A 71,651-nucleotide genomic window follows, 5' to 3' on the forward strand; every position below is an offset into this window, starting at 1 on the left:
AAACGTTCCCGTTAGAGTCTCATTAGGACATTATCAAACTTTTTTCATATGCAACGTTTCAGTGATGTGCAAATACCGTTTTCCAAGAGATCATTCTCTCAATGCCAAACAAAACGTCCCCCAGAAAGTGGTTACCGTGTTCTCAGACTATTAAATAAGAATGTTCTGGACACGTTTCATTGGAACGTTGTGAGAACATTCACGTGCCATGTTCTCCGAATATGTCCATTCTAAACATGCAGGACCAATCTGATAAGAACTACTATAATCCACACTCAACCAAGTCTCGCCAACATTTACTCTCTGATTATAACCTCATTGATGCCTGGCGAGCACATCATTCTGAAGCGGAAGAGTACACGTTCTACACAAAACATGCATAAATCATTCTCACAAATCGATTTCATACTATTATCTACATCTCTATTTTATTTAATTAAGAAAATAGAAATGTAACATATGAGCTTGTCTGACCACCACGCTTACTACTGCCAACTTCAAAATGTTTTGAATCTCCTAAAAGAAGAGCCATAAAAAGAAGCTTTAATGTTTAATGTTTTTGGAAAAATACTTCTTTCTGTGAACAACTTGAAACTGAATTGTTTGAATTTATAATTATTAACAAGAACTCAGTCCATATGATCCTTGGATTTTATGGGGATGCAATTAAAGGGATAAAAAAAAAAAAAATGTTTCTCAACTTCATGTTCATCATCTCCAGCACCAGTATATATGGAAAGGATGAATATGAAGTAGAACATTTTTTTTGAAATGTCCCTTTAAAGGATTTATTCAAAACGATTACAAATGCATTTGCATCTGGACTGAATAAATCACAGTTAAATAAGATATCAGAAATTGAGAAAAGGTTTTATACCATGTTAGAGCATTCTGAATGAACACTTTTTTACAGACCAGGTAGCGACTACTCTCTTCAAAGTCAAGACAGAACTAAATTTATTGATGAGACAGAGAGCAGTATTTGTTTTTTGCCATCCAACATGTGAGACTCAACCATTACATCTATGGTAATCAACCCAGTTGTGGTGGAAATGTCTCAACTGTATCGAATGCGCGCTTCCGAGTCAGTTCCAGAACGCGGGTATAAATGGTTGGAGCGCGTCCCCGCTACGTCTTTGTCAGTCAGTGTTGTATATTTAGCGAGTTCAGACCCCTCCAGCGACTTTTGTTGGTAAAAGAGGTTAGCAGCTACTGTTCAGGTTGCCATTGGGGAGTTTTGCCAACGGTTTGAGAGTTTCTATGGTTTTGATAGCATTTAGAGAGTTTTCCCACAGAAAATTCTGGAGAAGCTGTCTGTGCAACGGAAGTTACCGCAACAGCGCACAGGCAGAAAAGCACAAGGGGAGGGGACGGAAAACGCTCCGTCGGGGACTGCAGCGGTGCCACAGCAAGGCAGGTTGGTGCTGTGACGTCGTCGCGTCAACTGAAAAACGTAAAAACACCGCTGTCTGTCACGCGCTCCGGTAGACGGAGAGAGAGGGCTTGAACAGGGGGACCATGATGGTGATACCGTGGCTGCTTCTCCTTGAGATGGGCTTATACGCCAGTTCTTTCGTGTGTGGGATAGTCACGGCATCTTCTCTCACTATCGTACAGGTAAGAATATAACTTTGACTTCTTAAGTTAACTTTGCTGACAGTTTGTAATGTTGACCGATGTTTTGACTCGCAGTCTACTTTGGACAAAGTTTATGTCGCAGTTGCACAGTTTTGGCTTTGATTGACTTTCTAAGTCGACATTTCTTTATTGGAATCACCTGATGGGCTAAATCATTTCACTGGGGAGAATGTTAGGCCTAACTCTGGTATGTCTTATGAAGCGTCTGTACACCGTAGCTAACTTTTTTATTATCGCAGCAGAAAATACCTGTGGTAGAATATGGAGGTTTTCCTTAACTTCCTATAAGTCTTAACCAAATAGTAAGTTTGACAAGTGGCGGCCAAAAAGCACGCTACTTCGATACAGCTACGACCGGAAGTGACTTTTCGTTGAAGGTTAGGAGAGCGTTTTCCATGATGCTTTTCCTAACCATAATCGAATTATTTTAACCTGCTGCCTTAATTCTCCTAACCTGCTGCGAAAACGTTACTGCCAGTCGTAGCTTTATCGAAGTGCCGTGTTTTTAGGGTTAATCATTGGGTTAAATCACACTTCCCTACGAAAACAAAGTGAAAGTACAGTTTGTTCTCTACAATGGCAGGTTGAGAGAGTGAGAAATGAAATGGAAACTGTCCAGACATGCCTAATGACTGATCAATGCTTTACCCCAAAAATAGTGACACTCAAAGTTCAGGAAAACACTTGTGACTCAGTTCTTTCGACCAAACAAGACCATTATGGGGATTTATTATTAGTTCAAATTAAACCGGCAAGTTAACAAAGTTTACCCGACCAATACAGCTGCCGTCTCTCTCTCTCAAACTAGGCTACTTTCATAGTTTTACCCATTCATAACCTAGGCCTACTGTAACAGACCAGGAAGTGTAGCTAAAGATTGTGACTGGGTCGTCACAAGCCTCTATACCCACAAAATCACAAAACACATCCATTGCTAAAAAATTTATTTGCTTTGTCCTTTTTTGGGGGTGGGGTTACAGGTACAGGTACAATATTCATGTCAATTTACACTCAGTTTATACCACATGTACCCACCAACGACAAAAAAAGGAGAGAGAAATCATCATATTGATCACAGGATTTTGTATGTAAAGAAAAGAAGAACAAACAAGAGGTACGAATTGCACTTCTTAAAATGAGATTTAAACCTTAAAGTGAAACTACATCGCTAGCCTCTATCTGGGGTGTTTTTCCCAGCCTCCCTACATAATTATGGGTAATGAGCGGGTGTATAAAATAGTTTTAGTCACATACAACAGGTATTCGGACCTTGACAGTGAAATACTTCCTTACCAGCCCCTAATCAACAATGCAGTATTAAAAAAAAAAAATGAATAAGAGAGAAAAGTAACAAGGAATTAAAGAGCAGCACTAAATAACAATAGCGAGACTATACAGGGGGGTACCGGTACAGAGTTAATGTGGAGGCTATATACAGGGGGTACCAGTACAGAGTCAATGTGGAGGCTATATACAGGGGGTACAGAGTCAATGTGGAGGCTATATACAGGGGGTACAGAGTCAATGTGGAGGCTATATACAGAGGGTACCGATACAGAGTCAATGTGGAGGCTATATACAGGGGGTACCGATACAAAGTCAATGTGGAGGCTATATACAGGAGGGTACCGGTACAGAGTCAATGTGGAGGCTATATACAGGGGGTACCGATACAGAGTCAATGTGGAGGCTATATACAGGGGGTACCGGTACAGAGTCAAGGTGGAGGCTATATACAGGGGGTACCGATACAGAGTCAATGTGGAGGCTATATACAGGGGGTACCGGTACAGAGTCAATGTGGAGGCTATATACAGCGTGTACCGGTACAGAGTCAATGTGGAGGCTATATACAGGGGGTACCGGTACAGAGTCAATGTGGAGGCTATATACAGGGGGTACCGGTACAGAGTCAATGTGGAGGCTATATACAGGAGGGTACCGGTACAGAGTCAATGTGGAGGCTATATACAGGGTGTACCGGTACAGAGTTAATGTGTGAAGGCACCGGTTAGTTGAGGTAATATGTACATGTAGGTAGAGTCATTAAAGTGACTATGCATAGATGACAACAGAGAGTAGCAGCAGCGTGGAAGGGAGGGGGGGGCGGCAATGTGAAGAGTCTGGGTAGCCATTTGATTAGATGTTCAGGAGTCTTATGGCTTGGGGCTAGAAGCTGTTTTAGAAGCCTCTTGGACCTCTAGACTTGGAGCTCCGGTACCGCTTGTCATGCGGTAGCAGAGAGAACAGTCAATGACTAGGGTGGCTGGAGTCTACCCTCTGTAGTGTCTTGCGGTCGGAGGCCGAGCAGTTGCCATACCAAGCAGTGATGCAACCGATGGTGCAGCTGTAGAGCCTTTTTAGGATCTGAGGGCCCATGCCAAATATTTAAAGTCTCCTGCGGAGGAATAGGTTTTGTCGTACCCTCTTCACGACTGTCTTGGTGTGTTTGGACCATGTTAGTTTGTTGGTGATGTGGACACCAAGGAACTTGAAGCTCTCAACCTGCTCCACTACAGCCCCGTCGACGAGAATGGGGGCCTGCTCCACTACAGCCCCGTCGATGAGAATGGGGGCCTGCGCCACTACAGCCCCGTCGATGAGAATGGGGGCCTGCTCCACTACAGCCCCGTCGATGAGAATGGGGGCGTGCTCGGTCCTTTTTTTCCTGTAGTCCACAATCATCTCCTTTGTCTTGATCACGTGGAGGGAGAGGTTGTTGTCCTTGCACCACACTGTCAGGTCTCTGATTTCCTCCCTATAGGCTGTCTTGTCATTGTCGGTGATCAGGCCTACCACTGTTGTGTCATCTGCAAACTTTATGAGGGTGTTGGAGTCGTGCCTGGCCATGCAATCATGAGTGAACAGAGAGTACAGGAGGGGACTGAGCACGCACCCCTGAGGGGCCCCCGTGTTGAGGATCAGTGTGGCGGATGTGTTGTTACCTATCCTTACCACCTGGGAGCGGCCCATCAGGAAGTCCAGGATCTAGTTGCAGAGGGAGGTGTTTAGTCACAGGGTCCTTAATTTATTGATGAGCTTTGAGGGCACTATGGTGTTGGAATGCTGAGCTGTAGTGAATGAATAGCATTCTCTCATAGGTGTTCCTTTTGTCCAAGTGGGAAAGGGCAGTGTGGAGTGCAATAGAGATGGCATCTGTGGATCTGTTGGGGCGGTATGCAAATTGGAGTGGGTCTAGGGTTCCTGGGATAATGGTGTTGTGAGCCATGACCAGCCTTTGAAAGCACTTCATGGCTACAGATGTGAGTGCTACAGGTCGGTAGTCATTTAGACAGGTTACCTTCGTGTTCTTGGGCACAGGGACTATGGTGGTCTGCTTGAAACATGTTGGTATTACAGACTCAGACAGTGAAGAGGTTGAAAATGTCAGTGAAGACACTTGCCAATTGGTCAGCGCATGCTTGCAGTACACATCCTGGTAATCCGTCTGGCCCTGCTGCCTTGTGAATGTTGACCTGTTTAAAGGTCTTATTCTAATCAGCTGTGGCAAGCGTGATTAGTCTTCCAAAACAGCTGGTGCTCTCATGCATGTTTCAGTGTTATTTGCATCAAAGCGAGCGTAGAAGTAGTTTAGCTCATCTGGTAGGCTCGTGTCACTGGGCAGCTCTCGGCTGTGCTTCCCTTTGTAGTCTGTAATGGTTTGCCAAGCCCTGCCACATCCAACAAGCGTCTGAGCCGGTGTTGTACGATTCGATCTCAGTCCTGTATTGATACTATGCCTGTTTGATGGTTCGTCGGAGGGCATAGCGGGATTTCTTATAAGCTTCCGGATGAGTTCTGTTCCTTGAAAGCGGCAGCTCTACCCTTTAGCTCAGTGAGGATGCTGCCTGTAATCCATGCATTCTGGTTGGGGTATGTACGTACGATCACTGTGGGGACGACATCATTGATGAGCGTATTGATGAAGCTAGTGACTGATATGGTGTACTCCTCAATGCCATCGGAGGAATCCCGGAACATGTTCCAGTCTGTGATAGCAAAACAGTCCTTAAACTTTACACCTGCTTCATCTGACCACTTTTTTTATAGACCGAGTCACTGCTGCTTCCTGCTTTAATTTTTGCTTGTAAGCAGGAATCAGGAGGATAGAATTATGGTCAGATTTGTCAGAGGGAGAGCTTTGTATGTGTATCTGTGTGAAGTATATGTGGTCCAGAGTAAAAAATAATAATAATAATGTTTTCCTCTGGTTGCACATTTCAACATGCTGATAGAAATTTGAGAAAACAGATTTAAGTTTCCCTGCATTAAAGTCCCCGGCGACTAGGAGTGCCGCCTCTGGGTGAGCGGTTTCTTGTTTGCTTATGGCGGAATACAGCTCATTCAATGCTGTCTTAGGGCCATCCTCTGACTGTGGTGGTAGGTAAACGGCTACAAAGAATATAGATAAACTCTCTCGGGAGGTAATGTGGTCTACAGCTTATCATGAAACTCTACCTCAGGCAAGCAATAGCTCGAGACTTCCTTAGATATCGTGCACCAGCTGTTTTTTTACAAAAATACATAGTCCCCCGCCCCTTGTCTTACCAGGCGCCGCTGTTCTATCCTGCTGATACATCGTATAACCAGATTGATATTGTCGTCGTTCAGCCACGACTCAGTGAAGAATAATATGTTTTTAATGTCCCGTTGGGAGTTTAATCTTCCACGTAACTTGTCGATTTTATTCTCCAAGGATTGCACGTTTGCTAGCAGAATGGAGGGAAGTGGGGTTTTCACGGGGATCGGCGCCTGTTCCTGAGGAAGCAGTATATCCTTCGCATCGGGCTTGTCATATTCATCGGGCTTCATCGGGCTTGTGATATTCTTTTTACATACAGCCCTATTAATTTGAGCCGGAATACACTGAAGAGGAGTTCAGAAGTAGAAAACAAGAATTGTGAGACCAGCGAGCAGCGATGAGGAAGCCGCGATCAGACTCCGACTGGAGTGGCCTATGCAGGTGTTGTCCCGACTGGTGTGGCCCATGCAGGTGTTGTCCCGACTGGTGTGGCCCGTGCAGGTGTTGTCCCGACTGGTGTGGCCCGTGCAGGTGTTGTCCCGACTGGTGTGGCCCGTGCAGGTGTTGTCCCGACTGGTGTGGCCCATGCAGGTGTTGTCCCGACTGGTGTGGCCTATGCAGGTGTTGTCCCGACTGGTGTGGCCTATGCAGGTGTTGTCCCGCCTGGTGTGGCCTATGCAGGTGTTGTCCCGCCTGGTGTGGCCTATGCAGGTGTTGTCCCGCCTGGTGTGGCCTATGCAGGTGTTGTCCCGCCTGGTGTGGCCTATGCAGGTGTTGTCCCGCCTGGTGTGGCCTATGCAGGTGTTGTCCCGCCTGGTGTGGCCTATGCAGGTGTTGTCCCGCCTGGTGTGGCCTATGCAGGTGTTGTCCCGACTGGTGTGGCCCGTGCAGGTGTTGTCCAGCCATGACGAAAAGAAGAGGGATGTCTGTGCTGCTACGAATTCGATGGAATAGTTGTTACTGGAGAGGGTCACGGCACACACCATTTATCGTGTGACAGACCACCGTTTTAGTTTTTTTTTTAAATAGAGGTGTGCTGGAGACGTTCTTCAGAACCCACAAGATGGCGTCGACCAGCTCGACTGGGAGGGCAAATGGCAAACGAGTAAGTTATTTTTTTTTGCCGTCGGTAGCAAGCTAGCAAAATAAGCTCTGTTTTCACACACGGCTGTATTGTTCCTGATCAATTCGGCAGTAACGGGTCTTTCTTGTGCCACTACAAGCCAAGCTAACTAAGTTGAGCTAGCTAGCTTTGTTTTCCACCTGGGAGTGGGCCGGGCTCCCCAATCAGAATTAGTTTTTTCCCCACGAAAGGGGTTTATTACAGACAGAAATACTCTTCACTTTCATTAGCTGTCTGGGTGGAAGCGGCTTATGGTAGATAAATTAACATTAAAGTCTCTGGCAACAGCTCTGGTGAACATTCCTGCAGTCAGCATGCCAATTGCACACTCCCTCAAAACTTGAGACATCAGTGGCGTTGTGTGTGCACATTTTAGTGGTCTTTTATTGTCCCCCAGCACAAGGTGCACCTGTGTAATGATCATGCAGTTTTATCAGCTTCTTGATATGCCTCACCTGTCAGGTGGATGGATTAGCGCAGGGAACATTTATGCAGTCTTTTATTTCCGTACATGAAACATGGGACCATCACTTTACCTGTTGTGTTTTTGTTCAGTGTATGTCATACAATACCACCACTGTTCCTGCATACTGCTGTGTAAACTCACCTCGGTTGTCCAGCGCAAATAAACATTTGTCATGAATACAAGTCATGTCTACTTATTTGCTATATATTGACAGACTAATCTCCTGTTTTATTGAAACACGTTTTAATTTTTCAACAAATGTAAAGTTTATATGATACAGTAGCTAGCTACTAAAGACATTTCATGATTATCTGAAATGAACGGATCAATAAGTTGAAGTCAACATTTCATTGGTTTCTGATGCAGCTGGAAACATTTAGTCACGTGTCAGTACATTTGTAAAAAATGATATAAAACATTTGATCAAACACGGTTATATACATATGTACAACAGCTAGCAATATCTAGACATTGTTGCAGTTGTGAGCATACTAGGCATTCTATATTATACTACTACAACAGTCTAACTGAATATGAATGTATTGTTGGTTCCAGAATGTTCCAGGCAGGTTCTAGAATGTTCTTTTAGCTGGTGAACCTCATCTTGTTGGCCAATGGCTGCTGGCTAATGGCTGCTGGTCTGGCAGAACTTTTTTTATTTTGCTCCTTTGCACACCAGTATCTCTACTTGCACATTCATCTTCTGCACATCTATCACTCCAGTGTTTATTTGTTAAATTGTAATTATTTCGCCACTACGGCCTATTTTATTTCCTTACCTCCCTAATCTTAATTCATTTGAACACACTGTATATAGACTTTTTCTATTGTGTTATTGACTGTATGTTTGTTTTATTCCATGTGTAACTCTGTGTTGTTTGTGTCGCACTGCTTTGCTTTATCTTGGCCACGTCACCTTTGTAAACGAGAACGTGTTCTCAACTGGCCTACCTGGTGAAAAAAAAAAAAAAATTGACTTCATGATCTTGGTTCCAGAATGTTCTTCAGCTGGTGAACCTCATCTTGTTGGCCAATGGCAGTTGGTCTGGCAGAACTTCATGAGCTCCATGACATTGGACTCTTAGACTAGACACTTTGGCTCTTGCCAGCCCCAGTCTTTTCCTCTTCAGAGTCAGATGGTGAGCTTGAGTTCCCAGCAGAAAGCTTTCATCCAATAAGGTCTACAGCATCTCTACTACATAAAGCTGGTGTCAAGGTCAGCAGCAGGGTAAATCTGTAGGACAAACACCAGTCAGTGGTTAACCAGCATTTTACTACTTTGTCCCCATCAATACACACTTAGTTTAGTAGGATGGAGGCTCCTATAGCTGTATGGATCTATAACTGCTACAGTGTAGTTTAGTAGGATGGAGGATCTATAGCTGTATGGATCTGTAACTGCTACAGTGTAGTTTAGTAGGATGGAGGCTCTATAGCTGTATGGATCTGTAACTGCTACAGTGTAGTTTAGTAGGATGGAGGCTCTATAGCTGTATGGATCTGTAACTGCTACAGTGTAGTTTAGTAGGATGGAGGCTCTATAGCTGTATGGATCTGTAACTGCTACAGTTTAGTAGGATGGAGGATCCTATAGCTGTACGGATCTGTAACTGCTACAGTGTAGTTTAGTAGGATGGAAGATCTATAGCTGTATGGATCTGTAACTGCTACAGTGTAGTTTAGTAGGATGGAGGCTCTATAGTTGTATGGATCTGTAACAGTAAGTGTTTTAAATATTTTTAAAAAAATTATTTCGCGCTGATTATTGACGTTACTAAACATTTTAAAACACAGCTTTGGGATTGCAGTTCAGATGAGCCAGTTGTGGGCGAAGTGAATGGCTGAACTTTAAGGGAGAATGCTGCCAACCGTTTCAAAGCTAATTTAGGCCTAGCTCCAGTATATTTATTTACTCAACGTGGAGTCATGGAAATATTTAGCAAAGGTGACTTACACTAGTTCCTAGTGCTGAGCTTGATGTTGATGTCGCTGCAGATGTTGATGGGATTAGAACACAGGCCAGTCACATTAGCCTCTGCGGTAGTTAGCTAGGTCGCTAAGTTAGCTACGTCCGTACCTCTGCTCAACTTCTTGATAAGGTAATTTATGACATGACTGTACTTGCTTGTAGTTTGTACAGCTAGGTACTGAGCACCACACCGGGACTAAAACGTACGTTGTTGTCTACACAAAAATAAACGGTTATTCACAAGCTGCTGATCTATGAACGAGTGGCTGGTCCAGTGATTAACGTTAGCTACCTGTTGACACCCAGGATCCACCTCGACAGGGGGCGGTACTACATCCTGAAGTCGCTATGAATTCTGGATATTGTGGTTTGCTTACAACCAGGAAATGTAAATGGCCTGTTTCTAAAGTGGAGATTCAAAAGCTGAGTGTAGTCAGGAAATTCATTAAAAAAACGTTTACACATGTTAATATATATATATATATATATATATATATATATATATATATATATATATATATATATATATATATATATATATATATATATATATATATATATATATATATATATATATATATATATATATATATATATATTAGTAAATGTCTTTACCAACATTGCTAATCGTATGCCTAAAACCAAAAAGCATTTTATTTTTGCAAATTCTGACTTTTGAATTCTGATTTCTTTGGGGGAACTCTGTTAGAATCATAAAATACACAATGTGCAATTATGAAATGTTGTTTGCATCATCAGTTTTTGTTATGTCAGTCAGAAGTTATCTGAACTCATTATCATGGTCTATTTACTGGGCGGGGAGGGTCCCATTTGTTAGTCTCACCCAAATATAAACTTTTTCACAGCTATGTAGGTAGACTACTAATGAACTCAACCAATGCGGATGCTCTCTCTTTCCAGGGTAGCTTCGGGGGGCTCTGTATGCTCTATGGAACAGTGAACCATAACTCCTCATCAGGCTCCATATTGGTCCAGACCTCCAGCTCTCCTTCTCTCTGTTACTTTGTCTCTGCTATCTCAGTGTGTGTAGCAGTGTTCTGTTTCTCTATATCACTGTACTGGATATATACATGCTGCCTGGATGGAGGGGTTAACAGGTAAGTGGGAAGGGGGGGGGGGGGTTGTGTGTGTGTGTGACGGGGTTTGTGTGTGTACATACGGTATTTTACATGACTCATTGGTGGGTGTGACACAGTCCTATGAGACTTTCTGAGTGTGTGTGTGTGTCACGCCAAGGCTGGCTTTTTCCACATTTTGTTACGTTACAGCCTTATTGTAAAATGGATTAAATGTATTTACCATCATCAATCTACACACAATACCCCATAATATCAAAGTGAAAACAGATTGTTTGAAATTTGCACAAATTTATGGCAAATAAATAAACAGACCTTATTTACATAAGTATTCAGACCCTTTGATATGAGACTTGAAATTGAGCTCAGAAGCATTCTGTTTTCATTGATCATCCTTGAGATGTTTCTACAACTTGATTGGAGTCCACCTGTGGTAAATTCAATTGATTGGACATGCTTTGGAACGACACACACCTGTCCTATATAAGGTCCCACAGTAGACAGTGCATGTCAGAGCAGAAACCAAGCCATGAGGACGAAGGAATTATCCGCAGAGCTCAGAGACAGGATTGTGTCGAGGCACAGATCTGGGGAAGGGTACACAAAAAAATGTTTGCAGCATTGAAGGTCCCCAAGAACACAGTGGCCTTCATCATTCTTAAATGGAAGAAGTTTGGAACCACCAAGAAGCTTCCTAGAACTGGCTGCCCAGCCAAACTGAGCAATCGGTAGAGAAGGGCCTTGGTCAGCGAGGTGACCAAGAACCTGATGGTCACTCTGACAGAGCTCCAGAGTTCCTCTGTGGAGATGGGAGAACCTTCCAGAAGGACAACCATCTCTGCAGCATTCCACCAAACAGGCCTTTATGGTAGAGTGGCCAGACGGAAGCCACTCCTCAGTAAAAGGCACATGACAGCCTGCTTGGAGTTTGCCAAAAGCCACCTAAAGACTCTCAAACCATGAGAATCAAGATTCTCTGGTTTGATGAAACCAAGATTGAACTATTTGGCCTGAATGCCAAGCGTCACGTCTGGAGGAAACCTGGCACCATCCCTACGGTGAAGCATGGTGGTGGCAGCATCCCTACGGTGAAGCATGGTGGTGGCAGCATCATGTCTGGAGGAAACCTGGCACCATCGCTACGGTGAAGCATGGTGGTGGCAGCATCATGCTGTGGGGATGTTTTTCACGTGTTAATTTTCTGAAAAATAGCTGTGCAGCAACGCCCCCCATCCAAACTGCCAGAGCTTGAGAGGATCTGCAGAGAAGAATGGGAGAAACTCCCCAAATACAGGTGTGCCAAGCTTGTAGTGTCATACCCAAGAAGACTCAAGGCTGTAATCGCTGCCAAAGATGCTTCAACAAAGTACTGAGTAAAGGGTCTGAATACTAATGTAGATGTAATGGTCCAGTTTATCTTTAATACATTTGCTAAAATGCCTAAACCTGTTTTTGTTTTTTTTGCTTTGTCATTATGGGGTATTGTGATGTCATTATGGGGTATTGTGATGTCATTATGGGGTATTGTGATGTCATTATGGGGTATTGTGTGCAGATTGATGATTAGGGGGGGGGGGGTCTGTAATGTAACACAAGGTGGAACAGCTCAAAGGTCTGAGTACTTCCCGAAGATGTTCACGTTTTGAAACCCAGAATTCAACAGTCCGCAATGTCTATCTAACCTTATGACCTGTGTGTGTGTTTCCAGAGAGCGTCTATGGCTCAACGTGACCCTGGTGGTGTGTGGCGTGTTTCTCTTCTTCCTCCTGGTGACGGGCTGTGTGTTGAAGGTCGGAAGAGACTCTCTGTGTGACTCTGTCCTACACGCTGTCCCCAACGTCACCAGGTACCATAACATCCTCTAGATACACAACTTCTGCAGTGACGTTTCTTCATGTTAAATCTGTGGTTACTGCTACTACCACTGCAAGTAGACGAGAAAAATAAACTAAATGTTATTGGTCATGTGACTAATAGAACAGGTGTAGACTTTACCGGGCAAATTTTACGTACAAGCTTTATCCCAACAATGCAAAATAAAAGAAGAAATAGTAACACAATAAAATAACAATAATGAGGTTATATACAAGGAGTAGCAGTACTGAGTCTATATGTAGGGGTACCAGGTGGTAATGAGGCTATATGTAGGGGTACCAGGTGGTACTGAGTCTATATATAGGGGTACCAGGTGGTGATGAGGCTATATACAAGGAGTAGCAGTACTGAGTCTATATGTAGGGGTACCAGGTGGTAATGAGGTTGTATACAAGGAGTAGCAGTACTGAGTCTATATGTAGGGGTACCAGGTGGTGATGAGGCTATATACAAGGAGTAGCAGTACTGAGTCTATATGTAGGGGTACCAGGTGGTAATGAGGTTGTATACAAGGAGTAGCAGTACTGAGTCTATATGTAGGGGTACCAGGTGGTGATGAGGTTATATACAAGGAGTAGCAGTACTGAGTCTATATGTAGGGGTACCAGGTGGTAATGAGGTTGTATACAAGGAGTAGCAGTACTGAGTCTATATGTAGGGGTACCAGGTGGTAACGAGGTTGTATACAAGGAGTAGCAGTACTGAGTCTATATGTAGGGGTACCAGGTGGTAATGAGGTTGTATACAAGGAGTAGCAGTACTGAGTCTATATGTAGGGGTACCAGGTGGTAATGAGGTTGTATACAAGGAGTAGCAGTACTGAGTCTATATGTAGGGGTACCAGGTGGTAATGAGGTTATATACAAGGAGTAGCAGTACTGAGTCTATATATAGGGGTACCAGGTGGTAATGAGGCTATATGTAGGGGTACCAGGTGGTACTGAGTCTATATATAGGGGTACCAGGTGGTAATGAGGCTATATGTAGGGGTACCAGGTGGTACTGAGTCTATATGTAGGGGTACCAGGTGGTAATGAGGCTATATGTAGGGGTACCAGGTGGTACTGAGTCTATATGTAGGGGTACCAGGTGATAATGAGGCTATATGCAGGGGTACCAGGTGGTACTGAGTCTATATGTAGGGGTACCAGGTGGTAATGAGGCTATATGTAGGGGTACCAGGTGGTACTGAGTCTATATGTAGGGGTACCAGGTGGTAATGAGGCTATATGTAGGGGTACCAGGTGGTACTGAGTCTATATGTAGGGGTACCAGGTGGTAATGAGGCTATATGTAGGGGTACCAGGTGGTACTGAGTCTATATATAGGGGTACCAGGTGGTAATGAGGCTATATGTAGGGGTACCAGGTGGTACTGAGTCTATATGTAGGGGTACCAGGTGGTAATGAGTCTATATGTAGGAGTACCAGGTGGTAATGAGGCTATATGTAGGGGTACCAGGTGGTACTGAGTCTATATATAGGGGTACCAGGTGGTAATGAGGCTATATGTAGGGGTACCAGGTGGTAATGAGGCTATATGTAGGGGTACCAGGTGGTACTGAGTCTATATGTAGGGGTACCAGGTGGTAATGAGGATATATGTAGGGGTACCAGGTGGTACTGAGTCTATATGTAGGGGTACCAGGTGGTAATGAGGCTATATGTAGGGGTACCAGGTGGTACTGAGTCTATATGTAGGGGTACCAGGTGGTAATGAGGCTATATGCAGGGGTACCAGGTGGTACTGAGTCTATATGTAGGGGTACCAGGTGGTAATGAGGCTATATGTAGGGGTACCAGGTGGTACTGAGTCTATATGTAGGGGTACCAGGTGGTAATGAGGTTGTATACAAGGAGTAGCAGTACTGAGTCTATATGTAGGGGTACCAGGTGGTAATGAGGTTATATACAAGGAGTAGCAGTACTGAGTCTATATATAGGGGTACCAGGTGGTAATGAGGCTATATGTAGGGGTACCAGGTGGTACTGAGTCTATATATAGGGGTACCAGGTGGTAATGAGGCTATATGTAGGGGTACCAGGTGGTACTGAGTCTATATGTAGGGGTACCAGGTGGTAATGAGGATATATGTAGGGGTACCAGGTGGTACTGAGTCTATATGTAGGGGTACCAGGTGGTAATGAGGCTATATGTAGGGGTACCAGGTGGTACTGAGTCTATATGTAGGGGTACCAGGTGATAATGAGGCTATATGCAGGGGTACCAGGTGGTACTGAGTCTATATGTAGGGGTACCAGGTGGTAATGAGGCTATATGTAGGGGTACCAGGTGGTACTGAGTCTATATGTAGGGGTACCAGGTGGTAATGAGGCTATATGTAGGGGTACCAGGTGGTACTGAGTCTATATGTAGGGGTACCAGGTGGTAATGAGGCTATATGTAGGGGTACCAGGTGGTACTGAGTCTATATATAGGGGTACCAGGTGGTAATGAGGCTATATGTAGGGGTACCAGGTGGTACTGAGTCTATATGTAGGGGTACCAGGTGGTAATGAGTCTATATGTAGGGGTACCAGGTGGTAATGAGGCTATATGTAGGGGTACCAGGTGGTACTGAGTCTATATATAGGGGTACCAGGTGGTAATGAGGCTATATGTAGGGGTACCAGGTGGTAATGAGGCTATATGTAGGGGTACCAGGTGGTACTGAGTCTATATGTAGGGGTACCAGGTGGTAATGAGGATATATGTAGGGGTACCAGGTGGTACTGAGTCTATATGTAGGGGTACCAGGTGGTAATGAGGCTATATGTAGGGGTACCAGGTGGTACTGAGTCTATATGTAGGGGTACCAGGTGGTAATGAGGCTATATGCAGGGGTACCAGGTGGTACTGAGTCTATATGTAGGGGTACCAGGTGGTAATGAGGCTATATGTAGGGGTACCAGGTGGTACTGAGTCTATATGTAGGGGTACCAGGTGGTAATGAGGCTATATGTAGGGGTACCAGGTGGTACTGAGTCTATATGTAGGGGTACCAGGTGGTAATGAGGCTATATGTAGGGGTACCAGGTGGTACTGAGTCTATATGTAGGGGTACCAGGTGGTAATGAGGCTATATGTAGGGGTACCAGGTGGTACTGAGTCTATATGTAGGGGTACCAGGTGGTAATGAGGCTATATGTAGGGGTACCAGGTGGTAATGAGGCTATATGTAGGGGTACCAGGTGGTAATGAGGCTATATGTAGGGGTACCAAGTGGTAATGAGGCTATATGTAGGGGTACCAGGTGGTAATGAGGCTATATGTAGGGGTACCAGGTGGTAATGAGGCTATATGTAGGGGTACCAGGTGGTAATGAGGCTATATGTAGGGGTACCAGGTGGTAATGAGGCTATATGTAGGGGTACCAGGTGGTAATGAGGCTATATGTAGGGGTACCAGGTGGTAATGAGGCTATATGTAGGGGTACCAGGTGGTAATGAGGCTACATGTAGGGGTACCAGGTGGTAATGAGTCAATATGGACTTCTCTTTTCTTCAGATGTCATGGGTTCTGAATTGTGTGGGCAGTAATAGTTTGTAAACTGTGTAAACATTCCTCTAGAAAATGTTTGAATTCTGAATTTACTCCCATCTAGATGTGAACAGGCTCAGTCTAGGACCTGGATCAGTCCTTACACGGGAACGCAGTTCTACACTGGACTGTACAACGCAGGGGTCAGTATTAACAGAGTTATACACTGTACAGGTCTGGGGTCAGCATTAACAGAGTTATACACTGGACTGTACAGGTCTGGGGTCAGCATTAACAGAGTTATACACTGGACTGTACAGGTCTGGGGTCAGTATTAACAGAGTTATACACTGGACTGTACAGGTCAGGGGTCAGTATTAACAGAGTTATACACTGTACAGGTCTGGGGTCAGCATTAACAGAGTTATACACTGGACTGTACAGGTCTGGGGTCAGTATTAACAGACAGTTCTACACTGGACTGTACAGGTCTGGGGTCAGTATTAACAGACAGTTCTACACTGGACTGTACAGGTCAGGGGTCAGTATTAACAGAGTTATACACTGGACTGTACAGGTCTGGGGTCAGTATTAACAGACAGTTCTACACTGGACTGTACAGGTCTGGGGTCAGCATTAACAGACAGTTCTACACTGGACTGTACAGGTCTGAGGTCAGTATTAACAGACAGTTCTACACTGGACTGTACAGGTCTGGGGTCAGCATTAACAGACAGTTCTACACTGGACTGTACAGGTCTGGGGTCAGTATTAACAGACAGTTCTACACTGGACTGTACAGGTCTGGGGTCAGTATTTAACAGACAGTTCTACACTGGACTGTACAGGTCTGGGGTCAGCATTAACAGACAGTTCTACACTGGACTGTACAACGCTGGGGTCAGCATTAACAGACAGTTCTACACTGGACTGTACAGGTCTGGGGTCAGTATTAACAGACAGTTCTACACTGGACTGTACAGGTCTGGGGTCAGTATTAACAGACAGTTCTACACTGGACTGTACAGGTCTGGGGTCAGTATTAACAGGAAGTTATGACATCAGATCTCATTAACAGAGACTTTTATTTGCTTCTACTCTCTCCCTCCCTTCTACTCTCTCCCTTCTACTCTCTCCCTTCTACTCTCTCCCTTCTACTCTCTCTCTCCCTTCTACTCTCTCTCTCCCTTCTACTCTCTCTCTCCCTTCTACTCTCTCCCTCCCTTCTACTCTCTCCCTCCCTTCTACTCTCTCCCTCCCTTCTACTCTCTCCCTCCCTCCCTCCCTTCTACTCTCTCCCTCCCTCCCTCCCTTCTACTCTCTCCCTCCCTCCCTCCCTTCTACTCTCTCCCTCCCTCCCTCCCTTCTACTCTCTCCCTCCCTCCCTCCCTTCTACTCCCTCCCTCCCTCCCTCCCTCTCTCCCTTCTACTCTCTCCCTCCCTCCCTCTCTCCCTTCTACTCTCTCTCTCCCTCCCTCCCTCCCTTCTACTCTCCCTCCCTCCCTCCCTCCCTTCTACTCTCTCCCTCCCTCCCTTCTACTCTCTCCCTCCCTCCCTCCCTTCTACTCTCTCCCTCCCTCCCTCCCTTCTACTCTCTCCCTCCCTCCCTCCCTTCTACTCTCTCCCTCCCTCCCTCCCTTCTACTCTCTCCCTCTCTCCCTCCCTTCTACTCTCTCCCTCCCTCTCTCCCTTCTACTCTCTCTCTCCCTCTCTCCCTTCTACTCTCCCCCTCCCTCCCTTCTACTCTCCCCCTCCCTCCCTTCTACTCTCTCCCTCCCTCCCTTCTACTCCCTCCCTCCCTCCCTTCTACTCTCTCCCTCCCTCCCTCTCTCCCTCTCTCTCTCCCTTCTACTCTCTCCCTTCTACTCTCTCCCTCCCTCTCTCTCCTTCTACTCTCTCCCTTCTACTCTCTCCCTCCCTCTCTCTCCTTCTACTCTCTCCCTTCTACTCCCTCCCTCTCTCCTTCTACTCTCTCCCTTCTACTCTCTCTCTCCCTTCTACTCTCTCCCTTCTACTCTCTCCCTTCTACTCTCTCCCTCCCTCCCTCCCTTCTACTCTCTCTCTCCCTCCCTCCCTCCCTTCTACTCTCTCCCTCCCTCCCTCCCTTCTACTCTCTCCCTCCCTCCCTCCCTTCTACTCTCTCCCTCCCTCTCTCCCTTCTACTCTCTCTCCCTCCTCCCTTCTACTCTCCCCCTCCCTCCCACTCTCCCCCTCCCTCCCTTCTACTCTCCCCCTCCCTCCCTTCTACTCTCTCCCTCTCTCCCTTCTACTCTCTCCCTCCCTCCCTCTCTCCCTCTCTCTCTCCCTTCTACTCTCTCCCTTCTACTCTCTCCCTCCCTCTCTCTCCTTCTACTCTCTCCCTTCTACTCTCTCCCTCCCTCTCTCTCCTTCTACTCTCTCCCTTCTACTCTCTCCCTCCTGCTTCTCTCCCTCTCTCCCTCCCTCTCTCCTTCTACTCTCTCCCTCCCTCTCTCCTTCTACTCTCTCCCCTCCCTCCCTCCCTTCTACTCTCTCCCTCCCTCCCTCCCTTCTACTCTCTCCCTCCCTCCCTCCCTTCTACTCTCTCCCTCCCTCCCTCCCTTCTACTCTCTCCCTCCCTCCCTCCCTTCTACTCTCTCCCTCCCTCCCTCCCTTCTACTCTCTCCCTCCCTCCCTCCCTTCTACTCTCTCCCTCCCTCCCTCCCTTCTACTCTCTCCCTCCCTCCCTCCCTTCTACTCTCTCCCTCTCTCCCTTCTACTCTCCCCCTCCCTCCCTTCTACTCTCTCCCTCTCTCCCTTCTACTCTCTCCCTCCCTCCCTCCCTTCTACTCCCTCTCTCCCTCTCTCTCTCCCTTCTACTCTCTCCCTCCCTCTCTCTCCTTCTACTCTCTCCCTTCTACTCTCTCCCTCCCTCTCTCTCCTTCTACTCTCTCCCTTCTACTCCCTCCCTCTCTCCCTTCTACTCTCTCCCTTCTACTCTCTCCCTTCTACTCTCTCCCTTCTACTCTCTCCCTTCTACTCTCTCCCTTCTACTCTCTCTCTCCCTTCTACTCTCTCCCTTCTACTCTCTCTCTCCCTTCTACTCTCTCCCTTCTACTCTCTCCCTTCTACTCTCTCTCTCCCTTCTACTCTCTCCCTTCTACTCTCTCCCTCCCTTCTACTCTCTCCCTCCCTTCTACTCTCTCCCTCCCTTCTACTCTCTCCCTCCCTCTATCCCTTCTACTCTCTCTCCCTCTCTCCCTTCTACTCTCCCCCTCCCTCCCTTCTACTCTCCCCCTCCCTCCCTTCTACTCACTCCCTCTCTCCCTTCTACTCTCTCCCTCCCTCCCTCTCTCCCTCTCTCTCTCCCTTCTACTCTCTCCCTTCTACTCTCTCCCTCCCTCTCTCTCCTTCTACTCTCTCCCTTCTACTCTCTCCCTCCCTCTCTCTCCTTCTACTCTCTCCCTTCTACTCTCTCCCTCCTGCTTCTCTCCCTCTCTCCCTCTCTCCCTCCCTCTCTCCCTCTCTCTCTCCTTCTACTCTCTCCCTCCTGCTTCTCTCCCTCTCTCCCTCCCTCCTTCCTCTCTCTCTCCCTCTCTCTCTCCTTCTACTCTCTCCCACCTTCCTCTCTCCCTCTCTCCCTCCCTCCTTCCTCTCTCCAGACAGCAGTGTGGGTGAACTTATTTTTCTGGATTCTGATTGGCATACTGGTGGTGATCCAGAGAGGTCAAGGGTCAGATTCCAGAATGATGACGCCCTCTGAGACCGAACGTCTTTTCCCAGGCCAGGCCCAGCAGCAGTGACTCATAACCGTCTCGCCGTACGACCTGTTGGCGAGGCGCTCAAACACACACACACATATCTAACACTCCTCACTGTTTGACCTGTAAGAGAATGAATGAACCGTGTGTGTGTGTGTGTGTGTGTGTGTGTGTGAGGCTGTGTAGGTCTCTCACACAGTCACTCTTCTACAGCTGTTCCTGGGCTCGGTGTGTGTGTGGACCTCTGGGTACTGCAGCCTAGTGAAGCAGAGATGGTCTACACTGGAATAAATAATATTAGATATGGTGTGACATGTAATGTCACTGTTCACCTGGTTTTGAAACAGTGTAACTGAGAACAATTCATGTACCTTTTTGTGAAGCTCTTATACATTTCTCTGTGGTCCCTCCATCCGCAGTCCTTTAGTTCTTGTATTTTGGGAGAGAGGTGTGTGTGTGTGTGAGTGAGTGAGACTGGCTTACAGGGACATCAATTGTCTCAGATAATATCTCTCCGTGTGTGTGTGTGTCCACTCAAGACCACAGACAAACCAAGTCACAGTCGGCATTGTCACACTGTCCTACGCAAACACACACTAAGATTCCTTCCTGGTTATTAAGAAGCCATTTTGTTACATCATTCTCTTTCTGCCTGCAATTATTTGTACTTTTTTTAATGAATATTGAAAAGCAAATATGTGTTTTGATTTGAGTGAGGTATTGATGTTTTTTTACAGAACTTTCTAAAACAGTTATCGACCAATAACAGTAGGTGTGAGCAGAGCATCTTGACCAATAAAGACGCATTGGTTTGTCAGATATCCTTCCCTTCTTATTGTAGTTTCCATCAGCATGTTTACATGCTCTCCCAGGCTGTTTCTTTACAACGCTAAGCTACTGTAGGCCAGCCAGATGTTTACATGCTCTCCCAGGCTGTTTCTTTACAACGCTAAGCTACTGTAGGCCAGCCAGATGTTTACATGCTCTCCCAGGCTGTTTCTTTACAACGCTAAGCTACTGTAGGCCAGCCAGATGTTTACATGCTCTCCCAGGCTGTTTCTTTACAACGCTAAGCTACTGTAGGCCAGCCAGATGTTTACATGCGCTCTCCCAGGCTGTTTCTTTACAACGCTAAGCTACTGTAGGCCAGCCAGATGTTTACATGCTCTCTCCCAGGCTGTTTCTTTACAACGCTAAGCTACTGTAGGCCAGCCAGATGTTTACATGCTCTCTCCCAGGCTGTTTCTTTACAACGCTAAGCTACTGTAGGCCAGCCAGATGTTTACATGCTCTCCCAGGCTGTTTCTTTACAACGCTAAGCTACTGTAGGCCAGCCAGATGTTTACATGCTCTCTCCCAGGCTGTTTCTTTACAACGCTAAGCTACTGTAGGCCAGCCAGATGTTTACATGCTCTCCCAGGCTGTTTCTTTACAACGCTAAGCTACTGTAGGCCAGCCAGATGTTTACATGCTCTCCCAGGCTGTTTCTTTACAACGCTAAGCTACTGTAGGCCAGCCAGATGTTTACATGCGCTCTCCCAGGCTGTTTCTTTACAACGCTAAGCTACTGTAGGCCAGCCAGATGTTTACATGCTCTCTCCCAGGCTGTTTCTTTACAACGCTAAGCTACTGTAGGCCAGCCAGATGTTTACATGCTCTCCCAGGCTGTTTCTTTACAACGCTAAGCTACTGTAGGCCAGCCAGATGTTTACATGCTCTCTCCCAGGCTGTTTCTTTACAACGCTAAGCTACTGTAGGCCAGCCAGATGTTTACATGCTCTCCCAGGCTGTTTCTTTACAACGCTAAGCTACTGTAGGCCAGCCAGATGTTTACATGCTCTCCCAGGCTGTTTCTTTACAACGCTAAGCTACTGTAGGCCAGCCAGATGTTTACATGCTCTCCCAGGCTGTTTCTTTACAACGCTAAGCTACTGTAGGCCAGCCAGATGTTTACATGCTCTCCCAGGCTGTTTCTTTACAACGCTAAGCTACTGTAGGCCAGCCAGATGTTTACATGCTCTCTCCCAGGCTGTTTCTTTACAACGCTAAGCTACTGTAGGCCAGCCAGATGTTTACATGCTCTCCCAGGCTGTTTCTTTACAACGCTAAGCTACTGTAGGCCAGCCAGATGTTTACATGCTCTCCCAGGCTGTTTCTTTACAACGCTAAGCTACTGTAGGCCAGCCAGATGTTTACATGCTCTCCCAGGCTGTTTCTTTACAACGCTAAGCTACTGTAGGCCAGCCAGATGTTTACATGCTCTCCCAGGCTGTTTCTTTACAACGCTAAGCTACTGTAGGCCAGCCAGATGTTTACATGCTCTCCCAGGCTGTTTCTTTACAACGCTAAGCTACTGTAGGCCAGCCAGATGTTTACATGCTCTCTCCCAGGCTGTTTCTTTACAACGCTAAGCTACTGTAGGCCAGCCAGATGTTTACATGCTCTCTCCCAGGCTGTTTCTTTACAACGCTAAGCTACTGTAGGCCAGCCAGATGTTTACATGCTCTCTCCCAGGGTGTTTCTTTACAACGCTAAGCTACTGTAGGCCAGCCAGATGTTTACATGCTCTCTCCCAGGGTGTTTCTTTACAACGCTAAGCTACTGTAGGCCAGCCAGATGTTTACATGCTCTCTCCCAGGGTGTTTCTTTACAACGCTAAGCTACTGTAGGCCAGCCAGATGTTTACATGCTCTCTCCCAGGGTGTTTCTTTACAACGCTAAGCTACTGTAGGCCAGCCAGATGTTTACATGCTCTCTCCCAGGCTGTTTCTTTACAACGCTAAGCTACTGTAGGTTCTGCTCCCTAAAACTAAATGAACATGACTCCAGACTGTGTAAAAGTCTGTCAAATGTGGCATTAGCCTTTTTTCTACTGTGTGAAAGGAGCACACGCACTACCGTTCAAAAGTTTGGAAATGTTCTTGTTTTTGAAAGAAAAGCCGCTCCTTTCTATTCTGGTTAGAGCCAGTTTGTGCTGTTCTGTGAAGGGAGTAGTACACAGCGTTGTACGAGATCTTCAGTTTCTTGGCAATTTCTCGCATGGAATAGCCTTAATTTCTCAAAACAAGAATAGACTGATGAGTTTCGGAAGAAAGTTAATTGTTTCTGGCCATTTTGAGCCTGTAATCGAACCCACAAATGCTGATGCTCCAGATACTCAACTAGTCTAAAGAAGGCCAGCTTTATTGCTTCTTTAATCAGGATAACAGTTATCAGCTGTGCTAACATAATTGCAAAAGGTTTTTCTAATGATCAATTAGCCTTTTTAAAATGGAAAAACTAGGATTAGCTAACACAGCGTGCCATAGGAACACAGGCGTGATGGTTGCTGATAATGGGCCTATGTAGATATTCCATTTAAAAAATGGAATATCCAGCTACAACAGCCATTTACAACATTAACAATATCTACACTGTATTTCGGATCAATTTGATGTTATTTTAATGGAGAGAATTATTTTTAAAAAACAAGGATGTTTCTCAGACTGCAAACTTTTGAATGGGTCTGTCTGTCTGTCATGAGAACTGGTCACCAAGCAACATCTATTGGTTGGGGATGATAGACATAGATATACATACGTATGTGGACACTTCTTCAAATTAGTGGATTTGGCTATTACAGCCACATCCGTGGCTGCCAGGTGTATAAAATCGAGCACACAGCCATGCAATCTCCATAGACAAACGTTGGCATTAGAATGGCCTTTAATGAAGATCTCGGTGACTTTCAACGTGGCACCGTCACAGGATGCCACCTTTCCGACAAGTCAGTTTGTCAAATTTCTGCCCTGTTATTGTGAAGTAGAAAGGCCACACAAGCTCACAGAACGGGACTGCTGAGTGCAGAGGCGCGTAAACATCGTCTGGCGGCTGCTGAAGGGAGGACGGCTCACAGTAATGGAGTCAATGGAATGGGATCAACCACGTGGAAACCACGTCTTTTGATGTGTTTGGTGCCATTCCGTTTACTCCATTCCAGACATTATTATGAGCCGTCCTCCCCTCGGCAGCTTCCACTGGTTGCAACACTCACTACACTGTTCCAAACCTCCTCTGGAAGCAATGTCAGCAGGTGAACTGATCGTTGGGGAGCTTAATGAAATGGGTTTCCGTGGCCGAGCAGCCGCACACAAGCCTAAGATCAACATGCTCAATGCCAAGCATCTGCTGGAGTGGTGTAAAGCTCGCCGCCATTGGACTCCGGAGCAGTGGAAACGCATTCTCTGGAGGGATGAATCAGGCTTCACCATCTGGCAGTCTAACCGATGAATCTGTTTTTTTGTGCGGATGCCAGGAGAACACTACATGCCCCATTGCATAGTGCCAACTGTAAAGTTTGGTGGAGGAGGAATAATGGTCTGGGGCTGTTTTTCATGGTTCAGGCCTCTTAGTTCCAGTGAAGGGAAATCTTCACGCTACAGCATACAGTGTCAGTCTAGAAAATGATGTACTTCCACATTTATGGCAACAGTTTGGGGAAGGTCCTCTCCTGTTTCCGCATGACAATTCTACGGTGCACAAAACGAGGTCCGTACAGAAATGGTTTGTCGATTGTTGTGAAAGAACTTGACTGGCCTGCACAGAGCCCTGACCTCAACCCCATCGAACACCTCTGGGATGAATTGGAACGCCGACTGCGAGCCAGGCCTAAACGCCAAACATCAGTGGAAAGGGGGGGACCAACTACATATTAATGCCCGTGATTTTGGAATCAGATGTTCGACGAGCAGGTGTCCACATACTTTTGGTCATGTAGTGTAGCCTGATGGTTAGGGATGATAAATAGGGTTAGAGAACAAGAGACAAGTGTACGTTGTTAAAATAATTATTTATTTAACTGTGAAGTCTGCCAGACTTATTTCCAAGTGTGTGTTCACCCCGGGACTCCATCGTAGCCTTGGTACCCAGCTGTTCTTCTCTTTCTCCTCCTCTTTCTCCTCTCTCACCCTCTCTCCTGGTTCCTCCCCCTTTTCCTCTCTCTCTACCTCTTTCTCGTCTCTCTCTACCTCTTTCTCCTCTCTCTCCTTCTCTCACCCTCTCTCCTGGTTCCTCCCCCTTTTCCTCTCTCTCTACCTCTTTCTCCTCTCTCTACCGTTTTCTCCTCTCTCCTTCTCTCTTTTCTCTCCCTCTCTCCTGGTTCCTCCCCCTTTTCCTCTCTCCCCTCTTCCTTCTCTTCCATTTAGAGTGTCCTGCTGAGTTTGCGGTGCATTCTATCACTGGCCTCCATCTGAGCTTTGGTATCCAGCAGTTCTTCTAGCTGCCTTCTCATCCGGGCCATATCCAGCTGGGTGGCTTGACACTGTTAAATCCAATCAATCAATCAATCAATCAATCAATCAATCATCAGTCAATCTGTCTACAATATATAAATATCTATCCATCCACAAATCAACACCTCACCTGTTCTCTCAAGCACGCCGACTCCTCCCGCAGTGCGGCGGCGGCCACAGCTAGCTGCTCACTACGCTCCCGACACTGGGACTGCATCTTCACTGCGTCCGTCAAGAGGGACTCGACGCTCACTGCTACGGAGTCACACTGGTCCTTAGACATGGTCTGAAGAGAGACGGAGAGATGTGGAGAGAGAGGAGGAGAGGCATTCAGAGACTGGTCCATTGAAATGGTCTGAAGAGAGATGGAGGGATGTGGAGAGAGAGAAGGAGGAGAGGCATTCAGAGACTGGTCCGTTGACATGGTCTGAAGAGAGACGGAGGGATGTGGAGAGAGAGAAGGAGGAGAGGCATTCAGATACTGGTACATTGAAATGGTCTGAAGAGAGATGGAGGGATGTGGAGAGAGAAGGAGGAGAGGCATTCAGAGACTGGTCCTTTGACATGGTCTGAAGAGAGACGGAGGGATGTGGAGAGAGAGAAGGAGGAAAGGCATTTAGAGACTGGTCCTTTGACATGGTCTGAAGAGAGACGGAGGGATGTGGAGAGAGAGAAGGAGGAAAGGCATTTAGAGACTGGTCCTTTGGCATGGTCTGAAGAGAGACGGAGGAATGTGGAGAGAGAGGAGGAGGAGGCATTTAGAGACTGGTCCTTAGACATGGTCTGAAGAGAGACGGAGGAATGTGGAGAGAGAGGAGGAGGCATTTAGAGACTGGTCCTTAGACATGGTCTGAAGAGAGACGGAGGGATGTGGAGAGAGAGAAGGAGGGGAGGCATTTAGAGACTGGTCCATGACTTGGTGATGGATGGTCTATACAGGTGGAGAGAGAGAAAGTCCCCAGATAGGATGAAGGTAAAGAAGAATGAAGGGAAAGTACAGCAGTGGCAGCTCAACATGTCCATCTGTGTAACTCTCCTCTCTCTAAACACGACACACACAGTGGAAACAAGATTCACAAAACACTTCTTATGCAAAAAAATTAAGAAGCTTCTTAAAATAGGAACTATGTGCAATTCCTCAACATCTTAAGATATAATTTTCTTAGAAACTCTCACATATCTTCTTAGAAACTTCTTATCTGTGTACTTAAGAATATTGCTGCTAGGCAACCGATCTAGCTAGCTATGTAAAGTGGGGCAAAAAAGTATTTAGTCAGCCACCAATTGTGCAAGTTCTCACACTTAAAAAGATGAGAGAGGCCTGTAATTTTCATCATAGGTACACTTCAACTATGACGGACAAAATGAAAAAAATCACATTGTAGGATTTTTAATGAATTTATTTGCAAATTATGGTGGAAAATAAGTATTTGGTCAATAACAAAAGTTTATCTCAATACTTTGTTATATACCCTTTGTTGGCAATGAGAGAGGTCAAACGTTTTCTGTAAGTCTTCACAAGGTTTTCACACACTGTTGCTGGTATTTTGGCCCATTCCTCCATGCAGATCTCCTCTAGAGCAGTGATGTTTTGGGGCTGTTGCTGGGCAACATGGACTTTCAACTCCCTCCAAAGATGTTCTATGGGGTTGAGATCTGGAGACTGGCTAGGCCACTCCAGGACCTTGAAATGCTTCTTACGAAGTAACTCCTTCGTTGCCCGGGCGGTGTGTTTGGGATCATTGTCATGCTGAAAGACCCAGCCACGTTTCATCTTCAATGCCCTTGCTGATGGTAGGCTTTGTTACTTTGGTCCCAGCTCTCTGCAGGTCATTCACTAGGTCCCCCCGTGTGGTTCTGGGATTTTTGCTCACCGTTCTTGTGATAATTTTGACCCCACGGGGTGAGATCTTGCGTGGAGCCCCAGATCGAGGGAGATTATCAGTGGTCTTGTATGTCTTCCATTTCCTAATAATTGCTCCCACAGTTGATTTCTTCAAACCAAGCTGCTTACCTATTGCAGATTCAGTCATCCCAGCCTGGTGCAGGTCTACAATTTTGTTTCTGGTGTCCTTTGACAACTCTTTGGTCTTGGCCATAGTGGAGTTTGGAGTGTGACTGTTTGAGGTTGTGGACAGGTGTCTTTTATACTGATAAGTTCTAACAGGTGCCATTAATACAGGTAACGAGTGGAGGACAGAGGAGCCTCTTAAAGATGAAGTTACAGGTCTGTGAGAGCCAGAAATCTTGCTTGTTTATAGGTGACCAAATACTTATTTTCCACCATAATTTGCAAATAAATTCATAAAAAATCCTACAGTGTGGTTTTTTTCATTTTGTCTGTCATAGTTGAAGTGTACCTATGATGAAAATTACAGGCCTCTCATCTTTTTAAGTGGGAGAACTTGCACAATTTGGTGGCTGACTAAATGCTTTTTTTGCCCCACTGTAGCTAGCAATGGCAATCACGTTAGCATATTTATTACCGAGATGACTGTTCTAAAACGTGATATTGGTTGTAAAAACAATCAACACTGAAACTTTCAGATTAAGTTTGTGTGAATTAAATACGTTAAATGGCTTTTATGAGCGTGTTTTCCCAACGCCCTGAGCTCAACATTAAGGCTTTAACCATCTTGGAATAAAGAACCATTTCCAAGATGAAATCAACTTTATTTTCAAGAATCACATTTCTCCTTACTTTATCATTGTTTATGTTTCTCCTTAAGCAAAAAGTTAAGAACATTTCCCAAAACTTTATGAAGGATATCAATTTAGCTTAACTTTCTTTATAGATCTATAGTTAAATTGGGGGGGGGGGGTCTATAGTTAAATTGGGGGGGGGGGGTCTATAGTTAAATTGGGGGGGGGAGGGGGTCTATAGTTAAATTGGGGGGGGGGAGGGGGTCTATAGTTAAATTGGGGGGGGGGGGGTCTATAGTTAAATTGGGGGGAGGGGTCTATAGTTAAATTGGGGGGGGGGGTCTATAGTTAAATTGGGGGGGGGGGTCTATAGTTAAATTGGGGGGGGGGGGGTCTATAGTTAAATTGGGGGGGGGGGGTCTATAGTTAAATTGGGGGGGGGGTCTATAGTTAAATTGGGGGGGGGGGGTCTATAGTTAAATTGGGGGGGGGGGTCTATAGTTAAATTGGGGGGGGGGTCTATAGTTAAATTGGGGGGGGGGTCTATAGTTAAATTGGGGGGGGGGGGTCTATAGTTAAATTGGGGGGGGGGGAGGGGGTCTATAGTTAAATTGGGGGGGGGGGAGGGGGTCTATAGTTAAATTGGGGGGGGGGGTCTATAGTTAAATTGGGGGGGGGGTCTATAGTTAAATTGGGGGGGGGGGGGGTCTATAGTTAAATTGGGGGGGGGGTCTATAGTTAAATTGGGGGGGGGGGGTCTATAGTTAAATTGGGGGGGGGGGGTCTATAGTTAAATTGGGGGGGGGGGTCTATAGTTAAATTGGGGGGGGGGGTCTATAGTTAAATTGGGGGGGGGGGTCTATAGTTAAATTGGGGGGGGGGGGGGTCTATAGTTAAATTGGGGGGGGGGGGTCTATAGTTAAATTGGGGGGGGGGTCTATAGTTAAATTGGGGGGGGGGGTCTATAGTTAAATTGGGGGGGGGGGTCTATAGTTAAATTGGGGGGGGGGTCTATAGTTAAATTGGGGGGGGGGGTCTATAGTTAAATTGGGGGGGGGGGGGGTCTATAGTTAAATTGGGGGGGGGGGGGGTCTATAGTTAAATTGGGGGGGGGGGGGTCTATAGTTAAATTGGGGGGGGGGGGGGGTCTATAGTTAAATTGGGGGGGGAATGGCAGCTAAGACATGTTGTTCTTAAGACGGTTTTGTGAATCTGGGTCCTGGACCCCATACGTCCAGAGCTTAGCCTGGAATCTAAAGCTTACAGGGGCTTGTCTCTCAACAGCAAGCTCCTGGCATTACAACTAGGTGCAGGCCTGACCGGCCCCATAGTGTGTGGGTGTGTGTCCCACATTTTAAAGAGCTTTAAACACAAACACACATGTGAGCTGAGGGATGACACCTATCTAGGGCTCACAGCATGGAATTGGCAGTGTGTGTGTGTGTGTGTGTGTGCCTGCCTGCCTGCGTGTGAGTATGGTGACGCAGACAGAGACAACCAGGTCACGCCCTATAACCTGTGTACAAACAAGATCACCGTCTGGACTAACCCCAGCAGAGTGTTTTATAGAGCTGGGACATCTTCTAGAATGTAGAATAGTGTTCCAATTCTAGATGTTCAGTCACATGACATTTATTTGTTAATAGTGGCGTTACCATGGCTGCCATAGAATGGTGTAAGGTCATGTAAATGACTCATAATGCAGAAACCTCATTGGTCCAACTCTCCGTCAGTAGCTAGGTGAACATAGATGCTGTAGTTGGGGGAGAGCATCAATCAAACACGGAATATTAAATACTTCAGATAGACCTGACTGAATGATCCATGAGGCTAGAAGTGGCCTGAAAGAGGCTTACTCCTTCCTGGCTTATCGAGCCTAACCCTTCATCCCCCTCTCTCTCTCTCTCTCTCTCTCCCTTTTTTTGTGTGGCTTTGACACATAAGTCAAATGTACAAAAACAACAAAAGACATCTAAAATAAAGGTAATTTTAAAAGTCAAGTCAATAGCAGGATTCACACTAGCTCTTTTCTATTCATTGATTAGTTCCGTTGTCATAGCAGTTAACAAGACTTGTCTGCAATATTTGACGACATTAAAGCTTACCAAAGATGACAGGTGCCTTTTCAATATGGAGGACCTTGTTCAGGTAGATCCTCAGCTCGTTTTATTCTCCTGTTTTCTGGACGTTCGACTCAACACCGTCTCGCTCGCTCTCTCTCTCTCTCTCCTTCAAAGATCTGTCTCGCTTCCTTCTCTTCCCGTCTTCCTCTCCCTTGGAACATGCCCGATACTCGACCGCACGTTAATCCCACGAGATGAGAGAGAGAGAGAGAGAGGGGGGGGAGAGAAGAGAGAGACAGAGAGAGGGGAGAGAAGAGAGAGACAGAGAGAGGGGAGAGAAAAGAGAGAGAGAGAGAGGGGGGGGAGAGAAGAGAGAGAGAGAGACAGAGGGAGAGAGAGAGAGGGGGGAGGGAAGAGAGGGAGAGAGAGGGGGGAGGGAAGAGAGAGGGGGAGGGAAGAGAGAGGGAGAGAGGGGGGAGGGAAGAGAGAGAGAGAGAGAGAGAGAGAGGGGGGAGAGAAGAGAGAGAGAGAGGGGGGAGAGAAGAGAGAGATAAGCTCCTCTACAATCCATTTAAATCTCTAGGAGACAGGATATAAGTAAACGAACAGGTCCAATCCAGGTTATTATTAGGTTTACAGCAAATCAGGCCCTCTGCTGTTGCTTCCTTTTACAGCTAGAGGGCGCCAGTCACAGCACACAAAAAATAAGTATTAAAAAGATATTTAGACGGTAGGATACTCTCGCGCTTCCTCAGTGGAAAGATGCTATCGAGGAGGCGAGGACAATCTTCTGTTCTCCTACTAGCCAATTGACACTCTCCTCAACCACTCGACGACCCATCGAAGAAGAAGTCACATTGACTGACACATTGACTTCCATAGAGATCGTGTCCAAATAGAGCACAATGGTATAGCAACATCAGAGAGCGAGAGAGAAGGGGAGAACTAGAAAAAGAGAGGGAGGGAGAGATTGTGGGATAGACAGAGAAGGGGGGGGGGGGTAGAGAGAGACACACAGAGACAGAGAAAGGACAGACTAGGGTCCCCCAGCCACATTATATTTCACACGGGGACAAATGACCTGAGGGCCCAGCAGGAAAGGGTGTCCACAGCACTCAAGGGAGTGATTTGAAAAAGCTTCTCAAATCAAATTGTTTTGGTCACATACACACGGTTAGCAGATGTTAATGGTCACATGGTTAACAGATGTTAATGGTCACATGGTTAACAGATGTTAATGGTCACATGGTTAACAGATGTTATTGGTCACATACACACGGTTAGCAGATGTTAATGGTCACATGGTTAACAGATGTTAATGGTCACATGGTTAACAGATGTTAATGGTCACATGGTTAACAGATGTTATTGGTCACATACACACGGTTAGCAGATGTTAATGGTCACATGGTTAACAGATGTTATTGGTCACATGGTTAACAGATGTTATTGGTCACATGGTTAACAGATGTTATTGGTCACATACACACGGTTAGCAGATGTTAATGGTCACATGGTTAACAGATGTTATTGGTCACATACACACGGTTAGCAGATGTTAATGGTCACATGGTTAACAGATGTTATTGGTCACATACACATGGTTAGCAGATGTTAATGCGAGTGTAGCGAAATGCTTGTGCTTCTAGTTCTGACAATGCAGTAATATCCAACGAGTAATCTAACCTCAGGACTACATGATGACTCCTTGCTGTCTCCAGTCCACCTGGCCATGCTGCTGATAGTAAAAGCTTTGTGTTCCATAATGTCTAGTGTTGTTTTTGTGTGGTTTAGGCCCCGACCGTCACAGTAGATGTGAGCAGAGCATGTTGAGCATCTGATACATACCTCGTAGGTCCCAGGATGGGGCTTGGGTAGGTGTAACAGTGGGGGTTGGGCCTGTTGCTCTGCTCACAGCCTGGGCATATGTCCTGCTTCATAGCACATAGCACACAGCACAGAGCACATAGCACATAGCACACAGCACAGAGCACATAGCACACAGCACAGAGCACACAGCACACAGCACAGAGCACAGAGCAGGAGATATGAAGTGCAGATAACAAACCCTTAAGAGACACCATGGAAAAATATTTAACAGGGATGAAAAGAAAGACGGAGATAATGAGACAAACGTAAGTCTCCCGAAAGCTAAGACAAGGAGATATGACGAAGACGAAGGGTATGTAGCGCTTGGCTTCACTGTGACTACGGTGGGAGACGAGGAGATATGACGAAGACGAAGGGTATGTATGTATGTTTACTGTGTCTAAGATGTTGGCAGCAGGACAGCATGAAGCCAAATAAATTAAGGCGTCACTTAAAGACATTACACCCCAATCACGCTGGTAAGCCGCTTGCCAACAATCGTCCCTCTTTGTGAACGCTACTTCAGTAAAGCAGCACTGTTAGCATCACATAAGGTGGCGTACCAAATTGCTCAGTGAAAACCCCCACTCCATAGCAGAGGAGCTGATACTACCTGCAGTGTTAGACCTGGTCTCTGTCATGCTGGAGGACGCAAGTGCTGCAAAAATAAAACTATCCCTCTGTCCAATGACACTGTCACCAGACGTATAAATGACATTGCTAACGATCTTAAAGAACAGCTGGTAGATAAACTCAAAGACAAACGTTTTTCCTTACAGTTCGATGAAGCAACAAAGACTGTTTGTTTATCTCTTATGCACGTTTTGACATGACAAACTCCCTGTGTGAGGATCTACTGTTTTCTGTAAACATGTCAGAGACAGAGCCACAGCTGAAGAGCTATTCAAAATGCTGGACTGCTTCCTGACTGAGAATGGGCTAAAGTGGAAGATGTTTTCAGTGATGGTGCACAGACCATGGCAGGGATGAGAAAAGGACTTCGGGCACTCATCAAGAAGGCCTCACCTAATGCTGAGTGGACACACTGTGTTATACACAGAGAAGCACTGGCATCAAGGCACCTTTCCTCTGAATTAAGTGAGGTTATGACTGACATTGTAGGTGTAGTCAATTTTATAAACACTAAAAACAGAGTCTTCTCTGCTATCTGTGAGGAGATGGGAGCTGAACATCAAGCTGTGCTGTTTCACAGTGAAGCAAGGTGGCTGTCACGAGGAAAAGTCTTGTCCCGAGCTTTTGAGCTCAGAGAGCAGATAAGAATGTTTTCGGAGCAGGAGCACAAGTATGACCTCGCAGAAACATTTAGTGATGAGAACTTCCTGGCAAAACTGGCCTAGCTGAGTGACATATTTGGAAAGCTAAATGAACTAAATCTACAGCTTCAAGGGAAAGATAAACACCTCCCTCAGGTCACAGACAAGATCAGCTCTTTCACTCGAAAGCTTGCAATGTGGGGCAGGCGACTTGATTAAGGAAATACTGATTCATTCGAGAACCTGCATGAATTTGTTGACACTACTGACTATGATGCCACCTCAGTGATTCCATATATTAAGGAGCATATTTCATCACTGATGGGATTCTTTAAAAGTACTTCCCTGAAAACAGTTCCCAAAATGTCTGGGTGAGAGATCCTTTCAATGCATCAGCTCCAACTGGTTTCAACTCTGCAGAGGAGGACCAGTTCATTGATATGACGTCTGACTCCACATTGAGACTGAGGTTCACATCACAGACACTGAGTGAATTCTGGCTGAGTGTAGAGAGGCAGTATCCACTCTTAGGGAAGAGGGCCATGGGCATTCTTCTTCCTTTTGCAACATCTTATCTTTGTGAGACTGGCTTCTCTGCTGTTGCTGCACTGAAGACCAAGTACAGGTCCCAGCTAAACATTGAGCAGGAGCTGAGAGTTGTAGTATCATGCTTCAAACCCCGCTTCGAAAAGCTGTGCTCTGCAAAACGTGCTCATTGTAGCAATTAATCCTGACTTCCTCATTTAGATTTTTTTTAAATCAGCACAAATTGTTTTATTCATTTTTGTTTTATAGGTCAAAGTGTTTCATACATTGCGCTCCTGAGTTAATGTTGCTGATCAATTTGAATGTATTATTATTTATTGATTATATTTTATTTTTCAGTATCAAATTTCAGGCAAATTGATGCACTTTAAGTCTTTTCTGTTACAGACTAAAAAACAATGTTAATAAAGTTATTCTTTGTTATAAGTTTCTTTGTTTTTTCTTTTCTTTAATGTTAATAAGGATACAATGTTATGCAGAGGTGTACTTATAACAACTTTATAGACAAATGATACTATTTACAGTCACGGCGAAGAGTTGGGGGGAGTGAAATGTTTACTTCTTCCTGGGGGGTTGTAACAGAAAATAATTGAAAAGCACTGCTCTACTTGAACAAAGCTTTGCTCAATCATGAGGCATCAAAGCCAAAGGAACTGAGTAACATTAAGAAATGCTATAGATGGAAGGAATGTCTTTCCACGGGGCCAGGGGTTGAGACAGGGATGCAGCTTAAGCCCCACCCTCTTCAACATATACAGTAGTAGTGCTGTTAATTTTGTCATTATGAGGTATTGTGATGTCATTATGCCTAGACTTTTTCCACATTGTTTTTACATTACAGCCTTATTTTAAAATGGGTTCAAATTAATATTTTTCCTCATCAATCTACACACAATAATACCCCATAATGACATCACAATACCTCATAATGACAAAGTGAAAACATGTTTTGAGAAATGTTTGAAAATGTATAAAAAAATGGAAAAATTGGATTCAGACCCTTTGGTACACCAAATTGAGAGTCTTCATGCAGAATATCCTCCATGTACAATGTAAAACACCAAATAATGCATGCAGAGCAGAATTAGGACAACACCTGCTAATTATCAAAATCCAGAAAAGAGCCGTTAAATTCTACAACAACCTAAAAGGAAGAGATTCCCAAACCATCCATAACAAAGCCATCACCTACAGAGAGATGAACCTGGAGAAGAGTCCCCTAAGCAAGCTGGTCCTGGGGCGCTGTTCACAAACACAAACACATCCCACAGTTGACTTGGCTTCATATGCTATTATTATTATTATTATAATATATAGTATTATTATTATTATTAATAATATTAATAATAATACTAATTAATAATAATACTATTAATAATAATAATAATAATATAAATTATATCCTGGCTGGTGTTCAATTCTGCTCTCCGTCAGATCCTGTATACCTTGTGAAGAATAATCTCGTTGTGGTAGCTTGTGTCAACAGAACAGCCAGCTCTGAAATTACATATCTATTTAGCAGGTAGGGAACACAATAGACCCAACTAAATCACGAGAAAACAAAAAAATAATTACTTGACACATTGGAAAGAATTATAAACAAAAAAACAGAGCAAACTAGAATGCTATTTGGCCCTAAACAGAGAGTACACAGTGGCAGAATACCTGTCCACTGTGACTGACCCAAAATTAAGGAAAGCTTTGACTATGTACAGACTCAGTGAGCATAGCCTTGCTATTGAGAAAGGCCACCGTAGGCAGACCTGGCTCTCAAGAGAAGGCAGGCTACGTGCACACTTCCCACAAGATAAGGTGGAAACTGAGCTGCACTTCCTAACCTCCTGGCCAATGTATGACCATATTAGAGACACATATTTCCCTCAGATTACACAGACCAAAACAATTCAAAAACAATTTGAAAACTCCCATACCTATTGGGTGAAATATCACAGGGTGTCATCACAGCAGCAATATTTGTGACCTGTTGCCACTAGAAAAGGTCAACCAGTGAAGAACAAACAACATTGTAAATACAAACCATATTTATGTTTATTTTCCCTTTTCTACTTTAACTATCTTCACATCATTACAACACTGTATATAGACATAATAGAGACAGACGAGACAGAGAGAGAGACAGCGAGAGAGAGACAGAGAGAGAGAGACAGACGAGAGAGAGAGAGAGAGACAGCGAGAGAGAGACAGAGAGAGAGAGACAGACAAGAGAGAGAGACAAAGAGAGAGACAGAGAGAGAGAGAGAGAGAGACAAAGAGAGAGACAGACAAGAGAGAGAGAGAGACAAAGAGAGAGACAGAGAGAGAGACAGACAAGAGAGAGAGAGAGAGAGAGAGACAAAGAGAGAGACAGACAAGCGAGAGAGAGAGACAAAGAGACAGAGAGAGAGAGACAAAGAGAGAGACAGACAAGAGAGAGAGAGAGACAAAGAGAGAGACAGAGAGACAGACAAGAAGGAGACAGAGACAGAGAGAGAAACTGTTCCCAAATGAATATAGTTTGTTCAGAGTTATTTTTGATATTTCAAACTGCATGTCCCGGATCGCATCTGGTGTGGATGAATCAACATGCGTGTAGTCAACATGTAAACCCCAACCTTAACTTCAGACATCAAAGGATCATACTTAAAATATGGATGTCATCATGTGAACAAATGTTCTATATACAGTGCATTTGGAAAGTATTCAGACCCCTTGACTTTTTCCACATTTTGTTGTGTTACAGCCTTATTCTAAAATGGATTCAATATTTTTTCCCCTCATCAATCTATACACCATACCTCAGAATGACAAAGCAAAAACAGTTTTTTTTTAACATTTTTGCTAATGTATAAAAAAAATGTATAAATAAATAAATCACATTTATGTACACAGTGGCAAGAAAAGGTATGTGAACCCTTCGGAATTACCTTTAACTTTAATTAGCTTAAACTGTAATTTTCACAGTGTAGGTTGGAAAAAGTATGTGAACCCCTAGGCTAATGACTTCTCCAAAAGCTAATTGGAGTCAGGAGTCAGCTAACCTGGAGTCCAATCAATGAGATGAGATTGGAGATGTTGGTTAGAGCTGCCTTGCCCTATAAAAAAAATCACAAAATTGCCTGATGTGAACCATGCCTCAAACAAAAAGAGGTCGCAGAAGACCTAAGATTGAGAATTGTTGACTTACATAAAGCTGGTTACAAAAGTATCTCTAAAAGCCTTGATGTTCATCAGTCCACAGTAAGACACATGGTCTATAAATGGAGAAAGTTCAGCACTAGATGGCAGCAGCGTATGTGCACAGTTTTAGACTGATCCAATGAACCATTGCATTTCTGTTCAGAATTTTGTATCAAGACTGCCCAAATGTGCCTAATTTGTTTATTAATAACTTTTCATGTTCAAAATTTGTGCACTCTCCTCAAACAAAAGCATGGTATTATTTCACTGTAATAGCTACTGTAAATTGGACAGTGCAGTTAGATTAACAAGAATTTAAGCTTTCTGCCAATATCAGATATGTCTATGTCCTGGGAAATTTTCTTGTTACTTACAACCTCATACTAATCGCATTAGCCTACGTTAGCTTAACCGTCCCGGGACACCGATCCTGAAGAAGTTTTAAATCCAAGGGTTCACATACATTTCCATACCTTTTCCACCCTGCACTGTTAATGTTTACACAGTGTGTTCAATAAAGACATGAACATGTATAATTGTTTGTGTGTTATTAGTTTAAGCAGACTGTGTTTGTCTATTGTTGTGACTAGATGACGATCAGATCAAATTTTATGACCAATTTTATGCAGAAATCCAGGTATTTCCAAAGGGTTCACATATTTTTTCTTGTCTCTGTTAGTATTCAGGCCGTTTACTCAGTACTTTGTCGAAGCACCTTTTGCAACAATTACAGACTTGAGTCTTCTTGGGTATGACGCTACAAGCTTGGCACACCTGTATTTAGGGAGTTTCTCCCATTCTTCTCTGAAGATCCTCTCAAGCTCTGTCAGGTTGGATGGGGACTGGAAAACTAGTCAGGATCGAGGGAAAGATCAACCGAGCAAAGTACAGAGATCTGTATGGAATCCTGTTTCAGAGTGCTCTTTCCCTCGATCCTGACTAGTCTCCCAGTCCCTGCCACGGAGAAACACACAGCATCCATGCTTCTCCAGACGTGACGCTTGGCATTCAGGCCATAGAGTTCAATCTTGGTTTCATCAGACCAGAGGACCTTGTTTCTCATGGTTTAATAGTCTTTAGGTGCCTTTTGTTAAACTCCAAACGGGCTGTCATGTGCCTTTTACTGAGGAGTGGCTTCCATCTGGCCATTCTACCATAAAGGCCTGATTGGTGGAATGCTGCAGAGATGGTTGTCCTTCTGGAAGGTCCTCCCATCTTCACAGAGGAACTCTGGAGCTCTGTCAGACTGACCATCAGGTCCTTGGTCACCTCCCTGACTTCTTGGTGGTTCCAAACGTCTTCCATTTAAGAATGATGAAGGCCACTGTGTTCTTGGGGAACTTCAATGCTGCAGACATTTTTTGGTACCCTTCCCCGGATCTTTGCCTCGACACAATGTCTCGGAGCTCATGTCTCGGAGCTCTACAGACAATTCTTTCGACCTCATGGCTTGGTTTTTGCTCTGACATGCAATGGCAATGGTGGGACCTTGAAGCCAGGATCTGCATACAGATACAGATTTCTGGTACCAGAAAGAAAACACTTTGAAGTTTGTAGAAATGTTAAAATAATGTAGGAGATTATAACGCAATAGATATAGTAGGAGAAAATCCAACCAGATATTTGCCCACGCTCTTACAATGGAACCTATAGGGAAATAATGAATTCTAGATCCCAGGATGCAATTCCTATGGCTTCCACAGGGTGTCAGCAGTCTATGTTCAAGGCTTCAGGCTTCCAAAACAAGTAAGAAATATGAGTTTTAGTACAGGGACAAACTCTTGGAAATTCGTGTTTGGGGGTGCGATTAAGACAAGGTGCGCCTGCTTATATCCGTTTTCAATTGAACATACTTCTTTCTGTATGAAATAGTTTGATTACATTTGAGGGTATCTGAGGAGTCAATAGAAATGTATTTTGACTTGTTTTAACAAAGTTTAGCGGTAGATTTTCGGGTTCATTTCTCTGCTTGTTGAACGAGTGGATTGCTCAAATCGATGGCGCCAACTAAACAGACTTTTTGGGATATAAAGAAGGATTTTATCTAACAAAACAGCACTACATGTTATAGCTGTGACCCTTTGGATGACAAAAAAGGCTGGAGACCAGGCTGGAGACACGCACTGGAGGCCGGGTGCATGGAGCTGGCACAGGTATACTGGACCGTGGAGGCGCACTGGAGGTCTGGAGCGTAGAGCTGGCACTACCCATCCTGGCTAAATGCACACTTTAGCCCGGCAAGTACGGGGAGCTGGCACAGGACGCACTGGGCTGTGAAGGCGCACTGGCGACACAGTGCGCAGAGCCGGCGCAGGATATCCTGGGCCAAAGAGACGCACCGGAGACCAGGAGCGCTGAGCCGGCACAATCCGTCCTGGCTGAATGCCCACTCTAGCACGGCAAATGCGGGGAGCTGGAACAGAGAGCACCGGGCTGTGGATGCGTACCGGAGACACAGTCCGTGTAACCGCAAAGCATGGTGCCTGAAGGGTCACGCGCTCCTCAAAGTGACTGTCTTGCTCCAGACTCCAACCCCTCCAAACTCTTTCTCCCTCTCCACTGCCAACCACTCCTCGCTCAAACGGTCCAGACTCCAACCCCTCCAAACTCTTTCTCCCTCTCCACTGCCAACCAGCCCTCGCTCAAACGGTCCAAGAATTCCTCCTCGGTCTCGGACTCACCGCTCAGCACCGACACCCACGTCATCTGCCCCCCCCCCCCAAAAAACATTTTTTGGGGCTGCCTCTCGGGTTTCCGTCGTGTCCTCTCCTCCTGACCACGCTGCTTGGTCCGTTTATGGTGGGATCTTCTGCTACGATCGTTTTGAGAAGGATTGGACCAAGGTGCAACGTGGTAAGCATACATCATTTTATTAGATGAACACGAAATACAAAAATAACAAACTACAACCGAACGTGAAGCTATACGCAGTGCAGAACGCAACTACACACAAACAAGATCCCACAATCTAAAGTGGGAAAAAGGGCTGCCTAAGTATGATCCCCAATCAGAGACAACGATAGACATTGGGAACCATTGGGAACTCCGATTGGGAACCATACGCGACCAACAAAGAAATCAAAAAAAAAAACTAGAATGCCCACCCCAAATCACACCCCGACCTAACCAACTAGAGAAATAAAAAGGCTCTCTAAGGTCAGGGTGCGACAACTGTAGATTAAAAATATCGTAAAAAATGGAAACGGAAAAACGGCAGATCTATCAGAAAACAAACTGGGCAGCAGCGGCTGTTGGCAAATTAATCTACAGTCCATTCTATCGTTTTCCATCGTCCATTCTATCCATTCCATCGTGTCCCGTGTATATAGAGAGGAGACAGAGGGAGGAGGTAGAGCAAAGATACACACACACAAAGAAACACACAGAAGCGAGCATGATGTGTGAATCATCACAAGGTAAAGCAATTATATCCTGGTATATCAAGCATGTTGACTTTATTATAGGTAACATTCACCATCAGTAGCATCACAGGTATTGTAGCATATTCATTCAATGACATTTATTATCAGAAATATGAGGAAGACCTTTCCTTTCACTTTCCGTGAATATAAAGCTGTGTTCATAGACATTAGGCCAGTAATATAAACACTGTATTACAATGTTAGCTCATCCATTATTAATTTACCCCAACCGACGAGCTGGTCAGCACACACAAGATTTGGTTCTGGGTTCGGAGATTAGCGGAAACCAACACGGTCATTAAATAATCTGTGATTTAAAAATGATAATCCAGCCTGTATGTCTGTCCCCTGTAGAGCATAATGGTACTGACCAGTAGTAATGTCTGTCCCCTGTAGGGCATAATGGTACTGACCAGTAGTAATGTCTGTCTGTCCCCTGTAGACCATAATGGTACTGACCAGTAGTAATGTCTGTCCCCTGTAGAGCATAATGGTACTGACCAGTAGTAATGTCTGTCCCCTGTAGAGCATAATGGTACTGACCAGTAGTAATGTCTGTCCCCTATAGACTATAATGGTATGGACCAGTAGTAATGTCTGTCCCCTATAGACCATAATGGTACTGACCAGTAGTAATGTCTGTCCCCTGTAGACCATAATGGTACTGACCAGTAGTAATGTCTGTCCCCTATAGACCATAATGGTACTGACCAGTAGTAATGTCTGTCCCCTGCAGAGCATAATGGTACTGACCAGTAGTAATGTCTGTCCCCTGTAGAGCATAATGGTACTGACCAGTAGTAATGTCTGTCCCCTGTAGACAATAATGGTACTGACCAGTAGTAATGTCTGTCCCCTGTAGACAATAATGGTACTGACCAGTAGTAATGTCTGTCCCCTGTAGAGCATAATGGTACTGACCAGTAGTAATGTCTGTCCCCTATAGAGCATAATGGTACTGACCAGTAGTAATGTGTCTGTCCCCTGTGAACCATAATGGTACTGACCAGTAGTAATGTCTGTCTGTCCCCTGTAGAGCATAATGGTACTGACCAGTAGTAATGTCTGTCCCCTGTAGAGCATAATGGTACTGACCAGTAGTAATGTCTGTCTGTCCCCTGTAGAGCATAATGGTACTGACCAGTAGTAATGTCTGTCCCCTATAGAGCATAATGGTACTGACCAGTAGTAATGTCTGTCCCCTGTAGAGCATAATGGTACTGACCAGTAGTAATGTCTGTCCCCTGTAGGGCATAATGGTACTGACCAGTAGTAATGTCTGTCCCCTATAGACCATAATGGTACTGACCAGTAGTAATGTCTGTCCCCTGTAGAGCATAATGGTACTGACCAGTAGTAATGTCTGTCCCCTGTAGAGCATAATGGTACTGACCAGTAGTAATGTCTGTCCCCTGTAGGGCATAATGGTACTGACCAGTAGTAATGTCTGTCCCCTATAGAGCATAATGGTACTGACCAGTAGTAATGTCTGTCCCCTGTAGGGCATAATGGTACTGACCAGTAGTAATGTCTGTCCCCTGTAGAGCATAATGGTACTGACCAGTAGTAATGTCTGTCCCCTATAGACCATAATGGTACTGACCAGTAGTAATGTCTGTCCCCTGTAGACCATAATGGTATGGACCAGTAGTAATAAAAACAGTACAATCATTAATATTATCTTATATAAAGCAGAGCAGAATAATAACAGATTGAAATATCAGGAATCGTTTTTGTTTAGGTTTTGGCGCCTGATTAAAAAAAAAAAAAAAGAAGCTTGAAATCTTGATCCAAGTTGGCCGAACGCTTTTAGTCTTTAACTCTGTAAATGGCCCCTCTTTCTCCCCTCAGAACGGACACATTCTCATGTGTAGACAAATAGTAATGTGGACAGCACTGGACTGTTCCAATGACTGGAGAGTGTTAGTGGATACACTGTTATAACGTGTTGTAGACCTTACAAAGGTCTTAAATGATACTCTATTCCCTATGTAGTCCACTACTTTTGGCTCTAAATTATAGATTTTTTACAGGAATACAGGTGTAGGATCTTAATTTGAGTCAGTTTGCTACAGCAGGAAAATAATCCTGCAGCAATAGGAAATGTGAATTATTACGTGGATCATAATTGCCTTTTTTTGTAGGGGTTGATATTTTTCGGGAAAAGTCAGAAAAAAGTATTCAGAAGCCTTTTAAAACCTCAAATCAACTATAAGATTAAAAGGGCAGTTCTCCAATAGGATGATCAAATTAAAATCCTACACCTATAGGGAACAGGGTGTGTTTTGAGATTTGCTTCATCGTAGTAACAATATAATGATCATTATCAGCCTGTCAACATTCGTGCTGCAACACAAAGACAATCCAACAGCTTAGCGATGACTTTACAGCGACAAAATGTAATCAACATCTACAAGAACGTTGCTCTGTAGTTGGCTGTTTTACGCAAATGGCGACCACTGTGCTTGATCAAGTTGTGATCTCGTGGGAATGCACGTGTGTGAGTGTGTGTGCGTGTGTGTGTTCTCTTGGCACTCTACTCGCTCAGAAAGAGACAGAGGCGGTGTGTGAATATAACGGCACGAAAAGTAACCAAATCAGGTGAAGGCTCAGTCAGGAAGGGAAGTGAAGGCTCAGTCAGGAAGGGAAGTGAAGGCTCAGTCAGGAAGGGAAGTGAAGGCTCAGTCAGGAAGGGAAGTGAAGGCTCTGTCAGGAAGGGAAGTGAAGGCTCAGTCAGGAAGGGAAGTGAAGGCTCAGTGTGTGTGCGAGAGCCAAGGGCCACACAATCAAAGGTTGGGGGGGAGGGGGGTCTGCTTTTAACTCAAGGCCCAGTCCCTCGCCTCAAACCCTGGCTGGATACAGACAGAGTTGAAAGGCAGAAGTGACAGAAGAAGAGAAATACAAAAAAATATATATATTATTTTTGTTCAAAGGCAGTCGGGTTGAGATCGGAGTGAGATCAACTACAAACGGTACCCTATTACCTACGTAGTACACTACTTCCATACACTATGAGGTACAGTGTATATACACATAGGGCTGTCCCATAAACGCTGTGCACTACATAGGGAATAGGGTGGGATGTGAGAGCAGTGGAGGCTGCTGAGACGAGGAGCAGTGGAGGCTGCTGAGGGGGAGGAGCTGTGGAGGCTGCTGAGGGGGAGGAGCTGTGGAGGAGGACCTGTGGAGGCTGCTGAGGGGGAGGAGCTGTGGAGGCTGCTGAGGGGGAGGAGCTGTGGAGGCTGCTGAGGGGGAGGAGCTGTGGAGGAGGACCTGTGGAGGCTGCTGAGGGGGAGGAGCTGTGGAGGCTGCTGAGGGGGAGGAGCTGTGGAGGCTGCTGAGGGGGAGGAGCTGTGGAGGCTGCTGAGGGGGAGGAGCTGTGGAGGCTGCTGAGGGGGAGGAGCTGTGGAGGAGGACCTGTGGAGGCTGCTGAGGGGGAGGAGCTGTGGAGGCTGCTGAGGGGGAGGAGCTGTGGAGGCTGCTGAGGGGGAGGAGCTGTGGAGGAGGACCTGTGGAGGCTGCTGAGGGGGAGGAGCTGTGGAGGCTGCTGAGGGGGAGGAGCAGTGGAGGCTGCTGAGGGGGAGGAGCTGTGGAGGCTGCTGAGGGGGAGGAGCAGTGGAGGCTGCTGAGGGGGAGGACCTGTGGAGGCTGCTGAGGGGGAGGAGCTGTGGAGGCTGCTGAGGGGGAGGAGCAGTGGAGGCTGCTGAGGGGGAGGAGCTGTGGAGGCTGCTGAGGGGGAGGAGCTGTGGAGGCTGCTGAGGGGGAGGAGCTGTGGAGGAGGACCTGTGTAGGCTGCTGAGGGGGAGGAGCTGTGGAGGCTGCTGAGGGGGAGGAGCTGTGGAGGCTGCTGAGGGGGAGGAGCTGTGGAGGCTGCTGAGGGGGAGGAGCTGTGGAGGAGGACCTGTGGAGGCTGCTGAGGGGGAGGAGCTGTGGAGGCTGCTGAGGGGGAGGAGCTGTGGAGGCTGCTGAGGGGGAGGAGCTGTGGAGGAGGACCTGTGGAGGCTGCTGAGGGGGAGGAGCTGTGGAGGCTGCTGAGGGGGAGGAGCAGTGGAGGCTGCTGAGGGGGAGGAGCTGTGGAGGCTGCTGAGGGGGAGGAGCAGTGGAGGCTGCTGAGGGGGAGGACCTGTGGAGGCTGCTGAGGGGGAGGAGCTGTGGAGGCTGCTGAGGGGGAGGAGCAGTGGAGGCTGCTGAGGGGGAGGAGCTGTGGAGGCTGCTGAGGGGGAGGAGCTGTGGAGGCTGCTGAGGAGGAGGACAGATCATAATAACGTCCTGATGGAAGCAAATGGAAAGGCACCAAACACCTGGAGAACAATGTCTCTGATGTATTTGATACCATTCCTCTGTTTCCACTCATCTCGCCAATTAATGTGCCAGCAACCTCCTGTGGTAAAGGAGGCTATAGCAGGTCAGAGAGGAGGATCAGACATCCTCCATTTTGTTTTGCTGTGCTGGGTCGTTGGCTGATTAAGAGGACAGGGTCCAGTGTGACGGACGATAGATAGCCTGTAGAGGTGACTGTGAAGCCAAACACACAGCGGGTGTCTGTCCACGGTTTTTACAAGGACTGGTTGATGATAACACTCAGACGTGTGGATTCTCAGTGTCCATGTTTATTCATATAGCATGCTGACCTGCCTCTGAGTGTTCAATTCAGTTTAAACTACAAGAATAGAATGTTCTCTCTACTCCTCTTTCAGTTGAAGGGGAATAGAATGTTCCCTCTACTCCTCTTTCAGTTGAAGGGGAATAGAATGTTCCCTCTACTCCTCTTTCAGTTGAAGGGGAATAGAATGTTCCCTCTACTCCTCTTTCAGTTGAAGGGGAATAGAATGTTCCCTCTACTCCTCTTTCAGTTGAAGGGGAATAGAATGTTCCCTCTACTCCTCTTTCAGTTGAAGGGGAATAGAATGTTCCCTCTACTCCTCTTTCAGTTGAAGGAGAATAGAATGTTCCCTCTACTCCTCTTTCAGTTGAAGGAGAATAGAATGTTCCCTCTACTCCTCTTTCAGTTGAAGGGGAATAGAATGTTCCCTCTACTCCTCTTTCAGTTGAAGGAGAATAGAATGTTCCCTCTACTCCTCTTTCAGTTGAAGGGGAATAGAATGTTCCCTCTACTCCTCTTTCAGTTGAAGGGGAATAGAATGTTCCCTCTACTCCTCTTTCAGTTGAAGGAGAATAGAATGTTCCCTCTACTCCTCTTTCAGTTGAAGGGGAATAGAATGTTCCCTCTACTCCTCTTTCAGTTGAAGGGGAATAGAATGTTCCCTCTACTCCTCTTTCAGTTGAAGGGGAATAGAATGTTCCGTCTACTTCTGTCTTTCAGTTGAAGGAGAATGGAACTCTCCTTCTCCCTTTGTTCCATGGAAGACAAAATAAAAAGCAGATTCTCTGTTGTGTCTCCAGCATCCTGTCTGTCTTGCCCTCCACTCCTCTGACTTCAGAGAGCAGATCCTAAACTGTCCATCTCTCCTCTTCCTACGCATCCGTTCTTCTAGGCTTTGTCCCAAAAGGCACCCTGTTCCCTTTACAGTGGCTAGCCTCTTCGCTCTGGGAGACCTGGAACTTTACACACTGATCTCCCGTACCCCTAAAAACATATTTACCAGCCCTCTCTCTAGTTGACCTAAATAATGTGTGAAAATAAACATTTATTTCCAACTTTTCCTGAGTTGACCGAATTCACACCATATCTCCCTAAAAAGTGGTGTGCTGCCATCTGGGATCAGGCGGTAATCTATACTGAACAACAATATGAACGCAACATACAAAGCTTCCAACGATTTGACTGAGTTACAGTTCATATGAGGAAACCAGTCAATTGAATCAAATTCATCAGGCCCTAATCTATGGATATCACATGACTGGGAATATACATATGCATCTGTTGGTCAGAGATATCCTTTAAAAAAAGGTAGAGGCGTGGATCAGAAAACCAGCCAGTATCTGGTGTGACCATTTGCCTCATGCAGCGCGACACGTCTCCTTCACATAGGGTTGATCAAGCTGTTGATTGTGGACTGTGGAATGTTGTCCCACTCCTCTTCCATGGCTGAGTGAAGTTGCTGGATATTGGCGGGAACTGGAACACGCTGTCGTACTTGTCGATTCAGAGCATCCCAAACATGCTCAACGGGTGACATGTCTGGTGAGTATGCAGACCATGGAAGAACTGGGACATTTTCAGCTTCCAGGAATCGTGTACAGATCCTTGAGATATGGGGCCGTGTGCATTATTACGCTGAAACATGAGGGGATGGCGGCAGATGAATGGCAACAACAATGGGCATCAGGATCTCATCACTGTATCTCTGTGCATTCAAATTGCCAAAGATAAAATCCAATTGTATTCGTTGTCCGTAGCATATGCCTGCCCATACCATAACCCCAACGCCACCATGTTGCACTATGTTCACAATGTTGACATCAACAAACCGCTCACCCACACGACCCCATACACGCTGTGTACCATCTGTCTGGTACAGTTGAAACTGGGATTCCTCCGTGAAGAGCACACTTCTCCAGCGTGCCAGTGGCCATCGAAGGTGAGCTTTTGCCCTCTGAAGTCGGTGACGACGCCAAACTGCAGTCAGGTCAAGACCCTGGTGAGGAAGACGAGCAGATGAGCTTCCCTGAGAGTTTGTGCAGAAATTATTTGGTTGTGCAAACCCACAGTTTCATCAGTTGTCTTGGAGGCAACCCGCAGGTGAAGAAGTCGGATGTGGAGGTCCTGGGTTGGCGTGGTTACATGTGGTCTACGGTTTTGAGGCCGGTTGAAAGTACTGCCAAATTCTCTAAAATGTCGTTGGAGGCGGCTTATGGTAGAAAAAGCAACATTGAATTCCTTGGCAAAAGCTCTGGTGGACATTCCTGCAGTCAGCATGCCAATTGCACGCTCCCTCAAAACTTGAGTTGTGGCATTGTCTTGTGTGACAAAACGGCACATTTTAGAGTGGCCTTTTATTGAACCCAGCACAAGGTCCACCCATGTAATGATTATGCTGTTTAATCAGCTTCTTGATATGCCACACCTGTCAGGTGGATGGATTATCTTGGCAAAGAAGAAAGGCTCACTAACAGGGGATGTAAACAAATTTGTGCACAACATTTGAGAGAAGTCAGCCTTTTATGCGTATGGAACATTTCTGGGATCTTTTATTTCAGCTCATGAAACATGGGACCAACACTTTACACGTTGCGTTTATATTTTTTGTTCAGTGTAGCGTTGGAAATTATTACATGTCAATTGTTTATTTTGACCACAGCTCACACACTGTATAGCCCAAAACGACTGGTAAGGCATCCCGGATTCTAGATTTGCCTTCAGTGACGGGAGAGGTTTATTGGAAATAGTTCAACCAGAGGTCTGTTTAAATGTGTTTTTCGGGGTACTGGGATGTCGCCGTCAGCAACGAGAGATCTATGTGCAGTATAGGTCTCCCAGAGAGAAGAGCACTAACTAGGGAATAGGGTGCATCTATCCTTCTATAGAGCCTCCCACAGTATCCTACAGCATCCTACAGTATCCTACAGTATCCTACAGCATCCTACAGCATCCTACACTATTCTACAGCATCCTACAGTATCTTACAGTATCCTACAGCATCCTACAGTATCCTACAGCATCCTACAGTATCCTACAGTATCCTAGAGCATCCTACAGTATCCTACGGTATCCTACAGCATCCTACGGCCTCCCACAGTATCCTACAGTATTCTACAGCATCCTACAGCATCCTACAGCATCCTACGGTATCCTACAGTATCCTACAGCAACCAACAGTATCCTACAGCCTCCCACGATATCCTACAGTATCCTACAGCATCCTACGGTATCCTACAGTATCCTACAGCCTCCCACGATATCCTACAGTATCCTACAGCATCCTACGGTATCCTACATTATCCTACATCATCCTACGGTATCCTACAGTATCCTACAGTATCCTACAGTATACTACAGCATCCTACAGTATCCTACAGTATCCTACAGTATCCTACAGCCTCCCACAATATCCTACAGTATCCTACAGCATCCTACGGTATCCTACAGTATCCTACATCATCCTACGGTATCCTACAGTATCCTACAGTATACTACAGTATCCTACGGTATCCTACGGTATCCTACGGTATCCTACGGTATACTACGGTATCCTACGGTATCCTACGGTATCCTACAGCATCCTACAGCATCCTACGGTATCCTACGGTATCCTACGGTATCCTACAGTATCCTACGGTATCCTACGGTATCCTACAGTATCCTACGGTATCCTACAGCATCCTACAGCATCCTACAGTATCCTACGGTATCCTACAGTATCCTACGGTATCCTACGGTATCCTAGCATAGATATCTGGAAAACAAACATTCCAATGTGCAGTCAACGGCCTTCCGCTTAAGACTACTCTCTCACTCACTCCACTCTCACTCACTCTCTGTCTTTCTCTCTCTCACTCCAAGCCTCTCTCCAGCCTTTTTTTTCTCCCTCCCTCTTCTCCTCTTCCTACATCCCTATCTCTCTCCACCCCCCCGCTCTCTCTGTCTTTCTCGCTCTCACTCAGCCTCGCCTCTCTCTCTCTCGTCTCTCTGTCTTTCTCTCTCACTCAGCCTCGCCTCTCTCTCTCTCGTCTCTCTGTCTTTCTCTCTCTCTCTGCCTCTCTCTCTCTCACTCCAAGCCTCTCTCCATCCCTTTCTTACTCCCTCCCTCTTCTCCTCTTCCTACATCCCCCCCCCCCCCTCTCTCATACCAATATCTTCCCTTTCTCTCAGTTGATTTACATCTCTTTCTTGTCCTGTACTACAATATCCCCTCCTTTCCACTGTCTCTCAGACAACCATTATTTTCTGTCAGTCTACTATTGTGTCCATCACGTCATCTCCACCGTGGCAGCTCTCCTCTCCGTGTACGATCAACACCGGGAAGAAAAACGCATCGTGGTAAGACGGAGGCCTATCCCTCACCCCCTCATCCACCTCTCCTCCGCCCTCCTGCTCTTCTTCCTCATCCCTCTCTCCCTCCTCTTCCTCCTCTCTCTCTCCTTCCAACACTCCTCTACTTTCCTCATCATCCTGACCCTGCCGGGACCCTAACCCCAGAAACCCTCCCCCTCCTACTCCGTCTTCCCCTCGTCCTCCTCCTAGTCCTCCCCCCACACTACGAGAGTGAAATAGACTTGCTGGTCTCGGCCGTGTCCCCAGAGAAAACCCACTACGACTCAACACTAACCTGCCCCCTCCCCCACCCGGACCCCCACCCCCTACGCCATTCGCCCTCATCCCAACCACAGTGCCGTTCAGCAGGGCTTGATTCCCCGTTGGGGCCCTTAGCCTGGATGGCAGGCTGGAGCTTGACGTGGTACTCCGACACCGGGGGCAGCTCTGGAGGAGGTAAGCTGTGGAGAAGGCCACTGGGCGGGTCATGCTGGCTGGAAAGCCCCCCTGGATGGAGCCCGGCGCTCCAGGTGTGGAGGAAGTGGTGTTAGTTCCTCCTGTTCCACTGACTCCTCCATTACTCTCTCTCTCCAAGTCCATGAGAAGAGCTTCGGAATACGAAGGAACCATTTGTTGATTACAGCGAATATGCCACTCCAGCTCTGTCATGTCCACCGTGTTCACCCGCGATATCGCTCTGTAGCTCGACCCGCCGTTGGCGCTCCTCTCTCCTCCCGCCGGTCCTCCGTTCTCCGTCGCCCCGTCCTCACGGAGCGTCTCCTCTCCGAACAGTTTCTCCACGTGGTAGTGTACGTGGGCCGTGCAGTACTCCGACACGACCCGGATGGGCCAGGAGAATAGGAACGCTGAGGCCAGCCAGAACACCCGGTGTCGGGAATACCACGGTTGCCGGGTCGGGTCTGGGAACGCCAGAATATGCTCCTTGAAATCCACGTTCTTTAGATGCATCCCTTCCCGGGCTTCCATGTAATCGTCCAGACCCTCGTTGTCTCCGAAGAAGCGTGCTCGCTGGGTGAGGTATGCAGCCTCCGCACGGGCGCTGGCAAAACTGAAACAGAGGAACAATTGATTCATTGATTGATTAATTCACTGATTAGATTTATATAGCGTTTATACAGTAGCTCAAAGCAGGCTAAGGTGGTGAGAACTTCACAATTGTTTTTTTATTTTTTTATTTTCAACAATACTTTTTTTTAACTGAACATCTAGAATTCCAAATGTGTGTGTGTATGGTGTGTGTGTGGTGTGTGTGGTGTATGTATGGTGTGTATGGTGTGTGTATGGTGTGTATGGTGTGTGTGGTGTGTATGGTGTGTGTGGTGTGTATGGTGTGTGTATGGTGTATGTATGGTGTATGTATGGTGTGTATGGTGTGTGTATGGTGTGTATGGTGTGTGTGGTGTGTATGGTGTGTGTATGGTGTGTATGGTGTGTATGGTGTGTGTGGTGTGTATGGTGTGTGTGGTGTGTATGGTGTGTGTGGTGTGTATGGTGTGTGTATGGTGTGTATGGTGTGTGTATGGTGTGTATGGTGTGTGTATGGTGTGTATGGTGTGTGTGGTGTGTATGGTGTGTGTGGTGTGTATGGTGTGTGTATGGTGTGTATGGTGTGTGTGGTGTGTATGGTGTGTGTGGTGTGTATGGTGTGTGTATGGTGTGTATGGTGTGTGTATGGTGTGTATGGTGTGTGTGGTGTGTATGGTGTGTGTATGGTGTGTATGGTGTGTGTATGGTGTGTATGGTGTGTGTGGTGTGTATGGTGTGTGTGGTGTGTATGGTGTGTGTGGTGTGTATGGTGTGTGTATGGTGTGTATGGTGTGTGTATGGTGTGTATGGTGTGTGTATGGTGTGTATGGTGTGTGTGGTGTGTATGGTGTGTGTGGTGTGTATGGTGTGTGTATGGTGTGTATGGTGTGTGTATGGTGTGTATGGTGTGTGTGGTGTGTATGGTGTGTATGGTGTGTATGGTGTGTGTGGTGTGTGTGGTGTGTATGGTGTGTGTATGGTGTGTATGGTGTGTGTGGTGTGTGTGGTGTGTATGGTGTGTGTATGGTGTGTATGGTGTGTATGGTGTGTGTGGTGTGTGTGGTGTGTATGGTGTGTGTATGGTGTGTATGGTGTGTGTATGGTGTGTATGGTGTGTGTATGGTGTGTATGGTGTGTGTGGTGTGTATGGTGTGTGTATGGTGTGTGTGTGTGTGTGTGTGTATGGTGTGTATGGTGTGTATGGTGTGTGTGTGGTGTGTGTATGGTGTGTGTGTGGTGTGTGTATGGTGTGTGTGTGTATGGTGTGTGTGTGTATGGTGTGTGTATGGTGTGTGTGTGGTGTGTGTGTGTATGGTGTGTATGGGGTGTGTATGGTGTGTGTATGGTGTGTGTGTGTATGGTGTGTATGGTGTGTATGGTGTGTATGGGGTGTGTATGGTGTGTGTGTGGTGTGTGTGTGTATGGTGTGTATGGGGTGTGTATGTTGTGTGTATGGTGTATATGGTGTGTGTGGTGTGTATGGTGTGTATGGTGTGTGTGTGTTAACCTGAAACACTTGGTGAAACGGAGCCTGACAGCCGGGTGCTCCTGAAGTCCCTGGAGCTTCTTGGAGACGTCTTTAACCCCGTGGCGACCGTAGTCAAACTCAGAGCTGGAGGCGTGGGTGTTAACCCTCTCATGGTACACCTGTGAACGAGGGGAATTTAAAAAAATTAAATTAAAGTTTAATGTTTTATGGTAACACTGTCCTATTTTAAGAGTAACTATAAGGACATTTCTTTTCATAAATAAGGAATTTTCTACTTAGTGGCAATGTGTAATTTTTTGGCCGACCTGACCAAATTCACATAGAAATGTGCGTTATGGATCAATCATTCTCATAGAAAACAAGTCTAAGAAGCGGTAGATCTGTTCTATGTGTGCTATTTCTATGCTTCCAGAGCTTTGAGTTTCTTTTTCTGCCTTTTTTACTTTCGGTTTTGCTTCAAACAGCTGAAAGAGAAATGTTTTTGGTTATACTCCCGAGTGGCGCAGTCGTCTAAGACACTGCATCTCAGTGCAAGAGGTGTCACTACAGTACCTGGTTCGAATCCAGGCTGAATCACATCCGGCTGTGATTGGGAGTCTCATAGGGCGGCGCACAAGCGTCGTCCGGGTTTGACTGGGGTAGGCCGTCATTGTAAATAAGAATTTGTTCTTAACTGACTTGCCTAGTTAAATAAACATTAAATGAATTTTTTTTTAAATATACACTTTTTTCGGTATCCAATTGGTAGTTACAGTCTTGTCTCATCGCTGCAACTCCAGTACGGACTTGGGAGAGGCGAAGGTCGAGAGCCATGCGTCCTCCGAAACACAACGCAACCCAGCCAAGCCAAGCCGCACTGCTTCTTGACACAACGCTCGCTTAACCCGGAAGCCAGCAGCACCAACGTGTCGGAGGAAACACCGTACACCTGGCGACCTGGTCAGCGTGCGCCCGGCCCGCCACAGGAGTCGCTAGTGCGCGATGGGACAGGAGCATCCCTGCCGGCCAAACCCCTCCACTAACCCGGACGACACTGGGCCAATTGCACGCCGCCCCATGGGTCTCCCGGTCGCAGCCAGCTATGACAGAGCCTGGACTCTAACCAGGTTTTCAAGTGGCACAGCTGGCACTGTGATGCAGTGCCTTAGACCACTGCACCTCTCAGAGGCTCTGAAAAATATATTTTACAGCTGTTTAGATGGTACAACGATTCTCTACACTGTACTAGCTTGTTTTGTCACATAAACTGAAATTAGGACAGCTATTGAGAGTTTTAGCAACCGGAAAATGATTGATTTCTGCATAGTGCAACTTAAACATTTGAAGCTGAAATCGCAACTGAATAAAGGGACAATATCGCCAGAGCATTTTGCCCTGGACTTAACTTTTAGGGCCCTACCTCAAGTCTCCAGGTGTTCCTCTCCTTCTTTCTTCATGCTCACCTGTGTGGTGGTATAAGCGTCTCCGTTGCGATACCTGGTCACCTGTCTGGTCCGTCTGACGTAGTGGTAACTGATGGCCTTCCACCAGATACAGGGAGTGGCCTGCTGGAGCCTTGTGACCCGCTCATACACCTGGAGAAACACACACACACAATATATATCAAAGTCTACCCAACTCACTCCATTAAACATCCATTGTTCTCTTCACCAAAGTCAATTAAATTCCCCCCAAAATAACGTCGGATGGGATGACGTCGGATGGGATGACGTCGGATGGGATGACGTCAGATGGGATGACGTCAGATGGGATGACGTCAGATGGGAGGATAACGACAGATGGGAGGATAACGACAGATGGGAGGATAACGTCAGATGGGAGGATAACGTCAGATGGGAGGATAACGACAGATAGGAGGATAACGACAGATAGGATAATGACAGATAGGAGGATAATGACAGATAGGAGGATAATGACAGATAGGAGGATAATGACAGATAGGAGGATAATGACAGATAGGAGGATAACGACAGACAGGAGGAGGATAATGACAGATAGGAGGATAACGACAGATAGGAGGATAATGACAGAAAGGAGGATAATGACAGAAAGGAGGATAATGACAGACAGGATGATAACGACAGATGGGATAACGACAAATGGGATAACGACAGATGGGATAACGACAGATGGGATAACGACAGATGGGATAACGACAGATGGGATAACGACAGATAGGAGGATAACGACAGATAAGGACTCACAATAAGAGTCCCAACCAAAACAAAGTCAGTAGCATACCTCTGCCGTCTCTGCGTGAGCCAAAATGGCGGTCTTGGAGTAACAGTGCCAGCATTCCACCAGATACACCACATACAGCATAGCTAGGAAGGCTAGAGGGATATACACATACCCACTGGAACATGGGCTGTTAGAGGGGGGAGGGAGAGAGAGAGAGAGGGGAGGGGGAGGGAGAGAGAGAGAGAGAGAGAGGAGGGGAGAGAGAGAGAGAAGAGGGGGGAGGGAGAGAGAGGAGGGGAGGGAGTGAGAGAGAGAGGAAGGGGAGGGAGAGAGAGAGAAGAGGGGGAGGGAGAGCGAGAGAGAGGAGGGGAGAGAGAGAAGAGGGGGGAGGGAGAGAGAAGATGGGGGAGGGAGAGGGAGAGAGAGAGAGAGAGAGGAGGGGAGAGGGAGAGAGAGAGAGGAGGGGAGGGAGAAAGAGAGAGAGGAGGGGGGAGGGAGAGAGAGAGAGGAGGGGGAGGGAGAGAGAGAGAGGGAGAAAGAGGAGGGGGGAGGCAGAGAGTGAGAGGAGGGGGGAGGGAGAGAGAGAGAGGAGGGGGAGGGAGAGAGAGGATAGGAGGGAGGAGGGAGAGAGAGAGAGAGGAGGGGGAGGGAGGGAGAGAGAGAAGAGGGGGAGGGGGAGGGAGAGAGAGGAGGGGGGAGAGAGAGGGAGAGGAGGGGGAGGGAGAGAGAGAAGAGGGGGGAGGGAGAGGGAGAGAGAGAAGAGGGGGGAGGGAGAGGGAGAGAGAGGAGGGGGGAGAGAGAGAGAGGAGGGGGAGGGAGAAAGAGAGAGGAGGGGGAGGGAGAAAGAGGAGAGGGGGAGGGAGAGGGAGAAAGAAGAGGAGGGGAGGGGGAGGGATAGAGAGAAAGGAGGGGGGAGGGAGAGAGAGAGAGGAGGGGGAGGGAGAGAGAGAGAGAGGAGGGAGGAGGGAGAGAGAGAGAGAGGAGGGGAGGGGGAGGGAGGGAGGGAGAGAGAGAGAAGAGGGGGGAGGGGGAGGGAGGGAGAGAGAGAAGAGGGGGAGGGAGAGGGAGAGAGAGGAGGGGGGAGAGAGAGAAGAGGGGGGAGGGGGAGGGAGAGGGAGCGAGAGAAGAGGGGGGAGGGGGAGGGAAAGGGAGAGAGAGGGGGAGGGAGAAAGAGGAGAGGGGGAGGGAGGGAGAAAGAGGAGGAGGGGAGGGGGAGGGAAAGGAGGGGGTAGAGAGAGAAGAGAAAGGAGGAGGGGGTAGAGAGAGAAGAGAAAGGAGGGGGAGGGATAGAGTGAGAGGGGGTAGGTGGGAGAGAGAGAGAGAGGAGGGGTGGGAGAGAGAGAGATGGGGGGGAGGGCGGAGAAAGGAAGAGAAGAGAGAGAAAGGTCATGTTCATACAAACATACTCAAACTTTATTTAAACACTTGTGTTAGGGATGTACAGATAGCCACTGGAACACGGGCTGGCTGGAGATAAACACAATCACACTGTACATTTAACTTTATTTAAACTTCATTTAACATTATTTAAAGTTCATTTAACTTTATTTAAAGTTCATTTAACTTTATTTAAAGTGCATTTAACTTGATTTAAAGTTCATTTAACTTTATTTAAAGTGTATGTAAAATGCCATCAACATTTTCTGACAGCAGTAGAAAGAACAATAAAAGCTGTCAAACAAACGAGAAGAATAGATGAACATAGAAAACCCACAAGGTAAAGTATCTTCAGCTGTATAAAAGTATTTTTAGGGTAGTGGGAGAGGTTTAAGGCCAACGTGACACACACACTAACTAACCTGTCGTGCTGGAGGTGCAGCTGAGGTAAGTCAGGGAAGGTGGTGGCGGACGGAGCCGAGACAACTCCATACTCCCCGGAGCCCAGAGCTGGGACACGGCAGACGACACACCAGCCCAGCGTGGTGAAACAGCCGTACATGAGGAGAGTGAGGAGGAGGCACTTCCAGTAAGACTCACGACACAGAGAGGCAGCCAGGGACTGCTGCAGGGGACGCTGCTATTAGGACAGACAGACAGACAGACAGACAGACAGACAGACAGACAGACGAGGAAGGGAGGGAGAAGAGAGAGAGAGTTCATAGTGAGGAAAGTTATGACCAGGCACTGTTGCTATTGGAGGGAGAGAGGAAGGAAGAAGGCGGGACAGAGAAGCTGTAATACACAACGATAATGGTGTAATACACAACGACAATGGTGTAACACACAACGATAATGGTGTAATACACAACGATAATGGTGTAACACACAATGATAACGGTGTAATACACAACGATAATGGTGTAATACACAACGACAATGGTGTAACACACAACGATAATGGTGTAATACACAACGACAATGGTGTAACACACAATGATAATGGTGCAATACACAACGACAATGGTGTAATACACAACGATAATGGTGTAATACACAACGACAATGGTGTAACACACAATGATAATGGTGCAATACACAACGATAATGGTGTAATACACAATGATAATGGTGTAATACACAACGGTAAAGGTACCATAAACAACGATAATGGTGTAATACATAAGAATGGGCAATACACAACGTTAATTCTGTAATACACAACGATAATGCTGCGATACAACAACGATAATGTTGCGACACACAACAGCAAGGGTGCAATATACAACGATAATGCTGTAATACACAACGGTAATGTTGTAATACACCAGTGATTCCCAAACTTTTTTATAGTCCCGTACCCCTTCAAACATTCAACCTCCAGCTGTACCCCCTCTAGCACCAGGGTCAGCTGTACCCCCTCTAGCACCGGGGTCAGCGCACTCTCAAATGTTGTTTTTTTGCCATCATTGTAAGCCTGCCACACACACACACTATACGATACATTTATTAAACAAAAGAATCAGTGTCCGTTTTTGTCATAACCCAGCTCGTGGGAAGTGACAAAGAGCTTTTATAGGATCAGGGCATAAATAATAAAATAATAATAATCAATAATGTTGCTCTTACATAGAAAACTAAATTTTTTTCATCAAAAATTGTGAATAACTCACCACAGGTTAATGAGAAGGGTGTGTTTGAAAGGATGCACATAACTCTGCAATGTTGGATTGTATTGGAGAGAGTCTCAGTCTTAAATCATTTCCCACACACTTTGTCTGTGCCTGTATTTAGTTTTTATGCTAGTGAGGGCTGAGTGAGGGCTGAGAATCCACTCACACATAGGTACGTGGTTGCAAAAGGCATCAGTGTCTTAACAGCGCGATTTGCCAAGGCAGGATACTCTGAGCGCAGCCCTATACAGAAATCTGACAGTGGCTTCTGATTAACCTTTCTGATCTCCCCATCCCGGATCCGGGATCGTGAATACAGACTCAAGCTCATTACCATAACGCAACGTTAACTATTCATGAAAATCGCAAATGAAATGAAATAAATATGCCCTCTCAAGCTTAGCCTTTTGTAAACAACACTGTCATCTCAGATTTTCAAAATATGCTTCTCAACCATAGGAAAACAATAATTTGTGTAAAAGTAGCTAGCTAGCGTAGCATTTAGCGTTAGCATTAGCGTTAGCATCCAGCACGCAACATTTCAACAAAAACATAAAAGCCTTCAAATAAAATAATTTACCTTTGAAGAACTTCTGATGTTTTCAATGAGGATACTCTCAGTTAGATAGCAGATGCTCAGTTCTTCCAAAAAGATTCTTTGTGTATTAGAAATAGCTCCGTTTTGTACATCACATTTGGCTACCAAAAAAAACAGAAAATTCAGTCCTCAAAACGCGAACTTTTTTCCAAATGAACTCCATAATATCGACTGAAAACATGGCAAACGTTGTTTAGAATCAATCCTCAAGGTGTTTTTCACATATCTCTTCGATGATATATCATTCGTGGAAGTGTGCTTTCTCTCCTGAATCCCAGGAGAAAATGCCCGCACCTGAAGATTACGCACAAATTTAGACAAAGGACACCGGGCGGACCCCTGGAAAATGTAGTCTCTTATGGCCAATCTTCCAATGATATGCCTACAAATACGTCACAATGCTGCCGACATCTTGGGGAAACGGCAGAAGGTCTAAGCTTATTCCTGTCGCATTCACAGCCATATAAGGAGACATTAGAAAACAGAGCTTCAGAAATTCTGCTCATTTCCTGTTTGACGTATCATCTTGGTTTCGCCTGTAGAATGAGTTCTGGGGCACTTACAGACAAAATCTTTGCAGATTCTGAAACTTCAGAGTGTTTTCTTTCCAAAACTGTCAAGAATATGCATAGTCGAGCATCTTTTCGTGACAAAATATCGCGCTTAAAACGGGAACGTTTTTTATCCAAAAATGAAATAGCGCCCCTAGAGATGCAACTGGTTAAATTCAATTTTCACAGAACCGCTTGTTGCAATTTCGATGAGGCTCTCTTGTTCAGATATCGGTAAGTGGACTGGAGGCAGGGCATAAAAGGGATAACGAATCCAGTTGTTTGTGTCATCCATTTCGGGAAAGTACCTGCGTAATTGCACACCCAACTCACTCAGGAGCTTCGCTGTATCACATTTGACATTGTCCATAAGCTTGAGTTCATTTGCGCACAAAGAATCATACAATGATGGAAAGACCTGTGTGTTGTCCTTGTTAATGCAGACAGAGCTCCAACTTCTTAATCACAGCCTGAATTTTGTCCCGCACATTGAATATAGTTGTAGAGACGCCCTGTAATCCTAGATTCAGATCATTCAGGCGAGAAAAAAACAACACCCAGATAGGCCAGTCGTGTGAGAAACTCATCATCATGCAAGCGGTCAGACAAGTGAAAATGATGGTCAGTAAAGAAAACTTTAAGTTTGTCTCTCAATTAAAAAAAACGTGTTAATACTTTGCCCCTTGATAACCAGCACACTTCTGTATGTTGTAAAAGTGTTACATGGTCGCTGCCCATATCATTACATAGTGCAGAAAATACACAAGAGTTCAGGGGCCTTGCTTTAAAAAAGTTAACCATTTTCACTGTAGTGTCCAAAACGTCTGTCAGGCATTCCTTTGGCAGCAAGAGCCTCTCGGTGGATGCTGCAGTGTACCCAAGAGCCTCTCGGTGGATGCTGCAGTGTACCCAAGAGCCTCTCGGTGGATGCTGCAGTGTACCCAAGAGCCTCTCGGTGGATGCTGCAGTGTACCCAAGAGCCTCTCGGTGGATGCTGCAGAGTACCCAAGAGCCTCTCGGTGGATGCTGCAGTGTACCCAAGAGCCTCTCGGTGGATGCTGCAGAGTACCCAAGAGCCTCTCGGTGGATGCTGCAGTGTACCCAAGAGCCTCTCGGTGGATGCTGCAGTGTACCCAAGAGCCTCTCGGTGGATGCTGCAGTGTACCCAAGAGCCTCTCGGTGGATGCTGCAGAGTACCCAAGAGCCTCTTGGTGGATGCTGCAGTGTACCCAAGAGCCTCTCGGTGGATGCTGCAGAGTACCCAAGAGCCTCTCGGTGGATGCTGCAGAGTACCCAAGAGCCTCTTGGTGGATGCTGCAGTGTACCCAAGAGCCTCTCGGTGGATGCTGCAGAGTACCCAAGAGCCTCTCGGTGGATGCTGCAGTATACCCAAGTGGCGTTGGGAGCAACTGCTTGCACCATGTTACCACTCCACTATGTCTCCCTGTCATGGCTTTTGCGCCATCAGTACAGATAAACACATCCATTTGATGTCACAAAGCTGTCCAGTACTTTATCCTTTATCCTGTTGTCCTGGTTTCCAGTGGTTTGCAGAATAGAATGTCTTCCTTAATTGACTCTCCCATTAACGCAACGGACATGTACCAGGAGCTGTGCCAGGCCCACCACGTCTGTTGACTCATCCAGCTGTAAAGCATAGAATTCACTGGCTTGTTGGCGAAGCTGTAATTGTTTCAAAACATCTCCTGCCATGTCACTGATGCATCGTGAAACAGTGTTGTTTGATGAAGACATTGTCTGTATAGTTTTTTGGGCCTTTTTCCCCCAGCATTGTCCCAGCTATATCCACGGCAGCAGGAATAATTAAGTCCTCCACAATAGTATGGGTCTTGCCTGTCCTAGCCACTCCTCCACAATAGTATGGGTCTTGCCTGTCCTAGCCACTCCTCCACAATAGTATGGGTCTTGCCTGTCCTAGCCACTCCTCCACAATAGTATGGGTCTTGCCTGTCCTAGCCACTCCTCCACAATAGTATGGGTCTTGCCTGTCCTAGCCACTCCTCCACAATAGTATGGGGCTTGCCTTTCCTAGCCACTCCTCCACAATAGTATGGGTCTTGCCTGTCCTAGCCACTCCTCCACAATAGTATGGGGCTTGCCTGTCCTAGCCACTCCTTCACAATAGTATGGGGCTTGCCTGTCCTAGCCACTCCTCTACAATAGTATGGGTCTTGCCTGTCCTAGCCACTCCTCCACAATAGTATGGGTCTTGCCTGTCCTAGCCACTCCTCCACAATAGTATGGGTCTTGCCTGTCCTAGCCACTCCTCCACAATAGTATGGGTCTTGCCTGTCCTAGCCACTCCTCCACAATAGTATGGGGCTTGCCTTTCCTAGCCACTCCTCCACAATAGTATGGGTCTTGCCTGTCCTAGCCACTCCTCCACAATAGTATGGGGCTTGCCTGTCCTAGCCACTCCTTCACAATAGTATGGGGCTTGCCTTTCCTAGCCACTCCTCCACAATAGTATGGGTCTTGCCTGTCCTAGCCACTCCTCCACAATAGTATGGGGCTTGCCTTTCCTAGCCACTCCTCCACAATAGTATGGGGCTTGCCTGTCCTAGCCACTCCTCTACAATAGTATGGGGCTTGCCTGTCCTAGCCACTCCTCTACAATAGTATGGGTCTTGCCTGTCCTAGCCACTCCTCCACAATAGTATGGGGCTTGCCTTTCCTAGCCACTCCTCTACAATAGTATGGGGCTTGCCTGTCCTAGCCACTCCTCTACAATAGTATGGGGCTTGCCTGTCCTAGCCACTCCTCTACAATAGTATGGGGCTTGCCTGTCCTAGCCACTCCTCTACAATAGTATGGGTCTTGCCTGTCCTAGCCACTCCTCTACAATAGTATGGGTCTTGCCTGTCCTAGCCACTCTTCTACAATAGTATGGGTCTTGCCTGTCCTAGCCACTCCTCCACAATAGTATGGGGCTTGCCTGTCCTAGCCACTCCTCCACAATAGTATGGGGCTTGCCTGTCCTAGCCACTCCTCTACAATAGTATGGGGCTTGCCTGTCCTAGCCACTCTTCTACAATAGTATGGGGCTTGCCTGTCCTAGCCACTCCTCCACAATAGTATGGGGCTTGCCTGTCCTAGCCACTCCTCTACAATAGTATGGGTCTTGCCTGTCCTAGCCACTCCTCTACAATAGCATGGGGCTTGCCTGTCCTAGCCACTCCTCTACAATAGTATGGGGCTTGTCTGTCCTAGCCACTCCTCCACAATAGTATGGGTCTTGCCTGTCCTAGCCACTCCTCTACAATAGTATGGGGCTTGCCTGTCCTAGCCACTCCTCCACAATAGCATGGGGCTTGCCTGTCCTAGCCACTCCTCTACAATAGTATGGGTCTTGCCTGTCCTAGCCACTCCTCCACAATAGTATGGGTCTTGCCTGTCCTAGCCACTCGGTAGCTCACCATATAAGATGCTTCTAGCACCTTCTTCTTAATGGTATCTGTTGTTTTATACATGTCTTACTACTATAATTTAAGTCCTCTTTATTCTCACTCAAAAAACTCCTGTAGCTCATTTTTCAAATGGTCATGTTTCGTTTCTAAATGCATGAGTGAAGGTTTCCTGTGAGGGTGTAACGGTTAATGTGATTGGATGAGTAACGGTGAATGTGATTGGATGAGTAACGGTGAATGTGATTGGATGAGTAACGGTTAATGTGATTGGATGAGTAACGGTTAATGTGATTGGATGAGTAACGGTGAATGTGATTGGATGAGTAACAGTTAATGTGATTGGATGAGTAACAGTTAATGTGATTGGATGAGTAACGGTGAATGTGATTGGATGAGTAACGGTGAATGTGATTGGATGAGTAACGGTGAATGTGATTGGATGAGTAACGGTGAATGTGATTGGATGTGTAACGGTTAATGTGATTGGATGAGTAACGGTGAATGTGATTGGATGAGTAACGGTGAATGTGATTGGATGAGTAACGGTTAATGTGATTGGATGAGTAACGGTGAATGTGATTGGATGAGTAACGGTGAACGCGATTGGATTAGTAACGGTGAATGTGATTGGATGAGTAACGATGAATGTGATTGGATGAGTAACGGTTAATGTGATTGGATGAGTAACGGTGAATGTGATTGGATGAGTAACGGTGAATGTGATTGGATGAGTAACGGTGAATGTGATTGGATGAGTAACGGTGAATGTGATTGGATGAGTAACGGTGAATGTGATTGGATGAGTAACGGTTAATGTGATTGGATGAGTAACGGTGAATGTGATTGGATTAGTAACGGTGAATGTGATTGGATGAGTAACGATGAATGTGATTGGATGAGTAACGGTTAATGTGATTGGATGAGTAACGGTGAATGTGATTGGATGAGTAACGGTGAATGTGATTGGATGAGTAACGGTGAATGTGATTGGATGAGTAACGGTGAATGTGATTGGATGAGTAACGGTGAATGTGATTGGATGTTAATTATTTGACTAGGCTACCTGTATTTGACATTGTGTTGTTAATTCCCTGAACACTAGATGGTTTCAGGGGATACGGTCAGTATGGGGGACTGTGTTGTGGGTGTTTCAGGGGATATGGTCAGTATGGGGGACTGTGTTGTGGGTGTTTCAGGGGATACGGTCAGTATGGGGGACCGTGTTGTGGGTGTTTCAGGGGATACGGTCAGTATGGGGGACTGTGTTGTGGGTGTTTCAGGGGATACGGTCAGTATGGGGGACTGTGTTGTGGGTGTTTCAGGGGATACGGTCAGTATGGGGGACTGTGTTGTGGGTGTTTCAGGGGATACGGTCAGTATGGGGGACTGTGTTGTGGGTGTTTCAGGGGATATGGTCAGTATGGGGGACTGTGTTGTGGGTGTTTCAGGGGATACGGTCAGTATGGGGGACCGTGTTGTGGGTGTTTCAGGGGATACGGTCAGTATGGGGGACTGTGTTGTGGGTGTTTCAGGGGATACGGTCAGTATGGGGGACTGTGTTGTGGGTGTTTCAGGGGATACGGTCAGTATGGGGGACTGTGTTGTGGGTGTTTCAGGGAATATGGTCAGTATGGGGGACTGTGTTGTGGGTGTTTCAGGGGATATGGTCGATACGGGGGACTGTGTTGTGGGTGTTTCAGGGAATATGGTCAGTATGGGGGACCGTGTTGTGGGTGTTTCAGGGAATATGGTCAGTATGGGGGACCGTGTTGTGGGTGTTTCAGGGAATATGGTCAGTATGGGGGACTGTGTTGTGGGTGTTTCAGGGGATACGGTCAGTATGGGGGACTGTGTTGTGGGTGTTTCAGGGGATATGGTCAGTATGGGGGACCGTGTTGTGGGTGTTTCAGGGAATATGGTCAGTATGGGGGACTGTGTTGTGGGTGTTTCAGGGGATACGGTCAGTATGGGGGACTGTGTTGTGGGTGTTTCAGGGGATACGGTCAGTATGGGGGACTGTGTTGTGGGTGTTTCAGGGGATACGGTCAGTATGGGGGACTGTGTTGTGGGTGTTTCAGGGGATACGGTCAGTATGGGGGACTGTGTTGTGGGTGTTTCAGGGGATACGGTCAGTATGGGGGACTGTGTTGTGGGTGTTTCAGGGGATACGGTCAGTATGGGGGACTGTGTTGTGGGTGTTTCAGGGGATACGGTCAGTATGGGGGACTGTGTTGTGGGTGTTTCAGGGGATACGGTCAGTATGGGGGACTGTGTTGTGGGTGTTTCAGGGGATACGGTCAGTATGGGGGACTGTGTTGTGGGTGTTTCAGGGGATACGGTCAGTATGGGGGACTGTGTTGTGGGTGTTTCAGGGGATACGGTCAGTATGGGGGACTGTGTTGTGGGTGTTTCAGGGGATATGGTCAGTATGGGGGACTGTGTTGTGGGTGTTTCAGGGGATACGGTCAGTATGGGGACTGTGTTGTGGGTGTTTCAGGGGATATGGTCAGTATGGGGGACTGTGTTGTGGGTGTTTCAGGGGATATGGTCAGTATGGGGGACTGTGTTGTGGGTGTTTCAGGGGATACGGTCAGTATGGGGGACTGTGTTGTGGGTGTTTCAGGGGATACGGTCGATACGGGGGACTGTGTTGTGGGTGTTTCAGGGAATATGGTCAGTATGGGGGACTGTGTTGTGGGTGTTTCAGGGGATATGGTCGATACGGGGGACTGTGTTGTGGGTGTTTCAGGGAATATGGTCAGTATGGGGGACCGTGTTGTGGGTGTTTCAGGGAATATGGTCAGTATGGGGGACCGTGTTGTGGGTGTTTCAGGGAATATGGTCAGTATGGGGGACTGTGTTGTGGGTGTTTCAGGGGATACGGTCAGTATGGGGGACTTTGTTGTGGGTGTTTCAGGGGATATGGTCAGTATGGGGGACCGTGTTGTGGGTGTTTCAGGGAATATGGTCAGTATGGGGGACTGTGTTGTGGGTGTTTCAGGGGATACGGTCAGTATGGGGGACTGTGTTGTGGGTGTTTCAGGGGATACGGTCAGTATGGGGGACTGTGTTGTGGGTGTTTCAGGGGATACGGTCAGTATGGGGGACTGTGTTGTGGGTGTTTCAGGGGATACGGTCAGTATGGGGGACTGTGTTGTGGGTGTTTCAGGGGATACGGTCAGTATGGGGGACTGTGTTGTGGGTGTTTCAGGGGATACGGTCAGTATGGGGGACTGTGTTGTGGGTGTTTCAGGGGATACGGTCAGTATGGGGGACTGTGTTGTGGGTGTTTCAGGGGATACGGTCAGTATGGGGGACTGTGTTGTGGGTGTTTCAGGGGATACGGTCAGTATGGGGGACTGTGTTGTGGGTGTTTCAGGGGATACGGTCAGTATGGGGGACTGTGTTGTGGGTGTTTCAGGGGATACGGTCAGTATGGGGGACTGTGTTGTGGGTGTTTCAGGGGATATGGTCAGTATGGGGGACTGTGTTGTGGGTGTTTCAGGGGATACGGTCAGTATGGGGACTGTGTTGTGGGTGTTTCAGGGGATATGGTCAGTATGGGGGACTGTGTTGTGGGTGTTTCAGGGGATATGGTCAGTATGGGGGACTGTGTTGTGGGTGTTTCAGGGGATACGGTCAGTATGGGGGACTGTGTTGTGGGTGTTTCAGGGGATACGGTCGATACGGGGGACTGTGTTGTGGGTGTTTCAGGGAATATGGTCAGTATGGGGGACTGTGTTGTGGGTGTTTCAGGGGATATGGTCGATACGGGGGACTGTGTTGTGGGTGTTTCAGGGAATATGGTCAGTATGGGGGACCGTGTTGTGGGTGTTTCAGGGAATATGGTCAGTATGGGGGACCGTGTTGTGGGTGTTTCAGGGAATATGGTCAGTATGGGGGACTGTGTTGTGGGTGTTTCAGGGGATACGGTCAGTATGGGGGACTGTGTTGTGGGTGTTTCAGGGGATATGGTCAGTATGGGGGACCGTGTTGTGGGTGTTTCAGGGAATATGGTCAGTATGGGGGACTGTGTTGTGGGTGTTTCAGGGAATATGGTCAGTATGGGGACCGTGTTGTGGGTGTTTCAGGGAATATGGTCAGTATGGGGGACTGTGTTGTGGGTGTTTCAGGGGATATGGTCAGTATGGGGGACTGTGTTGTGGGTGTTTCAGGGGATACGGTCAGTATGGGGGACTGTGTTGTGGGTGTTTCAGGGGATACGGTCAGTATGGGGGACTGTGTTGTGGGTGTTTCAGGGGATACGGTCAGTATGGGGGACTGTGTTGTGGGTGTTTCAGGGGATATGGTCAGTATGGGGGACTGTGTTGTGGGTGTTTCAGGGGATATGGTCAGTATGGGGGACTGTGTTGTGGGTGTTTCAGGGGATATGGTCAGTATGGGGGACTGTGTTGTGGGTGTTTCAGGGAATATGGTCAGTATGGGGGACCGTGTTGTGGGTGTTTCTGGGAAAAGGTGTACATTTGACCTCCATCATCTAGGAAGTGACAATGGTTCATAAAATCTAATAAAATCTCTCCATTTCTGCCCAGGTAAGGGGTCAGGTAAGGGGTCAGGTAAGGGGCCAGGTAAGGGGCCAGGTAAGGGGTCAGGTAAGTGGTCAGGTAAGGGGTCAGGTAAGGGGCCAGGTAAGGGGTCAGGTAAGGGGTTAAGATTAGGACAGTTGGTTGGGGTCAGGTCCTAATCCTAACCACCATCTTAACCCCAGATTAAGGTTAAATTACTCATGACCAGTGCCAACAGTTCTGATCATAAAGACATGTCCTCTCTGACGTGATCATCTTGTAACTACCGCAAAAACAGACACAATGACCTAAAAGCACATGGCTGCAGTGTGTGTGTGTGTGTGTGTGTGTGTGTGTGTGTGTGTGTGTGTGTGTGTGTGTGTGTGTGTGTGTGTGTGTGTGTGTGTGTGTGTGTGTGTGTGTGTGTGTGTGCTGCATTCAGTTCTGTATATGATAATTCAATACCTTATCTATCCATCATGGGCCAAGTGCACTAGCACACACACACACACACACACACACACACACACACTCTCTCTCTCTCTCTCTCTCTCTCTCTCTAAGTGCTTGTTATAAAACCCACTATCCCCTAGTAGAGAGACGTCATAGCCGGGACAGACATAATGTTTTCATGCTGCCAGGAGAAAAGCAGACCTGCCTGGAGTGCCTTTAGCCTTACCTCAACTAGCCTCAGCACACTGACTCGGTACCGGTACCCCCTGTTTATAGGAGAAAAGCAGACCTGCCTGGAGTGCCTTTAGCCTGACCTCAACTAGCCTCAGCACACTGACTCGGTACCGGTACCCCCTGTTTATAGCCTCGTTATTGTTATTACTTTTAATAATTCTTTACTTTAGTTTTATTTGGTAAATATTTTCTTTAACTCTTCTTGAACTGCACTGTTGGTTAAACTTCTCCGTGACTGGATGAATAAGGTGCCCAGAGTAAACCTCCTGCTACTCAGCCATTAAAGCTAGAATATGCATGTAAATAGCATATTTGGATAGAAAACACTCTGAAGTTTCTTAAACTGTTTGAACGTCCAGTAACGTACAGTAAGGTCCAGTAACGTCCAGTAACGTTCAGTAAGGTCCAGTAACGTCCAGTAACGTTCAGTAAGGTCCAGTAACGTCCAGTAACGTTCAGTAAGGTCCAGTAACGTCCAGTAACGTTCAGTAAGGTCCAGTAACGTCCAGTAACAGTAACGTCCAGTAACGTCCAGTAACAGTAACGTCCAGTAACGTCCAGTAACAGTAACGTCCAGTAACAGTAACGTCCAGTAACGTCCAGTAACAGTAACGTCCAGTAACGTCTAGTAACAGTAACGTCCAGTAACAGTAACGTCCAGTAACGTCCAGTAACAGTAACGTCCAGTAACAGTAACATCCAGTAACGTCCAGTAACAGTAACGTCCAGTAACAGTAACGTCCAGTAACGTCCAGTAATAGTAACGTCCCGTAACGTCCAGTAACAGTAACGTCCAGTAACAGTAACGTCCAGTAACAGTAACATCCAGTAACATCCAGTAACAGTAACGTCCAGTAACGTCTAGTAACAGTAACGTCCAGTAACAGTAACATCCAGTAACGTCCAGTAACAGTAACGTCCAGTAACGTCCAGTAACATCCAGTAACGTCCAGTAATGTCCAGTAACAGTAACATCCAGTAACGTCCAGTAACGTCCAGTAACGTCCAGTAACAGTAACATCCAGTAACGTCCAGTAACGTCCAGTAACAGTAACATCCAGTAACGTCCAGTAACGCCCAGTAACAGTAACGACCAGTAACGTCCAGTAACAGTAACGTCCAGTAACAGTAACGTCCAGTAACAGTAACGTCCAGTAACAGTAACATCCAGAAACGTTACTGTTAGAGAGAGACAGAGAGACAGAGAGAGAGAGAGGTGAGGGGGAGGTTTGACATTGATGTGCTAATGTTGCCTGTAATGTCTGTCTTATGTGTGTTATGGTGAGAGGGAGGCAAGGAAACAACAGAACAGATGAAGAAAGAGAGGAAGTCACTAGAGCCGTCACCGAATCAAAATCAAATCAAATGTTATTGGTCACATACACGTGTTCAGCAGATGTTATTGGTCACATACACGTGTTCAGCAGATGTTATTGTGGGTGTAGCAAAATGCTTGTGTTTCTAGCTCCAACAGTGCGGTAATATCTAACAATTCACAACAATACCCACAACCTAAAAGTAAAAAAATGAATATAGGCATGTAAATATTATGACGAGCGATGTCGGAGTGGCATTGATTAAAATACAGTAGAATATAATACAGTATATACACATGAGATGAGTAGAACAGTATGTAAACACTATTAAAGTGGCCAGTGTTCCATTATTAATGTGGCCAGTGATTTCATGTCTATGTATTTGGGGCAGCAGCCTCTAAGGTGCAGTGTTGAGTAACCGGGTGGAAGCAGCCTAGTGATGGCTGTTTAACAGTCTGATAGCCTTGAGATAGAAGCTGTTTTTCAGTCTCTCGGTCCCTGCTTTGATGCACCTGTACTGACCTCGCCTTCTGGATGATAGTGGGGCAAACAGGCAGTGGCTCGGGTGGTTGTTGTCCTTGATGATCTTTTTGGCCTTCCTGTGACATCGGGTGTTGTAGGTGTCTTGGAGGGCAGGTAGTTTGCCCCCCGGTGATGCGTTGTGCAGACCTCACTACCGTCTGGAGAGCCTTACGGTTGTGGGCGGAGCAGTTGTCGTACCAGGCGGTGATACAGCCCGACAGGATGTTCTCAATTGTGCATCTGTAAACGTTTGTGAGGGTGCCAAGCTGAATTTCTTCAGCCTCCTGAAGAACTAGAGCCCAGATCAGGGCCTTCCTTCTTCCCCTTAGTGGAAGGCCTCTCCCTTCTAGTACACTGTAATTGAGTGTCAGAATCTCCTTAAATATACAGTACAAATACTCAGGATCTCGAGAACCCCTCTTCCATTCGCTGAGCTGTTGACAGACAAACTGGAACACCCTGCAGGCTTTTGTTGTGTTGGTATTGTGATGATTCATTCACAAACTCCCACTGTCATCCAGCGGAACCTGGAGAAACTGTTTCAGGCAGACCTGAGTTTAAAAAAGTATTTAAAATAAATAAAAAAATACTTGAATTGTGCTCGATTACTCATGTCGCAATGGGAACCAATGAATTAGTCTCCCTGCCTTCCAGGCACTCCAGGCAGGCTACATCAAACGCTCAATAAGTATTGGAAAGAAAATAAGTTTGAACCAAGTCCAGATGTCCAGCCAGCGCTACTGTCCTTCTCTCTCTCTCTCTCTCTCTCTCTCTCTAGCTCCAACCCCGTGACAGCCAGCACAACTGTCCTTCTCTCTCTCTCTCTCTAGCTCCAACCCCTTGACAGCCAGCACTATGTCCTTCTCTCTCTCTCTCTCTCTCTCTCTAGCTCCAACCCCGTGACAGCCAGCACAACTGTCCTTCTCTCTCTCTCTCTCTCTCTAGCTCCAACCCCGTGACAGCCAGCACTATGTCGACAATCTGCAACAGCCCTGATAACTTGTCTCCCCAAACACCACTGCTGACTGCAAGGCCTATCTGTGAGAGGTGCCATTGATTAATAAGGGCATACTATACCGCTCTACACCCCCATCCCTCTCGCTCGCTCTCTCTCTCTCCACCCCCCCATCCCTCCACCTCCCTCTCTCTCCACCCCCCCATCCCTCCACCTCCCTCTCTCTCCACCCCCTCATCCCTCTCCCTTGCTCTCCACCCCCCCATCCCTCTCCCTCTCTCTCCACCCCCATCTATCCCTCTCTCTCCACCCCCATCCCTCTCCCCCTATCTCTCTACCCCATCCCTCTCTACACTCCTTCTATCACTCTCTCTCCACCCCCCTCTATCCCTCTCTCTCTGCACCCCCCTCTATCCATCCATCCCCCCCTCTCTTCCCTCCATCCCCCTCTCCACCCCTTCTCTCATCCCTCTTCCTCTCTCTCCCTCTCGCTCTCTCCATCACCCTCTTCTTCTCTCTCTCTCTCTCTCGCTCTCTCCATCACCCTCTTCTTCTCTCTCACTCTCTCCATCCCCCTCTTCCTCTCTTTTTCCAAACACCTGAAACTGATATTTTTCCTCCAATCTAGAGACATTCATTATCTGTAAAAAATAAATGTATATATTTTTCAGCATATCTAAGCATACAGTGGTTCCTCAATTAACCTCTCTAGGGTAGGGGGCAGCATTTGGAATTTTGGATGAAAAGCATACCCAAATTAAAAGGCCTGCTACTCGGGCCCGGAAGATATGATATGCATATAACTGGTCGATTTGGATAGAAAACACTCTAAAGTTTCCAAAACGGTTAAAATAGTGTCTGTGAGTATAACAGAATTGATTTGGCAGGCGAAAACCTGAGAAAAATCCATTCAGGAAGTATTTTCTGGGGAGGTTTTGTAGTTTTCTATTCAATGCCATTACAGTATCCATTGACTTAGGACTCCATTTGCAGTTCCTATGACTTCCACTAGATGTCAACAGTCTTTAGAAAGTGTTTCAGGCTTGTATTCTTATAAATGAAGGAGTAAGACCAGTCTGAATGAGTGGGCGCTGACGTGTCACAGAGCTTTTTCATGCGCAATCCGGAGAGAGTGCCTTTCTTGTTTACCTTTTACATTGACGACGTTATTGTCTGGTTGAAATATTATAGATCATTTAGGCTAAAAACAACCTGAGGATTGAATATAAACATCGTTTGACATGTTTCTATGAACTTTACGGATACAATTTTGATTTTTTTGTCTGCCTGTTTTGACTGCATTTGAGACTGTGGATTACTGAAGAAAACCTGCAAACAAAATTGGAGGTTATTAGATATAAAGAGACTTTATCGAACAAAAGGAACATTTATTGAGTAAATTAATGTCTTCTGAGTGCCACCATATGAAGATCATCAAAGGTAAGGGATTCATTTTATCTCTATTTCTGAGTTTTGTAACGCTTCTGCTTGGCTGGTTACTGTTTGTAATAATTTGTCAACTGGGCTCTGTTCTCAAATAATCGTAAGGTATGCTTTCACCGTAAAGCATTTTAAAAATCTGACACCGTGGTTGGATTCACAAGAAGTTCATCTTTAAACCTATGGAAAAAAATGTTTTGTTTTCTGAATTTTTATAAATGAGTATTTCTGTATTTGAATTTGGCGCTCTGCAATCTCACTGGATGGTAGCCAGATAGAACGCTAGTGTCCCACATACCCTAGAGAGGTTGAACGTTTTGAGTTCATGCCACAACCGTTAGTAGTAGATGGTGGCATTCTGTCATTGCACCACACTATCACAAGAGGGAGTTAGAACGCAGATCTATTAGTAGTCTAAACTGTGGCACAAATGTATTATATTTTCCTAAATTAATGGAGGTGTGAATGTTTTCAGTCCGAGAGTCTCTTCTCTGGCACTAGAGTCCTGCATCAGGCAACAACATTTTTTTTGCTGGCGGGTGGTCCTGGAGTTGAGCGAGAACTTGGGTAAATACAATGGCGCAAATGCACTTGACATGTGGACTGACGATTTTCGAAAAATAGGCACGGTGGGCTCTGCAGCAGTAGGATGCAACTTTCCTGTATCTCTTCTCATTACCATACAGGACTTTGCTTTCCTCAGCAACCCCACCAAGCTCTGCTGCAGTAGGATGCAACTTTCCTGTATCTCTTCTCAAAGTATTTTACCATAC

General features: G+C 46.4%; 2 protein-coding genes and 1 long non-coding RNA gene across 4 annotated transcripts in view; 1 reads left to right on the forward strand and 2 right to left on the reverse strand.

Moving 5' to 3' along the window:
- Positions 1-1,082: 1,082 nt before the first annotated feature.
- LOC110531362 (transmembrane protein 179B) lies at positions 1,083-20,709 on the forward strand. Of its 2 annotated transcripts, XM_036987213.2 has the most exons (5): positions 1,083-1,617; positions 10,640-10,836; positions 12,524-12,661; positions 16,295-16,373; positions 19,791-20,709. In XM_036987213.2, the coding sequence occupies exons 1-5, from the start codon at positions 1,519-1,521 to the stop codon at positions 19,929-19,931; spliced, it is 654 nt and encodes a 217-aa protein (XP_036843108.1). In that variant the 5' UTR covers positions 1,083-1,518; the 3' UTR covers positions 19,932-20,709. The 2 variants fall into 2 exon arrangements, with proteins under 2 accessions (XP_036843108.1, XP_090039558.1); XM_090183432.1 differs by lacking the exon at positions 16,295-16,373 and having other exon boundaries at positions 1,094-1,617.
- Positions 20,710-24,698: 3,989 nt separating this feature from the next.
- LOC149980743 (uncharacterized) lies at positions 24,699-30,167 on the reverse strand. Its single transcript, XR_016483079.1, has 3 exons — positions 29,908-30,167; positions 25,290-25,445; positions 24,699-25,188 (listed from the first exon to the last, which is right to left on the reverse strand). It is a non-coding gene; the product is annotated as an uncharacterized LOC149980743 (long non-coding RNA).
- Positions 30,168-48,657: 18,490 nt separating this feature from the next.
- The window catches only part of unm_sa40862 (un-named sa40862), a 45,356-nt gene continuing 22,362 nt past the window's right edge, over positions 48,658-71,651 (reverse strand). The window contains exons 2-6 of the mRNA XM_036989241.2: positions 55,605-55,822; positions 53,866-53,992; positions 53,067-53,198; positions 51,643-51,782; positions 48,658-50,157 (exon numbers count right to left, since the gene is read on the reverse strand). Coding sequence (XP_036845136.2) covers positions 49,005-50,157; positions 51,643-51,782; positions 53,067-53,198; positions 53,866-53,992; positions 55,605-55,822 — 1,770 coding nt within the window. The 3' untranslated portion in view covers positions 48,658-49,004. The remainder of the gene's footprint in view (positions 50,158-51,642; positions 51,783-53,066; positions 53,199-53,865; positions 53,993-55,604; positions 55,823-71,651) is intronic.

The sequence above is a fragment of the Oncorhynchus mykiss genome, chromosome 9 (assembly GCF_057628025.1).
Source record: "Oncorhynchus mykiss isolate SJ-2025 chromosome 9, ASM5762802v1, whole genome shotgun sequence".
Taxonomy (NCBI): Eukaryota; Metazoa; Chordata; class Actinopteri; order Salmoniformes; family Salmonidae; genus Oncorhynchus; species Oncorhynchus mykiss.

Coding starts and splice junctions, on each gene's coding strand:
- LOC110531362 (XM_036987213.2), top strand. CDS start 1,519: ATGATGGTGATACCGTGGCTGCTTCTCCTTGAGATGGGCTTATACGCC. Junction 10,837..12,523: donor CTGGATGGAGGGGTTAACAG/GTAAGTGGGAAG, acceptor GTGTGTTTCCAG/AGAGCGTCTATGGCTCAACG. Junction 16,374..19,790: donor CTGGACTGTACAACGCAGGG/GTCAGTATTAAC, acceptor TCCTCTCTCCAG/ACAGCAGTGTGGGTGAACTT.